Source organism: Malus domestica, chromosome 15 (genome assembly GCF_042453785.1).
Source record: "Malus domestica chromosome 15, GDT2T_hap1".
Taxonomy (NCBI): Eukaryota; Viridiplantae; Streptophyta; class Magnoliopsida; order Rosales; family Rosaceae; genus Malus; species Malus domestica.
The window spans coordinates 13,895,560-13,967,648 of NC_091675.1; the positions used below are offsets into that span (position 1 = coordinate 13,895,560).

At 37.7% G+C, this 72,089-nt stretch overlaps 4 protein-coding genes across 4 annotated transcripts; 1 reads left to right on the forward strand and 3 right to left on the reverse strand.

Moving 5' to 3' along the window:
- Positions 1-2,821: 2,821 nt before the first annotated feature.
- On the reverse strand, positions 2,822-4,651 carry LOC108169582 (uncharacterized). Its single transcript, XM_017323085.3, has 3 exons — positions 4,437-4,651; positions 4,236-4,317; positions 2,822-3,498 (listed from the first exon to the last, which is right to left on the reverse strand). Exons 1-3 carry the CDS (start codon positions 4,437-4,439, stop codon positions 3,185-3,187), a joined length of 399 nt encoding a protein of 132 aa, XP_017178574.1. The 5' UTR covers positions 4,440-4,651; the 3' UTR covers positions 2,822-3,184.
- Positions 4,652-13,860: 9,209 nt separating this feature from the next.
- LOC139192598 (uncharacterized) lies at positions 13,861-20,020 on the reverse strand. Its single transcript, XM_070814879.1, has 3 exons — positions 19,853-20,020; positions 19,640-19,721; positions 13,861-14,351 (listed from the first exon to the last, which is right to left on the reverse strand). Exons 1-3 carry the CDS (start codon positions 19,853-19,855, stop codon positions 13,972-13,974), a joined length of 465 nt encoding a protein of 154 aa, XP_070670980.1. The 5' UTR covers positions 19,856-20,020; the 3' UTR covers positions 13,861-13,971.
- Positions 20,021-31,134: 11,114 nt separating this feature from the next.
- Positions 31,135-32,379, forward strand: LOC139191707 (uncharacterized). The gene is made up of 3 exons (XM_070812705.1): positions 31,135-31,452; positions 31,618-31,827; positions 31,888-32,379. Exons 1-3 carry the CDS (start codon positions 31,135-31,137, stop codon positions 32,377-32,379), a joined length of 1,020 nt encoding a protein of 339 aa, XP_070668806.1.
- A 3,107-nt stretch (positions 32,380-35,486) lies between these two features.
- On the reverse strand, positions 35,487-35,907 carry LOC139192281 (large ribosomal subunit protein uL24z-like). Its single transcript, XM_070814147.1, has one exon. It carries the CDS (start codon positions 35,900-35,902, stop codon positions 35,600-35,602), a length of 303 nt encoding a protein of 100 aa, XP_070670248.1. The 5' UTR covers positions 35,903-35,907; the 3' UTR covers positions 35,487-35,599.
- Positions 35,908-72,089: the final 36,182 nt, after the last annotated feature.

Genomic DNA, 72,089 nt, shown 5'->3' on the forward strand with positions numbered 1-72,089 from the left:
TTTATAACGTGGCAAATAAAAAATTTAACTATCAAAGAAAATTAATTAAAAAAAGGAAAGATAGGGGCCCACCCTTCTTCTTCCCAACAGTTACAAGGAACGGCGTTTAGTTTGCAAGACTGCAACCCTCTACGAAATCATGAATGGTAGAGCCAAATCGTCTGGGAGGGTAGATTGTTTCTTATGCAGTGTATGACAATTAAAATGGTCATTATATTAAACATGTTGTTGGTGGTTTTTCATCTTTCAAAACCATGTTTTAATTAGATGTCTATAAACTATAATCTTAGTATTAAGTATCGATTCTACCAATGTATTGTAATCTCTCTATTTAAAGACTCCACATGAATGTTTAAGAGAGATTTGATTAATGAAAAATAGTTTATTTGCCTTGTGCATTTGAAGAGGGTGAGTTTTCTCCTCCTTAAAATCAAGTGTGAGACTTGGTTGTGTCAAGTGAATCCACGACTATGCTCTAGCGACATGAGTGAATCTGTTGCCCCTGGTTGAGTGATTCCCAGGTTCTATCCCTGTAGCGACGTAAGTGAATTCGTTACCTCTGGTTGAGTGATTCCTAGGTTCTATCCCTGTAGCGACGTGAGTGATTCCGTTGTCCCTGGTCGAGTGATTCCCAGGATATCATCCCTCGTCTCTCGAGACTCCCCTTGGTCTGTCTACATCAAGCGGCATCAGAGTAGGTTTTCCGCTTCGAAGTTCAAAGGAAAAAAAAATTGTGTTGTTGATTCTACACTTCTTCAAATTGGAGTAAGATTCTCTCCCCCCTCCCCACCTATTTGAACGGTCACGGTTAAGTTATGTTAATATCTTATATTAATTTTTTATAGCAAGAGAAAGACAAAATAAAAGAATGTAAGAGGAGGGGATGGAAAAAGGAGGGGAGAGAATCCTAGTCCCTTCAAATTTCAATTCTCTTTGTCCGAGTCACCAAAAGGTTACATATCAGTGGAAAGGTCTGCGAGTCCACTTTCCAACAAAAAAGACAATGCCTCAATCAAATTTTCTTTTTGCAGCAATTTGCTAGCAAATAGTGAAAGGTGTACGTTTTGTGCAAAATCTGCAAGGCGCGATCCCTTTTTCAACGAAGAGATATACCAGCATCTTGTTCCAATGAATAATAATCAGGTATATGAAAGTCACTCTAGTATGATAGTTATGGAAGAATATTTGTTTTATTCACAAAGAATTGATTGGAATTTGCCTCCACTGTATGATGAGTATTCAGAATATGGTGTTTTATTGATTGCTACCAAAACAATTGGTGACTTTGAGGTGTACGTCGAAGAAGTCAATGCTTTGGTAGATATTGGTTCTTGCAGGGAGAAAATTTCAAATTGTGGAGATTGGCCCCAAATTATGAAGGTTGGACCCCAAATTATGAAGGATTTATAATATTTTAAGATGAGAAGATTGATTTGTTGACTTCAACACTCGAACACTATGGACTTGCAAAGGTATGGGGTGCGGCCAAGTGCTCAAGGAGCCATTCCAATTTGCTTTTTAATTCCCCAGCACATTGTTAAAAATCAAGATTTGGGAACTTTACAACCAACGAAATATTGTTGGGAAGGTGGGTCGAAAACCTAAGTTCAAATAAAGATTAAGCAGATGCAAACTCGAGGACGAGTTTTTTTTCCAAGAATGGGAGAATGACCAGTGCATGACAATTAAAATGGTCCCTGTATTAAACATGTTGTTGGTGGCTTTTCATCTTTCAAAGCCATGTTTTAATTAGATGTCTAGAAACTATAATATTAGTATTAAGTATCTATTCTACCAATGTATTGTAATCTCTCTATTTAAAGACTCCATATGATTGTTTAAGAAAGATTTGATTATTAATGAAAAATAGTTTATTTGCCTAGTGCATTTGAAGAGAGTGAGTTTTCTCCTCCTTAAAATCAAGTGTGAGACTTGGTCGTGTCGAGTGAATCCACGATTAGTGACGTGAGTGAATATGTTGCCCCTAGTTGAGTGATTCCCATATTCTATCCTGTATCGACGTGAGTGATTCCGTTGTCCTCTCCTCTGGTTGAGTGATTCCCAGATTCTATCCTGTATCGACGTGAGTGATTCCGTTGTCCTCTGGTTGAGTGATTCTCAGATTATCATCCCTCGTCTCCCAAGACTCCCTTTGATCTTTCTACAACAGTTTTTGTTATTTATTTACTTTTATTTTTGTTTCCAGGTTATACTGTTCTTGTCAAAACATCCTATACCATTTTATTATTGTATAGGTAAAATACCAAAACCCTAAAAACTGTTCATGTAAAAAATGTTTTGCAGTTCAGGGTTTTTTCGCAGATTAGTGTCTGGATTAGGTATACGACAGATGATTTAGGAGAGTGTATTCAATTGGGAATTTAAGAGATCTTAATGGATTTATAAATTCATGGATTTTTATGGAGTTTAATTGATTTGTAGATATTCCATATAAAATTTTGATTCAATTCCCTTAAAATCTCTTGGGGGAGAGGTGAGATTTGTGGATGCTCAAAACACACTACGAAATCTCTCCAATTCCCTCTAATTCCTCAACTTTTTCAAATTCTTTAAAATCAAATTCTAATTGAATACACCTGAAATGTTATAAACTTTTTGAAAATCCTAATTGAATACACCTAGATTTCTAAGGATTTTCATAAACTATCTTAAAATCCTGATTGAATACACATTGAATTTCAGAGAATCACTTAAATTCGTGATTGAATACCCCTAGATTCATTAATAGAATTAAAATCCCTCAAAATCCCAATTGAATACACCCTAATCTGATGATTCATATTAAAGAAAATTTCAAGAGGACCTTAGGTAAGCAGCTATAAGATGTCCCCTCAACGAAAGGGGAGGGTGTAAAGTATACATCAATACATATGGATCATGATTGGGGACGCATTTTTCAGCTAATGATAAAATCCCAAGAGAACAAACTTGTTTTCCATGCCATTGCCAACACAACAAATATCAACTAACCTTAAAATCCCAACAATATTATTAATTCTTCCAGTTCAAATTAGTAAAAATGTATATAAGTTTGATATTTCATATTATTAATTTAATCCAGCAGCCTCCCTCCTCAAGAACTGCTTCCGATCAACGTCTCTAAACTCCACAAGTTTCTTGATGTGCACTTTTCTTGACAATCTTTTTCTTTTTTTTTAAAAACTCAATTGTTGACAATCTTCTTGGCACACTCCAACCAAGCTGTATACTTGGCTTCATATTTCTCAGCAAAAGGTTCCTTGCAAATTTTAAACCCAGGATTTTCGAGCAATCCTGTAGCCCTGAGATTTGCGAAATGCTCCTTTCGCTCCTTTCGTCTTGACCAAATACCGTCGCCACCAGGAGGTCCATAGTCAAGACAGATCACCTTTGACTTAGCCACATAAGTCACTTCATCATCTGGCTCCATAGTCCTCTTGGTAGTTTTGAAATGCTGCAAAGTACTAATTCCCCTATGACCAGCCTCCCTCCTCACGTCTGATTTATATGTAAATCATTAATTCACAGATTAATCAAATTGCCATATGTATATGAATATAAAATGGCAGAGAGAAATCTCAAAACTCCAACAAGTTAAACATGAGTAATATGCAGAAGGTGTCCTTCACAGAACCTTCAATTTATTTATTTCTCGTAAGTTAGAACAAATCCTAAATATTGTCAGTCATATATGTCAGAACCCTATTCAACATTGACAAGGGTGTTTGTTGAAAAGCCCTAATTGAAACCCCAAATTAATACGAAGTTTGTCGACAAACCCTAATTCAACATGGAGAAGGATGTTTGTCGAAAAGCCCTAATTGAAACCCTAAATTTACACGGTCTTCGTCGACAATACTTAATTCAACATCGAGTTCATCATATTTTTTTTTTATATCAAGGTTCATCATAGAGGTCGCACTTGGTGCGATGGCAAGTGCCTTCGCCCATGAGCGGTAGGTCTCGGGTTCGAGACTTGGGAGCAGCCTCTCCATAAATGGGGGTAAGGCTAGCTGACATTCACCTCTCCCAGACCCTGCGTAAAGCGGGAACCTTGTGCACTGGGTACGACCTTTTATCAAGGTTCATCATATATTATAGAGGATACGATTTTTAATTAAGACAAATACTTTTGGCCCTTTTTCTTTTGCTAAAAGTAGTACACCACAATTTAATTATTCCAGTCAATCAAATTCTTTAGAGAAACCTATTCCCAAAAATAAATAGAAAAATACCAGTTTCTTCATGGGATGATGGATAATTGACATACAAAGGGAGTAATGGATCGTAATCAACAATCTTGTCATTGGCAGAGGCCTACAAAAAAAATTGAAAGCCACACACAAGAAAAATATTGATCATAATCAATTTTATACTAATTAAAACTAAAAGATATTGATGGATAGATATCTAGTATCGGTCGGATAGAAACTTACCATCAGGTTCGAGGGTAGGGAGTCGTGAGATGTGAGACAGAATCAAGAAGCAGGCGCCAACAAAGAAGGTTAGTAGACGAAGAGAGGAGGGGTGGGATGCACTCCCAATTTATAGCTAGCGATCTGACTTTGAATTTGGAATTTATTTATTTTTTGGTTGAGTCGGTTCAATTCTCTCTTTCCCTTTTTCTGACAGAATTCTCTCTTTCCTGAAAAATCAAAGATTTTGGTTTCATGCAATTTTTTGTATTGGCAAAAATCTTCACTCTTTAACTTGTCGTTTTCAAAAACAGAATAAAAAATCTTCTCTATTAAAATAATATATATTTTTGTTGGAAAATCATTAAAAAATAATTAGAAAAGAAAACCAGTAACAACTAGGGATAGTTTTATAATATCATATCTTACGATTAATAAAGCATGTTATTTCAAAGTAAAAAATAGTAATTATAAGTAACATGTTGTAAATAGTATTGTGTAGACTACAAGTTGATATCCAATAGGATTTGGGAGATCTAATCACATTATGACTTGTATATTACTTGGAAAGCAAGTAAAGTCCATTGGGAAGGTAGGAGAATTCACAAGTATATAAGTGCATTGGCAAGTTATTTTCACAACATAATAAAATATAAGTGCATTGGCAAGTTTTTTTGTTTTTATATAATTATTATAATACTTTTTTTTAGGCGAAACAATGACGGTTTTATTAGAACGTCCATAAAAACTTAAAAAGTACAAAGTTCAAAGAGGAGCATTAGAACCCAACTCTACTACTTTCGATCAATTGCACAGTAAGTTGTATTAAAGAGAAGACTATTACAACATCAACAACTCCTTATTCTACCCAACAACTTAACCCAAATCTGTTACTAGCAATAGACATGTGTACAATCAAGATGATGCCACCTGGCATCATATCAAGGACACCCCGGATTAAACCACAGGGTTCTCAAACCAAACAGACTCAAAAGCATAAAACATAGCAACTAACTATTATCAACTATGATAAGTTATAAATATCCTCATTTAGCACAAGAGTTGAGTAACCAGCAGGATCCCCATGCCTGCAAGTATCCTCATAAGATTCGCTGGCGTTCTAATTTCTAAACGTTAAAGACATGCCTTACATTGGCTCAAAATACACCATGATAACGTACTTTACTTGCACATCTTCCACAACGACATGTTCTTCTCGGTTACCTCCATCATTACCTTGCCAACTGCAATTTCAAAATCTTCCTTTGTTACATGAACCTGTCTCGCCCTCCAAGCAAACATGCCAGCTTCTGTGCAAACGGCCTGCAGTATGGGGAATAAAAAACGAGCATAAAGATTTCATACTGCACACAAAACTTCACTTAGTGATAAACCCCTCAGGTAAAAAGAAAAGTACCTTCAGTTCTGCACCAGATGCACCATTCAGCTTCTCTTCAATCTTCTTCAGGTCAACTCCATCCATTAAATCCATTATTCTTGAATGAACTTTCAAGATTATCCCAACGAGACTGCAGTTTGTTTAATGCATTACTAAGTATTGTATTAGTCAAGTCAGAAAAACTGCAACGCAACCATCAAAAGTACAATAAGATAGAAAGTTATAATAAGCAAGTGTTGAAGATAATTCTATAAAGGCTCCGACTGTTGTGTTTGGCTCATACATTTGTGAGTAATTATGAGTCATGTGTTGACAACAATTGAAGACCACGTGAATGCTTTCAGTTGTGGTGAGGAAATCCTTGTTCAAGGGAAGACATGATGAGATCTGCCACAAGCAAAGTTGCATGCAATTGTGCATGCTTTTTCTTCTATGCATTAAATGGAAAATGGAGAAATGGTTGCATGCTAGGTAGGCTAGGTGTTGAATATGACATGTGAACTTAAAGATTTTTTTGGTCCTCAATGTTAGCATAGTTGCTAGTGTATGCCTATAACTAGTTGCAATATTTGTGCATGGGGTATGCATTCAGTGGAGAACACAGAGGTGAGAACCGACACAGAGGGGAAGAGCATTTGGCTCTCCCATGAACACAAGTTGAGAGAAAATCAAGAGAGCTAGACTGCTAGAGTGAAAGAACTAGTGGGGTAAGTGAGTTCTGAGGAAACTTTTGTGAGTGGGTGAACAAGAGATTCGGGATTGGGTTATGTCGATTTAACCCATATGTATCTTGTACTTGTTATTCTCATAGTGAAGAGTAATATCTCTCCAGGAACGTAAGCAAGATTATACCGAACCTCGTAAAATTCTCGGTGTCTTTATTTTTTTGTATTTTTATTCTGTTCAAGTGTGGGTTGTGACTAGGTGAGGTTGTAATCTGCTCCTCAGTTCCGCAATGACTCGCCAAAGCACAACAAAGACTTCAGAGATAATCTCTATTTTCATGTGCCTTATTCCATAGAATACTGAGTCAGTGACCAAAAATAGGAAGAGCAAACCTTCATGTTGGCCTATGACAACATAAACCGACAGTATAGCGACTGGCACGTACCTCTTCATTAGGAATTGGAAATTTAATCTTCTTGTCAATTATTCCAGTGTTAAAAAGGGCTTCATACAAATGCATAGCTTGATATTTGGCTTCATCTTCATTTCAATTTTTCATCCGCACTGGTAGTCGAGGCATGCTTCAAATGGCATTCCCGCTACCAAAGTGAACAGAATAACCAACAGCCTCCCCTGATCAACATATATTACATATATTATAGAGATATGTAAATCAATAATCCACTGATTAATCAAATTGAACCCCTGATTAAAACCCCAAAAATTGCTTCATTATCATATTAGAAGCCTAAATCAACGACAACAAAATGGAACAAAAGGAGAAGGGTGTTAATTCACAGACCCTAATTCAAACCCCAAATAGCTTCATCATGTCCGACCCTAGATTAAGATATTATTATTTTTAAATTAAAAAAAGGGAATAAATCTTATAAAGGATCAAATTCCTTTGCTATAGTTAGTCGAATTTGATAGAACCCAATTAATCCTCCAATATTTTAATATTTTTGAGATTCAATTCTTCACCGAAACCTAAACCCTGATTTTAGAGATACAATTCTCCACAGAAACCCAACTCCCAAAATAACATCCTGACATCGGAATACTTACCAGTGCCTTCATCGTCGTCCAAGAATTCATACGGACTTTAAGTATATATGGATAATCAACAGTCATGTTGTTTAGCGAAGCCTACATAAAAAATGTTGAAAGCCAGGGGAAATACTGTGAAAAATAATTTTGAAGTTCCAACATTTGGTATCAGAGCATGTACTAGCTCACCCTAAATTCAATTCTTTTAATTACTATTGTTGTTGATTATATTTTGATCCTGGGCACTATAATTCTTCGATTAATGTTTGTTGGTTTTCTTTTGGGTATTGTGATCACGTTTGATACTATGGTGAAAACACCGGAAACAACTTGGGCCTCTCCTTCAAAAACATGAACCCTCTGAGAACGAGAAAGAGACCGGGATAGTAAAAGAATCTGATACAGAAACCGTGACCGCCTGTATCAAAAGGTCGCATACACCCGAGGGCATCAGTCCATGCAAGCATCAGTGGCGCAAGTCAACTATTGAAGATGTGAGGGGAGGCAAATTGTGATTAATTGGCTCATATAATTGAGTTGGCAACAATTAAAGACCGAAGACCAAATTGATTAGAGTGGTAGGCGTGCAAAGTAAAAGGGTTCCAGAAGCAAGTCGAAAGCAGGAAAGAAGCATCAAAGTTAATCACATAAATACATGGAATTAAGCATGTGTGACTTTGTGGATTAATAAAAGGAAAAGTCAGATGGTTGTTTTGACTAAATGGAGAGAATGAGGGGAGGCATGCCAATTGCTTATCCTTTAATTTTAAAGGAAACTAAAGCCTTCAATTTGGAAGCCAAGGCACAACAACGGCATCGTTAAGGGCATCATGAAGGAGGAAGAAAACTCAGCAAAAGCCGAGCAGCAATGGGGTTGGTCTGGAAGATTGCTTGGTTGCCTATGATATCACGAATGGCACAAGCTTGGTGGACTAATGTACATGGCTTTAATGGTTTTCTGGTTAGAGCTTTCTTTGGATTTGATTATAATTGTTTTTTAATTATAATTGTTCACATTAATGCTTTTCTTGGTAAGTCTTATTCAGGAATTGTTGGAGTTTCTGTGGAGCTTTCCTTTCGGTGGAATTTCAGGAAAAACAGAGATGGCATAAAAAAGGCAGAGAGAAAAGGAATCAAACTCCAACAAGAATGATGCCAAGGTTGCAACATGTCTAACTAGACAAATAATCATGCTATTAAACCATTAAACAAATGTTTGTAGAACTTTCACCAAAGTGGGGTTTTAAGGAAATTTTGTTTATTAAGGAGGTTGCATGGAATTGTGGTTCATAATCCACTACGGGTAAATATGTTGGCCGGTTGGTTTTATAAATCATCATAAGGGTTTTTTAATGAATTTTGAGCCAACTATATTCTTTTCCAAAGATTAGAGTATTAGTTGAAACTTGAGCTTTGATTAAAAAGGCTACATAATAAGGGTGCATATCGATATGATATACAGAAATTGCAGTTGTGTATCGTACCCAAAGGTGTTACATTGCTGTGTCAATTGATTATTTATCAACTCTCTGGCTTCATCAGGTTTGTTCTTTGCTCTTTGTTCCAAAAACTTGCAGTTATGTTGAGTTGTAATCTATGCATGTGGCTAACCCTAAATTCCATTAAATTGACTTGTGAATGTACTGAATCATATATATCTTCTTACAATGCAAGGGTTGGGCATAATCATTATGGAGCTGGCATTTGTTGTTTTAGTGGAAGCTTGGTAAAAAGGTTTAATTAGAAAACCACAAAGTTTTTTGTTACATACGGAACTTGCAAAATGATAGAAACTAGGCATTAATATTTATCTTTATGTTTAAAGAATGAAATTGAGATTGTAAACGAATTTTTGATGTGCCCTATAGTATTGTAGAAAGAACCAATGTTAGTTCTCCGGCTGAAAATAAAACTTGCATGGAGGGTTGATGTTTTTATTCTTAACGGATTAATACATCAATGTTAATTGTATAAATATAAAGTCTTCTACGATAATATTTTCTACACTAACCTCTACTTCTTCAGGAAAAATATATATGAGCGAGGTTTCGCAATGCAGACTTGTGTACATATGTTTTTCACCAAAGTGAAAAGACTTCAGGAATTGGATTATGTAAATTATGGTTTTAAAAACTCATAACATGTCAATATTCTTTTCCAAAGAGAGGAGAGGAATGTATGAATGGGCTGAGATGGGTATAACATTTTTTAAGAGAATTAAGTTGACTTTTTTCTTGTCCAAAGACTTGAAATCTTGGTTGTTTTCTTAATCTTTTACATGACTGTTATACAATAAGGTTACATAATCTATTACTGAATTATGGCAATCTATGTTTCTTGCCCAAAGGTGTAACATAATCATGCATGAATAATGAAAATTAATATAGCGGAGCAGATGAAGAAGGCGAAGTTCATAGTTTTTGGGTATGTTTTTTTGTACCAATGATTCCGCAGCTTTGGTGATCAATTTTATTGGAAGAATGACATAGAAACTGTATTTGGTATGATACTAGATACCGGCCCCTGAAATATGTTTGCATTCAGTTTTCATTTAAATGAGTCATGGTAATAATATGTTTTGACCATGTGCCAAGAGTTTTCAGTAGAACTCCACACTCATTTTCCATTTGGGCACAAGCTCTTCCAAAACTCAGTGCAGCTCTTGACTATGTGTTACCACTGGTGCAAGTTTTTCCAGCACCGTACTTCCTGCTATTTTCTGATAATTTATAACCTGTTGAATACGTATTTTATGAGTAATTTTGGTGAATGAGTGTTTTCCCAAGTGGGAGAATAAAAGTAAAAAGTTTTGGGCTACATACTCATTAAATTGTTCCATAGGCATTGTGTTCTAAATGTATGTGGGAGTTGTTTTTGTATTGTCCTAGTCACGTTGAAATTGTAGTAAAGTTTTTGAATGCATATGTTTTTTTTTGTTTTCCCTTCTATGTCGACAACATGATTAAGAATGCACTTGGATGATTACATGTTGATCCTTCTAATGATTTTGCAGGCAATAAGACCTAAAATTATTGATACATCTCCTGAAATGTGCATAATAACTTTTTGTAACCAAGTTCTATACTTGACATTACTTTAGAGATGGTTGCATGGATTGGTTTTGTTCTGTGCAATTGTAACTAGCAAGTTATTTATACATGCATATTAAACAATGCATGATGGCAGCAGCTAGCCTTTCGAGTGATTATAAAAGTTGTAGTCAAGGTTGCATTTCGAAAAAGCAAAACCATAAATTATATCTCTATTGGTCTTATTAGCTCTTACTGTTGGATTATTTTTGGTATGATTTTGAGTATCCATCATACATGTTTAAATGATGAATGCTAAGGAATGGAATGGATATCTTGTGGAGGAAAGATTGTGACATTCTTTCATTGAAATTGTGATTAATTTGCATGCAAGGAAATTTTATGGTAATATGCTTATGTATAAACTGATTGACGTAGTAAATTTGCTACCAAAGCATGCATGTTTCAAGATATGATGTTGTAGACTAATGGGTTCTTTAATTCTATATTGTTTTGTCTTATATCTTGCATATTAATTTGTAATGTACGCGCTTATGCCGTAAGGTTCCTTCTGGTTTGTTTAAAGGATGCGCACAATAAAGAATACTTGTGGCTAACCAATTAGAATAATTGGCTAATTCTATTGTTATACGAAAGTCCTTTAGACATTAAGTTGTTGATATGCTAAATTAGTGGGAGTGTTGTTCACACTACGTTATTTCTGTTTAAGACTATTAACTAGTTTAATTGTGTATGGAAGAATTGATGCTTCACTGGAAGTATATTGGCAAACTCATTGGAGTTTGATAAAGGACCAAAGTAGCAATGTTTAAAGAGCACGTTGCAAAGATGGGAATATCGGAATCATTTGATTTAGTATATATGTGGGAGCGAACTTCCAATCTTGTTTGTTTACTTTATGGCTGTTTGCTGCCAATGAATGGAACTTGGTGTTTAATTCCATGTATTGTATTGACATGAATTATTGATAAGTTTTGGCTATGGGAATGTTTAGGCATTGTATCATTCCCTTGTGGCATTGGTTGCTTGTTTAAAAATTTCAAGTGGTTTTAACTCTTTTTCAGTGTGCAAGATAGCTGAGGGTGGCTTGTTAAAACTGCAGCAACCTTAAGGTAGTGGTTGATGAAGCGGATGAATGATAGCTTCATCAAGACAGACAAGGCTGTTTTTGTGGGGGTATAATGGCAAAACTCTCGGTTTCACTGACATGTTTTATAGCATCATGTATGGTTAGTGAAGAAGATTGTGATTCCAGAGTGCCTGCACTAACTGTTGTGCAAAGTTTTCTGGAGTTCGACCTTCTAAATTAGCCATGACAGATGTGTGAGAAATGGTTAATTAACTCAAGTGATCACTAAGGAACTGATTCTCGTTGTAATGTTGATGAATAAACATGATTAGTAAAGTCCAAAGTGGGAGAATGTTGGAATCTTATTTGGACTCTACAAATCATGATAAGGAATTGTCACATTATAATTATAATCAGTTAGAGTTAATTATTAGGTTAACTTCCTTCCTTTAAAGTAGGACCTTAAGGCAAACATGTTGAAGTGATGGAAAGCCCCACGTCTATAAGGATTGAGTAGTGCTTTCAGTTACCAACTGCTGTCCATAATAGGTGGAATGCAGTTTGGAACAGCATCTATATATGGAACGGTCCCTGCTCAAGAGGAAATGGTTCTATACAGAAACTAGCCCTATTCTAGTGAGAACATAAGGTCCCCATTGAGTAGAAGATTCTTCCTTAATCACCGTTTCACGGCTTTATCAGGCATACATCAGCCAAACAGAGAAGTTATTAATTTCTTTCTATCAAATGCATTTGGATTGAATTGATAACCAAACTCTTGTTCAGATACATGTATGTGGATTGTGATTTAGGGTTCTTGCTAATTTAAAGTTCCAACACGGAATACTTACCAGTGCCTTCATCGTCGTCCAAGAATTCATACGGACTTTTAAGTATATATGGATAATCAACAGTCATGTTGTTTAGCGAAGCCTACATAAAAAATGTTGAAAGCCAGGGGAAATACTGTGAAAATTAATTTTGAACTAAATTGATAGATCGGCATCGCCGCCGGCATACTTTGAAAAATCGGCGCGGTTCTAATGCTCTTACCATTAAAAGTTGAAAAACGAAGAAGAAAGCGACTCTCGTGTAGCTTCCCTTGGTCGGTTCAACATATTCTCTTTTATTTTCAGGAAAGAAAGGATAATGCTAGATGATCACATTTTTATACAAAAAAAACTAAGGAAAACTAATGAAAATGACTTGAAAACTTTGAGTTTTAACGATAAGGACAAAATAAAGGGTAAAATGAATAGTACCAGGTTTGACTTTTTAGTGTAAAAATGTGATTTTTTGTTAAAGTGAATAGTACCGCGGGCTTTTCGTTAAAACTCCCAAAAAACTATGTAGGCTTAACTGTAGGGATGATTTCTGAACTTTATTTTTAGTTTAATTTGATTCCTAAACTCTCATATAATTTTTTTACTTTTCGCTTAATAAGGTTTCATTTTCATTAATGTTACTTTTTCTTTTGTTAAATTTAGCCGTATATTAATTTTCATATTGTTTTTCTAAGTTTTAAGTTGAAACCCTAATGTACTCCTAAATTTAACAGAAAAAGTGAAAATAACCAATGGTGCACACATTATTAAATTTGAAAACTTAAAAAACTAATATGAGAGTTAATAAAGTAAAATCAAGCTAGAGATAAATTTCAAGAACGATTGATCCGATTAAATTAATTATTTAATTATTTTTAGTGGTGCTTTCTATCTACTCGAAGGTTTATTTTTAGCCGACATAAAACATGGTTTACTTTTAGAGAAAAGTTAATATAACTTTAGTTATGTGAGATATTTATTTTAAAAAATTTGCAAACGACACTCTAAATTTTGAGGGGAGAGAATCGAATAGTAGGGTCATTTTCTGAGATGTTTTAAATTCGAGGTGGCGCAAAAAAGTGTGCCTAACTTCATATAAAATAATTATTTGTTTTCACACGTAAAATTTTGATAAAATTATACTTAAAAAAAAATCCAATAATTTAGAAATATAAAAAATTAATTTATTTGTATTGAGTAAAGAGAACAAAAAATCCCAGTTTACAAGTAGATAAATAATGAGTATTGTGTCCCTGAAAACAACCCCTGCTTAAAAAACTAATTTATTTTCAGCAAAAGATAAATTCCCGAGAATGTCAGAAGAAACTTGTTTTCCATTCCGTTGCCAACACAACAAATATCAACTAACCATACAGTCCCAACAACATTAATTCTTCCAAATCTACCAAACTTAAAACATCAAGTCTTCCAGTTCAAATTAATAAAAATGTATAGTTAGATACTTCATATTATTAATTTAATCGAGCAGCCTCCCTCCTCAAGAACTGCTTCCGATCGACGTCTCTAAACTCCCACAAGTTTCTTGACGTGCACTTTTGTAGACAATCTTCTTGGCACACTCCAACCAAGCTGTATACTTGGCTTCATATTTCTCAGCAAAAGGTTCCTTGCAAATTTTAAACCCAAGATTTTCAAGCAATCCTTTAGCCCTAAGATTTGCGAAATGCTCCTTTCGCTCCTTTCGCCTCGACCAAATACCGTCGCCACCAGGAGGTCCATAGTCACGACAGACCACCTTTGTCTTTGCCCCATAAGTCACTTCATCATCTGGCTCCATAGTCCTCTTGCCAGTTGTGAAATGCTGCGAAGCACTCTTTCCCTTATAAGTATTATCACTAGCAACTTCCCTCCTCAAGTCTGATCAATATATACATATATATATTTATATGTAAATCATTAATTCACAGATTAATCAAATTAACATGTATGAATATAAAGAGGCAGATAAAAATCTCAAACTCCAACTAATTAAATATGAGTAATATGCATAAGGTGTCCTTTCAGAACCTTCATTTACTTGCTCTTTCTCGTCAGGTTGGAACAAATCCTATCGATCATAACAATTTTTTTCTTATACTTTTTTTTTTCTTTTGCTAAATATTGTTAGTCATATATGTGTCAGACCCTAATTCAACATCTAGAAGGGTGTTTGTCGAAAAGCCATAATTGAATTCCGAAATTGACACGGTGTTCGTCGACAAACCCTAATTCAACATCAAGAAGGGTGCTCGCTGACAAACTTTAATTCAAACCCCAAATTGCTTCATGATACTATAGAGAATATGATTTTTTTATAAATTTAAAAACAAATGTTTTTGGCCCTTTTTCTTTTGCTAAAAAGTATACTATGTTGAAGTTGTTAGGGTTTCCTAGCCGTTAGGGTTAGGTCTCTTAGTTCCTAGTTTGTAGGGTTTGTTTCAGTTATGGTTAATAAGCCCTAGTCTTTAGGGATAAGTTATTTGTTTCTGTTGTTTGCTTGACTTAGTCTAATACCACGTTCTAGGGTTGTAAAACGTGGGCTGCTTATTTTCAGGATTCATCTTTCTTTGTAAGGCTATTTAAAGCCATGCTTGCTCTTTAATGAAAGAAGGCATATTCTCCCAGCATTTGAGTACCAAAACAAACACATACTTACGTGATCATTTGTGAGGGTTCAACCTAGGTTTCCAACATCTGGTATCAGAGCCCCACCACGAGGCCTGATTGAAGCTAGATTCATCGCTCAACAACGACGCCATGACGACTGAAAGCAGCTTTGTACAGCCTGCAATTCCGAGGTTTGACGGACATTATGATCATTGGAGCATGCTTATGGAGAATTTCCTACGCTCCAAGGAGTATTGGAGCTTGGTGGAGACCGGAATCCCTGCAGCAGCAGATGATCTCACAGATGGACAGAAGAAGACCATTGAAGATTTGAGACTCAAAGATTTGAAGACCAAGAATTACTTGTTCCAGGCCATTGACCGATCAATCCTGGAGACGATATTGAAGAAGGAGACCTCGAAGGACATCTGGGACTCCTTGAAGCAGAAATACCAAGGCACAGCAAGAGTTAAGCGGGCACAGTTACAAGCTCTTCGCAAAGAGTTTGAAATTTTGCACATGAAGGAAGGAGAATCAGTGAACGAGTATTTTGCACGTACTCTCACTATAGCCAACAAGATGAGGATTCATGGGGAAAAGATGGAAGACGTGGTGGTCATCGAAAAGATCCTGAGATCAATGACTGCCAAATATGATTATGTTGTATGCTCTATTGAAGAATCGAATGATCTAGATATCTTGTCCATAGATGAGCTACAAAGCAGTTTACTTGTGCATGAGCAAAGAATGGGGCGACACTCAATGGATGAGCAAGTCTTACAGGTGACTCATGATCTCAAACAAGGTGGGAGAGGTGGTCGTAGCAGTTCTAGAGGAAGAGGACGAGGAATGGGTAGAACCAGTCTAGATAGAACTACCCTTGAGTGCTACAACTGTCATGAACTTGGGCACTTTCAGTGGGAGTGTCCTAAGAAGGGGAAGGACTCAAAAGGCTTATATGCAGAAACTAGTGAAGAAATGCTATTGATGGCCTACGTGGATATCAAGGAGGCCAATAGAGAAGAATTGTGGTTCCTGTACTCGGGATGCAGCAATCATATGTGTGGTAAGAATGAGTTGTTTACAGCCTTGGATAATACATTCAGAAAGTCATTAAAGTTGGGGAACAATTCAAGCTTGGATGTGCTAGGAAAAGGAAATGTCCGTATGGAAGTCAACGGAATTATGCAAGTTATCACTGAAGTATTTTATGTGCCAGGGTTAAAACACAATTTGCTAAGTGTTGGACAACTGCAAGAGAAGGGTCTCGCCATTTTTATCAAAAGTGGAAGATGCAGGATTTATCATCCAGAGAGAGGATTAATTTGGGAAACCATGATGGTGGAAAACCGCATGTTCATCTTACTAGCCCGCATACAGCCCCAAGGACATCAATGTTTGAACATTATGACGGACGATCAACCTCAACTATGGCATCGCAGATATGGACATTTGGGTTGGAGCGGTCTAAGGGTTCTCCAGCAAAAGAATATGGTGAAGGGTTTACCAAAGTTCAAAGCACACAAGGAAGTCTGTGAAGAGTGTTTGGTGGGAAAGCAACAACGAGATTCCTTCCCAACACCCAACACAAAGTACGTGGAGAGCAACTCAGAGCCTTCAACTCGTGCATGCAGACATATGTGGGCCTATTAATCCAATCTCCAACAGTCAAAAGAGGTATCTCATTACTTTCACTGATGATTACAATAGGAAAACTTGGGTGTATCATTTGGTTGAAAAGTCAGAAGCCCTCAGTGTGTTTAAAACTTTTAAGGCTAGGGTTGAAAAGGAAAGCAGTTTAAGCATAAGAACTCTGCGTACAGATCATGGAGGCGAGTTCATTTCACATGAGTTTACTGAGTTTTGCAACATGCATGGGATTCAAAGGCAATTAATAGCTGCCTACACTCCCCAACAGAATGGTGTCGCAGAAAGGAAGAATCGAACTATTATGAACATGGTTCGAAGTATGATTACAGAGAAGAAAATGCCACGAACTTTCTGGCCAGAAGTAGTGAATTGGGCCATTCACGTGCTCAACAAAAGTCCAACCCTAGCAGTGAGAAATATGACGCTAGAAGAAGCCTGGAGTGGCTCCAAACCATCAGTGGAGCACTTTAGGGTATTCAGATGTGTAGCACACGTGCATGTTCCTGACCGTAAGAGAATCAAGCTTGATGATAAGAGTAAGAAATGCATTCTACTTGGAGTCAGCGAGGAATCCAAAGCCTATCGGCTATATGATCCAATCACTAAGAAGATCGTGATAAGTCGAGATGTGGTCTTTGAAAAAGACAAAGCTTGGGACTGGGATGACACTTATCAGGAGACAACCATAGCTGATCTTGAATGGGAATCAAATGAAGGAGGCAACCCAGGAAATGAAAACAATGCAGCAGAATCGGCAACAGAAGAAATAGCACCAGACAGCGAGGATCCTGATCACAATGATCAGGCAGACATAGCCGGGCGAGCGGGACGAGATAGAAGACAACCAGTGTGGATGAGAGATTATGTGAGTGGAGAAGGTCTCTCCGAGGAGGAAGACATGGCTCATCTAGCTTTATTTGCCGAATCAGACCCGATCACTTATGAGGAAGCTGTGAAAAGTGACAAATGGAGAAAAGCGATGGAGTCAGAAATTGAAGCAATAGAAAGAAATAATACATGGGAGCTAGTCGAAATGCCAGTAGAAGGGAGAATAGTTGGGGTCAAATGGATCTACAAAACGAAGCTCAATGAGAAATGAGAAGTAGACAAGTACAAGGCTCATCTGGTTGCAAATGGGTATAGCCAGCAATATGGGATTGATTATGCAGAAATGTTTGCGCCCGTAGCTCGTTTGGATACAATTCGTGTTATTCTCTCACTCGCAGCTTGAAATGACTGGAATGTGTATCAGTTAGATATGAAGTCAGTGTTCCTCCATGGTGAAATTAATGAAGAGGTATTCATTGCACAACCTCCAGGTTACGAACAAAAGGGGCAGGAGCACAAGGTTTATAAGCTCAAAAAGGCTCTATACGGTCTGAAACAGGCTTCTAGAGCCTGGTACAGCCGCATTGAGTCCTATTTCATGAAGGAAGGCTTCGAGAAGTGTCCACATGAACACACCTTGTTCGTCAAAAGGCAGATTAAAGGTAAAATGTTAATTGTTTGCCTTTATGTTGATGATCTTATATTCACTGGGAATGATGAGTCCATGTTTAGAGATTTCAAACATTCAATGATGACTGAGTTTGACATGACCGACCTTGGGAAAATGAGCTATTTCCTTGGCTTAGAAGTGATCCAAAGGTCAGAAGGTATTTATGTTAGTCAGCGGAAATATGCTCAAGAAGTGTTAGAAAGGTTTAACATGGACCAATGCAATGCAGTTCATAACCCAATTGTCCCTGGGTTCAAAATAATGAAGGATGAAGAAGGAATAGAAGTTGATAGCACTTTGTATAAACGAGTTGTAGGCAGTCTTATGTATTTAACTGCAACGCGACCCAATATGATGTATGTCATCAGCTTAATTAGTAGGTTCATGGAACGACCTACTGAACTACATCTGAAAGCAGCAAAAAGAGTATTGAGGTACTTAAAGGGCACTGTGAATTTTGGACTGTTCTACAAGAAGGGAGGAAGAGAAGAACTTCTCGGGTACACAGACAGTGATTATGCCGGAGATTTGGATGATAGAAAAAGCACTTCTGGATACGTTTTTATGTTGAGCTCAGGGGCAATCTCATGGTCCTCAAAGAAACAACCTGTGGTTACGTTATCTACCACTGAAGCTGAATTCGTAGCTGCAGCTTCAAGTGCATGTCAAGCAGTTTGGTTAAGGAGGATCTTACAGTATCTCGATCATGAACCGTGCAAGTCCACAACAATTTTGTGTGATAATAGTTCTACTATTAAGCTATCGAAAAATCCAGTAATGCATGGGCGTAGTAAACACATAGATATTCGATTCCATTTCCTTCGAGAGCTCACCAAGGATGAAGTTGTAGGATTGGTTCATTGTTCTTCACAAGAGCAGGTTGCAGATATCATGACCAAGCCTCTGAAGCTGGACGTGTTTCAGAAACTGCGAGGGCTATTGGGTGTTCAATCTTTCATGGATATAAACTGATTGCTGACCGCTTTCAGTTTAAGGGAGGATGTTGAAGTTGTTAGGGTTTCCTAGCCGTTAGGGTTAGGTCTCTTAGTTCCTAGTTTGTAGGGTTTGTTTCAGTTATGGTTAATAAGCCCTAGTCTTTAGGGATAAGTTATTTGTTTCTGTTGTTTGCTTGACTTAGTCTAATACCACGTTCTAGGGTTGTAAAACGTGGGCTGCTTATTTTCAGGATTCATCTTTCTTTGTAAAGCTATTTAAAGCCATGCTTGCTCTTTAATGAAAGAAGGCATATTCTCCCAGCATTTGAGTACCAAAACAAACACATACTTACGTGATCATTTGTGAGGGTTCAACCTAGGTTTCCAACATACTACACCACAATTTAATTATTCTAGTTAATGAAATTCTTTGGAGAAACCTATTTCCAAAAATAACAGCATAAAAGAGAAATTACCAGTTTCTTCATGGGATGGTGGGTAACTGACATACACAGGGCGCAATGGATCGTAAACAACAATTTTGTCATTGGCAGAAGCCTACAAAAAAAATTGAAAGCCATAGAAGAAAAATATTGATCATAATCAATTTTAAACTAATTATAACCAAAAGATATTGATAGATAGATATCAGTATCGGCATCGGCGTAACGAGATAGATAGAAACTTACCATCAGGTTCGGGAGTCGTGAGAGTGAGAGAGAATCAAGAAGCAGGGTGCCAACAGAGAAGGTTAGGTGACGAAGATTTTGAGTTTTACACGAGGAGGGGTGGGATGCACTCCCAATTTATAGCGATCAGACTTTGAAATTGGAATTTTATTTTATTTTATTTTTTTGGTTGAGTGGGTTCAATTCTCTCTTTCCTTTTTTTTGACAAAATTCTCTCTTCCCAACAAAAACAAAGATTTTGGTTCTATGCAATTTCTTATTTCGGATCTTCACTCTTTAACTTGTGGTTTTGAAAACAGAATAAAAAATATTCGCTCTTTAATTAATATATCTTTTTGTTGGACAATCATGAAAAATAATTAGAAAAAACAGTAACAACTTGGGAATACTCTTCTTGATTTCTTCCATTTTGTTACAATTTATTAGAGTTATTCTGTTATGAAGTAATATGGTGTTTTATTACGGTTTGGTAGGTAAAACCCAAACAGAGAAAAACCAAATATGGTGCATTTATGGGGTTCTTCTAATTAGGGTTCGAGATTTTTGTCATCTTTTTACATTCATACATACGTATATGTTTAATTTGATTAATCAGTGAATTACATATATAACTGATCAGATCAGGCTTAAGGACGGCATATAGTCCAATATCTTATTGGATAGGGTGTTGGGTAATTCATCCATGCGAGTTTGAAACTCAGACTAGGATTCTCTCTCCTCATTTTTTCCATCAATTTCCATCTTCTCCTCTCATATTCTCTATTTTGTCTTTTTCTTTCTATAAAAAACTAGACTCTCCGCACGCACGTTAGTGAGTGCAAGAGGCATTTTTGCATCACAGGTGCTACGCGCCCCTAAAGGTGTATTATATGACGCCGTTGTCTTGCACAACTTTGAGCATGCTCCATGGAAAAATTTATCTAAAAAATTAAAAAATAAACATAATGAACCTAAATTGAATACAAATTCTATGACATTTCACAAATATGAAAAAGTCTACACAGATGCCTACGAATAGAAGAAGAAAAAACATTTATCTACACAACACTATAATACAAAAGAACAAAATAAAATGATCACAAAATACTTTTGAAGTGCAATAATTATCAGTGCAAGGAAATGACGGGCCTATATACCCTCGCCGGTTGCTGTTAGGACTTTGATATGATTTAGCTTTCATGTTTTTTTCTTTTATAAATTAGCATCGTTTATAGAGTTTTAATTTTTTATGTAAACTGGGTGAGTAGAATTTTAAACTTTTTAAATACCCCTAAACCCTATCATAAATGACGGATGTGGGCTGGACATAATATAAAAAGTTTTTAGAAATGTGTAATACCTGTAATAAGTGGCTAAAAAGACTACCACATGACAAAGAAGAATTTGTATTCAATGTAGGTTCATTATATTTATTAGTTTGCTCTAATAACTCAACAATGCACATATAAGCTCTAAAATGTTATGATATCCTTAAAATTTTAGTAATTTTGGTTTCTCAGTTATTATGTTTATTAGTAATATTGGTTCATTAGTTTAAGGATATGATGTCCAAGAATTTGTGATCAACACATCTTAAGAAATTTTGGGGTGCTTTGTTGGTCGTTGGGGTGCGGATGGGGATGGGATGATTCGGTTCAAATGGATAAAAAAAAAACAATGCATGTACGCAAGGTTCCTTAACAAAATCATGATTATGAATAACTGTTATGATATTCAAAATCCTTCTCGAACCCCGCCGGTGTTTAGAGATGATTTTGGACTACATGGATATTTGAGATTATGAAGAAGATTATGAATAACTAAACATGGGTCAAAATTTATTTGTTAGAGGACAACAATTGTTCATAATTGGTTTGATCTTGGACATAATAACAGTTATGAATATTTGTTTTCTTCATAATTGAAATTTTGATCACATTATCTTCTCGAATTGGGGTTCAACATTAGAAGTTCTTTTCTCAAATCTCAACATTCAGCAAAATGAAGAAAACAAAAGGCCAAAAGCAAAAAGCCACCTCTTCCGCTGTTATCACCTTCCCTTTTCTTCAAGGCTCATTGCCAACAAAAAATCTATGGCAAGAATACACTCCCCCCCCCCCGCCTTCCTTTTTCTTTGAGCCTCAACACATGGGTTTGCAACCAATAAGTGTGTATGACAAATGGGTCTGCAACCAATGCCAACTTAAATAATTGAGGTTAAGCAGGAGGAGTTGATGAAGAATCAGCCAAGAGAAGACCAGGCTAAGCCAACTGAAATAATTGAGGTTATTCCTGACAACGCTATAAATATTACGTCATAAAACAGTTAAGCTTAATTCAGTACATCTTTTTCTGTTAAATAAGAAATGACTATGTTTTCTTAAATAAGAAATGGCTATGTCACAATTGTCCATATAATTTAACTGAAATGATAAACATGTCCTGTAAAACCAAGATTTTTGAAAGTCTGACTAATTGGTCAAATAGTGTCAAACATAATAGTATTTCTCCAAGTCATAGCACGTCATAATATTAAGTTGAAGAGTAAGAATACATATATGACATTAAATTGAAAGTCTAACTAATTAAGATGATCATAATAAACATGAGGCACTATTTTGCAAATATAACAAGGCTGCAAACCAATTGGTAAAAGCACACTTTTATATGAAAATAAAAACAAAAATTCAGTTAAATAAGCATCAGCATGCACTCCATAATTGTCTTTCTTTATGTTTTTTATGTCAGTTTGTATGCAAATGATTTGGGAAATTATAGGAGTGCAAAATGGATAGAACCAAGAACTGAAAGGGAAAACACACATCCAATTTGGTGATGGTAAAAATGGAAAAGGGATATGATCAATACCCGATCGAATCACTGGCGAGGGAGCTCCGATTCCAAAACGAAATTTTTCAGGGCTTCCACTTTGTAGTCCCAATCCTGTTCATGAATCTGCAATGAACAAAGAAAATGAAAAAGTGAACAATCAGAACTGGAATTGGGGATTTTCCCTACCTCAATATCCTAAACCATTTCAAACTTCACTCATCCAAAATCATCCAATTTTTTTCAACATAGTGCTATGTCAGCTTTTTTTCTCTCTCAGCTGATGATTTGTGAACCAATATGTATTAGGTTGTGTTGCCTTACTTTAAGCAAAAATTGCATTCAATCTACAATAAAAAAAGGGAAGCCAGACTTATGGGGACACGGTGATGAAAGATTTGATGATGCTGACATTATTGATAGAGGAGAAGATGGTGTTGTTTCACGGGGAACTTCAGTTATGGTCATACCAGTTATGCACATTTGTATGGTTTAAAGACAAATTAAAAGTCATTAAGTTCATAAATCTAGGACTGAAAAAGATAACCATAAAAAATAATAGATGACAAGAAACACTTGCCGTAAAAAAGTAATATTATTCCATGCAATTTCTAACTTTTCTTAACACGGTTGTAGCATTAACCCTCATTTAAAACTGTGTCATATGTTGATGCTAATGCATCTTTTTTGTATTTTATGTTCCATGATGATAATTCACTACTACAATGTTAGCTATACGTGGCGGATATTAGAAAAATCATATCGGATAAATTGTATCCGACACATCATTTAATTAGTGGCGGATATTAGAAAAATCATGTAAGTTATATCCGACATAAAGTCCTGGCAGATATAAAAAAATATTGTCGGTTATAACCCACAATATTTTTGAATCTTTTTTTAAAAATATTTTTGACAGATTCTGGCAGATTATAAGTTAATGGTGGCGGTTATAACCGACAGAAATTAACTATTTTATTATTTTACTTTCTGGCGGTTATTATTTTAGTATTCTGGCGGTTATAACCGATAGAAATGAAAATTTTATTATTTTAAAATTTTATATTGATTAAAAATAAATAAATAAACCCATATTTAAATTTTTTTTTCACTCATGACCCTAAAGTCTAATGAACCCAATTCTCACGAGCCATAAATTTTCTGAGAGAATAATAACAATAGACTACAATCTGAAGCTTTATCATTTTTGTAATAAGGATTATGCTCCCTCACAGGCAAGCAACAAGATACAAAGAAATTCAAACAATTTTTTTCAATGCGTCACAAAGCACATTGTCTGGCACATAAACACAAATGAACATATGGTGTACTCTATCATGTATGATTTTATTATTTTAAAATGTTATATTGATTAAAAATAAATAAATAAACACATGTTTTAAATATTTTTTTTTACTCATGGCCTGGTCGGATATAACCGACATGAACAAAACAAAATTTTGGACAACCACCAGAATAATCTCTGAATGTTTTTTTTTTTTTGCGATTTTTTACACATGCTATCTCGGAATTTATACAAACATATTTGACAATTGGATCATTGAAACTAGTTTCATAGAATGCATATCCTATTAAATTGATAGATTTAACAAACACTTAAGAGTTAATGTTATACTTCCATTAAGTATAAAATAAGATTTATCCACTAGTGTAAATATTTTAAATTGAAGATCGAATTCATTCATTGCATTCTTATAGGATCGAGGAGTGTAGCTGCAAAAAATCATCAAAATCGGAGCTAAAATAACCGTTAAATTGTGATTTTTCGTTTATAACCATCGAAAAACGTATGCGATCTCGAAGTGTGTACAAACAAGTTTGACAGTTGGATCGTTGAAAAACGTTTCGTAGAATGCGTATCGCATTAAAACAGTAGATTAAACCAACACTTAAAGTTAATGTTATACTTCCCCATCAAGTATACAATAAGATTTTGTGGTATCCATTAGTGTAAATATTTTAAATTGAAGATCGAATTCGTTCAATGCATTCTTATAGGGTCAAGGAGTGTAGCTATAAAAAATCATCAAAATCGGAGCTAAAATAACCGTTAAATTATGATTTGTTATTTATAACCGTCGAAAACTTTTGTTTTGTTACCTAATCTTTGAATGTTTGTTTTTTATGATTTTTTACGTATGCGATCTCGGAGTGTGTACAAACAAGTTTGACGGTTAGATCATTGATAAAAGTTTCGTAGAATGTGTATCACGTCAAAACGGTAGATTAAATAAACATTTAGGAGTTAATGTTATACTTCCATTAAGTATAATGTAAATATTTTAAATTGAAGATCAAATTTATTCATTACATTCTTATAGGGTCAAAGAGTGTATCTGTAAAAAATCATTAAAATTGGAGCTAAAATAACCGTTAAATTGTGATTTTTCGTTTATAACCGTCGAAAACTTTTGTTCCGTTACGTAATCTTTGAATGTTTGTTTTTTACGATTTTTTAAATATTTAATCTCGGAGTGTGTACAAATAAGTTTGACGGTTGGATCGTTGAAAAAAGTTTCTTAGAATGCATATCGCGTCAAAACGGTAGATTAAACAAATACTTAGAGTCAATATTATACTTCCATCAAGTATAAAATAAGATTTTGTGGTATCTACTAGTGTAAATATTTTAAATTGAAGAATGAATTCGTTCAATGCATTCTTATAGGGTCGAGGAGTGTAGTTGTGAAAAATCATCAAAATTAGAGCTAAAATAATCGTTAAATTGTGATTTTTTGTTTATAACCGTCGAAAACTTTTTTTCCGTTACCTAATCTCTGAATTATTTTTTTTGCGATTTTTTACGTATGCGATCTTGTAGTATCTACAAACAAGTTTGACGGTTAGATCATTGAAACTAGTTTCATAGAATGCATATTTCCGTTAAATTTGCCTAAATTTTTAAGTGGGAAAAGTAATTTGTGCTAAATTTTTATTTATGTTTTTAAAGTATTGATTAGACAATATTTAGTTTGTGTGATGACATTTTCATTGTACAATTATCTTTTTGTTTCATTATTGCATATTTTACATGGATTATTATCTATTAATCAAACAATTATTTATTTAATTTTTAAAAATGTAGTCTATTTAAATACATATTATTTGACACACCCCGACCAAAATCAAGGCATGCTAGCCGTCACGTGAGGGTGACGTAGCCATGTGCACAGTGCGGAAGAAATAAGGATAAGAAATATATGAATAATTAAAAACCGAAACTACTAGAGTGCACTACTAAACAGGAAGTGTTAGGAGTAAGATACAAAAGTAAGTACTCCTAATCAGAGCATAGAAAGTCTAGGCGCAGTCCAGTAGGACAAGTACTAATTATACAGTACCATAAGATGTCCTACAATTATTTTATTATGTCAGAATCGCCGAAGTCCTCAAGGCCACCAACAGCAAGCTTACCTAAAACCTGGAAGGGCGCAAAACAGAAAACGTGAGTGGGCGAAAACAAATGTTTTATAAAATCATTTCATTTCTCAAAAGTTCTAACTCCTCGCCGTAAAACATGTATAATTTTCCCAGAAATAGAATATAAGCATATGCATAAATGTATATATAAATATCTCAATTCAAATCATGCTTCACATAATCATATTCATAAGTATGCCATGCCAAGATATAACAGAGTAAGTAAGTCATGTGAGAATAACTTCATAGAAATATAACATATTAGCCGGAACCCCTGTGGTAGTCTGTACGGCTGAATTCATAGCTCAAAAGTCAATCTAGTCGAAGTCACTACAATGACCTATACGGTACTATACTACACAAGAGTCGGAACTAAATGAAAAGGTCTGTATGACAATACTGGGTGTAATATAATTATGCTCAATACTACCCTCACATAATAGCTGGGCGATAAATCGCCAGTCACCTACGAGTCGGAACCATAGTAAAGATTTGTACGACAAGACTCTGCACCTAAATTGGATCCAATATGAGCATATGGTGCGGGAGGTGACATTATAAACAGACATGTGCCATATCTTTGGTTAAATCACAATCACCCTAGGTGCAGTTTTATGAGCTCAACGTTATTCAATCACATATCACATCATCGATAATTCACATAACTAAACATAACTCACCTGAGCTTACCTAAGCGTCTACAACACCACAATTATATATAGAATGCATCATATACCAATTCATATACGAATTATAAATTTATATGCATGGCATTCAAGGCATAATCTCATTTAACGTATTTCCTGGGAAAATATCAAGTATATAAATATATACTGAAAACCAAAAGCCCATTCACTGGTGTGTCAAAGGGTCGTAGCCCCCGAGTCGCCCTTGAACGCGCTCGTCCTCGGGATAAGTCTCACCTATATGTGAATTAACTATAAAAACGTTATTTAAAGCACATAGACAAAACTAGCTAATAATTTCTCATACAATGCTCAAATGGGGTGTTGGAATATATCAACGTGATCTACACAACCTCACGAACATCTCCATATTTTTAGAAAAAATTTCCGACCACCCACGCGCCGCCACGCACCGGCCAAGGCACGGCCAGACGCGCCGCCCACGCGCAGGCACGTGCCTGGCACACCCACGGCTACAGTGACGCCGTTAGGAATATTTCGTTAAATAGTAACGAAATCCGTTAAAGTTAACTAACACCATTGGAATATTCCGTCATCTCTAATCTCAGAACTCCGGCGACCGTCGCCGGTGCCGAAAATTGGGCAAAACTTGAAACCTTGATATCTCACTCGATATTCAACCAAATTTCATGAATTTTATGTCAAAATGAAGCTTAGAACAATTAGAACAAACCCATACCAGTTTTAGGACCTAAATCCCACGAGATTCACCGAGAAAACTCCTCGATATTCCGGCCAAACTTGCAACTCGTCATTCTCGCTATTCTGACGTCTAAACTCTTCCAACAAACCACTCCAAGCCTCGTAAGAACCTCCTTAAGCTACCTATGAGCTCCAAATTCCTTAAAACCTTCAAATTTACGTGTGCATGAACAATGCACAAAGTTGGGGTTAGGGTTTCTCAGGTTTTCGAAGCTTTCCATTCTCAAAAATGGTATCAATGAACTCAGAAGCTTGCAAGGAATAAGAATCTTACCTTTTTGACATCGATCCGTGAAGTTTGAAAGGGTTTTGGGTGTCGTCCGTACAGTTGTACGGAAATAGCTGAAAATAGAGAGGGAGAGGGAGGAGAGAGAGCATGGGAGTGATGTGTGGGTGTGTGTGTGGTCCCAGTTTGGTTTCCAACCAAACAAAACAAACACTTTAAGTCCTAAGTGTTCCAAAAACTTAGGAAAAATAATGGATAGGTCAAAAAACTTAAACCACACAACACAATTTAACGTCCAAGGGTAAAACCGTCATTTCACGTCCTCGAGAATAAAAGAATATATATCTTCGAGACGGGCTGTGACATTATTTATTTATTTATTAAACTAAACAATTATTATTTTATTTTTTAAAATTGTAACAAAATTTAGGGGGGAATTAAAATTTCGGGGGGGAATTTTGGGGGCATTTATGGCGCCATTTTTTTCCTGTCGGTTATAACCGACAGTAATGAAATTTTTCAGAATAAAACCCCTAAATCTCTTCCTTGCGTCGGTGCCTTCTCCATTCTCCATTTTCTCCTCTCCTTATTTCCTTCTCCTTCTCTTCTCCCCTTCTCCTTCCCGCTTCAATCCTCTTCTCCTACTTTCAACACCTCACCATCGCCACGGGTGCTGTTGCCACGACCACCCCCTCTCCGACCAATGGGCTCTTTCCCAACACACACTCCGATGATGGGTCCCACATGGTGTACTATCATTCGGTTCCCTCATCGGCGGTGACCTCGCCACTTGAGCCCCCCCAAAAGGAAGCGGGGGCGGCCCAGAAAGTAAGGCACGCCAGAGCAGGCTCTTGCGGCCAAGAAGGCTGCGGCGACATCGTCTCACTTCTCGTTCTCCAAGGAGAAGAATGACCAACACGGTGCCGTCTCGCCTTCGTATTTTGGGTCGACCAAGAAATCCCAGCAATTTTCTTTTGGTGGGTTGCAAATAAATACCCTTTTAGATTTTTTCTGCAGTTATGATAAGAGAATATTTATGCGCCTTAGTTAGCTAGTTCTTGTGCATTTAAGTTGTTTTTCCTTAGTTATGTAGTCTTTTAAGCCATTTTCGTATGTTTTCAGGTTTTAAGGGCAAAGTATGCAAAACAATGCATTTTGGAGCTTTTTGGAGTAAAAATTGAGCTTGGAATGGATATCACATGCTTGGAGCAAAAGGAATGGATGAAATTGAAGATTTGAAGATGTGAGGAGTCCTAATTGAAGAAGGATTCCTAGTCAAAGAAGGAGTCCTAATTGAAGAAGGATTCCTAGTCAAAGATGGATTCCTAGAAGAATGAGGATTCCTACTCCAACAAGGTTTCCTACTTAAAGTAGTAGTTAAACCTAAAGTTTCCTATTTTTGGTTGATCTTTCCTAAACCTAAATGGCCTTAAGTTTCAGCAACATTAAAGGTTTCCTAAGCATTTATGGACACAAAGAAAGGTTCTAGAACAATTCCCTATACCTGCCGCACCTAAGGCATTCTAGAAACCCTTTTTCCTTGCCTTGCAAGGCATTCTAGAAGCCTTATCCTTTCTTTCCTTAGTTGCCGCACCTTTTGGCCTTTTCCCTTGAGGATTCTGATTGTTTAAGCTTTTTTCCTTATGGATTTGGATTCTACAAGTCCATATCTGATTTCCCTAGGGTTTTAGGTGCCTATATATATATATATATATATATATATTAATATTTCACCCTTTGCCGTACCCACCACCCCTCATAATTCATCATTCACGCCTGAAACACATCCTTGTTCTTTGCCGCAGCCTTCATCACCATTCTTCCATAATTCCTGACCCTAAACACCCTTTGCCGCACCACTCATCCACCCTAAACACTACCACACCATCTCCCATCCATTCCTCCATACACATAACCCCCAAAACCTGTCCCCAAGCCTTGTGCCGCTGCAAATAGGAAGGAGGAGAGGCCTTGGACGTGCTTGTTGTTCAGTTTGGATCGCTGGAGCGTTTAGGTGTTTTCTTTCTTGTGTTTTCAATGTCTAAATTTGTTTATCTTTGCTTTGCGATTATGAGGAAGTAAGCCCCACTTGGCTAGGGGGAATTCGAAACCATGTTCATGCTTGCTATATGATTTGATTACTTTCAATTGTGTTTCATAAGTTGTGAATTCAATTTACTTATCTATATGAATTAAAACTGATTTGTGTGTGTTGGTTGAGAGTGCACGCTTAATTTTCATGCATAAATCTAATGCTAGGATATAAGGAAGTCTCACCTAATTGTTATGAACTTATATTCACACGTAGTAAAGGTTGTTAATCACAATCGCGTTAAGTAAATTCTTGGCATAAGTTTCATGCGCTTTCATAGTTACGAGTGCCTCATCAATACTTATGATTTTCATTGAACGTAATGATCTTTGATTGTATCTCTATTATGCGCTTTCATGTAGGGAACTTTTGAGGAATAATTTGATTGCGATGCACTTTTTCCATCCAATTCATTGACATAAGGAAAATCTAAAGGTTAATTTAAGCGTATCTAATTAACTTGGGGCGTTGAGAATTCATGGGTTATTGAAAAGCAATTGGAAATCGTTTTGTATGCAAGTGTGACATGTGTGGAGAAGAACCCCTAGCTAGCCAATCATCCATCTGATGATGATTAATTTCGTCTAAAATTTGTTTGAGTCATTCTTGTTTTATTTTATTTGATTTTTGTCCAAAACCAAACCCCCATTTACTTTAGAGTGTCTAACTAGTTAGAATATGTTTTAGATTGTGTTTTTAAGTGTTTTGAGTCTAGGAAAACCCAAAATTCGTCCAAAAGAGTGTTAGAGTTCAAATCTGCCTAGTTTGTGTTATTTAGGCAGATTTGAGTGTTTTGAGTTGTTTTAGTGTTTTCTAGTTTAGTTTTGCATTCTTTGAGTCTAGTTTAGTGTTTTAAACTTTGTTTTATGTTTTTGAGTCAGTTTTAAGTGTTTTAGCAATCCCTCCTAATCCCCGGCCTAGAACGTTCCTGACTTACATACTTTGCTACAATTGATAAAAAGAGGGTTTAATTTGTGTGCTTATATATTTCACATCAAATTTTTGGCGCCGTTGCCGGGGATTAGCAAAGTTGCTAATCCCTTGGATCTTTTATTTTGTTTTGTTTTAATTAAGTCCAGATTCTGACCTTGTTTTAATTCCTTGTTCTTAGGTACTAGTTTATGACTCGGAGTTCTCATCCGGTTCGTGAACATATCTTGGACTTTGACGACGATTTCAAGCCAGAGTTGAGACGAAAGAGGAAGAATCCAGAACCTAGTGAATCAAGTTAAGTTCAAATTCAGAGGCCGAATTTGAGTTTGAGGAAGAAGAACCCACGGCAAGGGTGGGTGAAGTAGTGCAAGACATGGCAGCGGATAACCGAACAATCAAGGAGCTTTCCGCTTTGGGATTGGACAATGCCGCACCCCTATGCATCCAATACCCCGCGGCTGCCCAAGGCAAAACCGAGGAGTTTGAGTTGAAGTCAAGCTTGCTGCACCATATTCCGAAGTACCATGGGTTGTCCATGGAGGATCCCAACAAGCACTTGAAAGAGTTCGAGGTGGTGTGTTCAAGCATGACCCCCATCAACGTCGATGTGAGTATATTGAAGATGAAGGCCTTTCCCTTTTCTCTCTTGGAAAAGGCGAAAGATTGGTTATATGAATTAGCTCCCGGAACTGTAACATCTTGGGAGAGCATGAAACAGGCCTTCTTAGAGAAGTTTTTCCCAACTTCTTGAGTTATTCTTCTACGAAAAAGGATAAGTGGAATTCAACAAGATGAATGTGAATCTTTTCCTACTTATTATGAACATTTTAAATCTCTTGTTGCTTCATGTCCACAGCATCAAATGAATGAGGAACTTCTTCTACAATACTTCTACGAGTGGCTTCTCCCAATTGAATGTCAAATGCTAAATGCCTCAGCGGGAGGAGCCTTGGTGGACAAGACCCCCACGGCTGCAAAGACTTTGATTGCTAATCGAGCGTTGAATGCCCAACAATATGAAGGTGTTGGACAAAGAAGCATTCCACGACAACACCAAGTGAATGAGGTAAGTGCTATTTCCGAACTTCAAAATCAAATGGCTAACCTTACTACTCTTCTTTCTCAGGTTGTGGAAGGACCAAAAGTACAAAATGTGGCTGCTTATGGCGTGTGCTCCATGCAAGGACATCTCACGGATAAGTGCCCACAATTGATTGAGAACGGAGGGTGGGAGACACTCAATGCCGTGGGCTTTGGGAATCAATACCAACCAAGGAATGATCCCTTCTCTAATACATACAATCCGGGATGGAGAGATTATCCAAATTTCAAATGGAGAGAACCCCAACAAGGTCAACAACAAAGTGCATTTAGGCAACAACCCCCGGGTTTCTATCAAAAACCATTTGCACCCACACAACCTCAAGCACAACCTGCCCAAAACAAATCAGGTTCGTCTATTGATAATGATCAGATTTTTCAATTACTAACTTCTATAGCGCTGGGAATGCAAACTAGGGACAAAAAGGTGGACAAGTTGGAGAAGCAAGTAGGGCAGATTGTGGAGTTCATGGGCAATTCCGAGAACAAGGAAAACTTCATAGTTCAACCGTTATGAATCCGAAATGAGGCTTTGAATCTGCCAAGGCAATCATGCTAAGGAGTGGAAAAGAAGTTGGAACTGATCCACAACCATCTAAATCAGCCCAAAGAGAATACGAGAAGTTGCAATTCAAAGAAGATGATCAAGCCAAGGCCACGGCAAGGAAGGAAGCACCCATGCCGCAGCCTCCTACATCCCCTAATCCATCCAATCCGTCCAAATCAGGTAAGATGGGTCCAATTTCAGTTAATACTAACCATATTCCACCCGATGTACCTTTTCCTCGTAGGTTTATGCAGTCAAAGAAAGAGGAGGCTGAAAAGGACATTTTGGAAACATTTAGAAAAGTTCAAGTCAATATCCCCCTTTTGGATGCAATTAAGCAAGTCCCGAGGTATGCCAAATTTTTGAAAGAACTTTGTACCACTAGGAAGAGGATTTCGACCAAGGAAGTTGTAAAAGTAAGTGAAAACGTCTCAGCCATCTTGCAACGCAAACTGCCCCCTAAATGCAAAGATCCGGGTAGTTTTACAATTCCTTGTGTCATTGGTAAGACTCGTTTTGAATCTGCCATGTTAGACTTAGGTGCATCTATAAATGTCATGCCATATTCAATTTATGCATCTATGAACTTAGGAAAGTTGAAAAATGATGGTGTAATTATACAATTAGCCAATAGATCTAATGCCTATCCAAAGGGAGTTTTGGAAGATGTTTTAGTGCAGGTTAATCATTTAATCTTCCCGGTAGATTTTTACGTGCTTGAGATGGACGAGTCGGACCATGCCCCTTCATTGCCCATCCTCCTTGGAAGGCCATTCATGAAAACGGACCGGACAAAGATTGATGTGTTTAATGGAACATTGACGATGGAATTTGATGGGGAACTTATTAATTTCTATCTTTCTGATTCTATGAAGTACCCTAGTGAGAATCATTTATGTTTTGCTATTGATATAATTGACTCTTTGGCGCAGGACCATTTTGACAAATTGAAGGACGATGCACTTGAATTGGTCATTGCACGAGGAATGGACATGCAAAACATGGAAGCAGCAACCATGCAAACCCACGGCATGCATGAATTCTCCTTTGCGTGCCCCCTAGTGATGATGTTATTGAGATGGTGGCTGCCCTTGAATCATTGCCACCACAATCTAGTAAGTTGTTGGACCCAATTTTAAGTTCAGTTTCGACTAATAAGATGCTTCCCTCAGTTGTGCAGCCACCTACACTTGAACTTAAGCCTTTGCCTAGTCATTTGAAGTACGTTTTCTTGGGAGAAGATGAGACGTTACCCTCATCATCTCAAGCTCACTCATGGCACAAGAAGAGGATAAGTTGGTGAGAGTGCTAAAGGAGTACAAAACAGCAATTGGATGGACATTGGTCGACATAAAAGGAATCAGCCTTACTACGTGCATGCATCGCATACTTTTGGAGGAGGGGTCTAAAACATCTCGAGAGGTTCAACGCCGACTCAACTCTCCTATGATGGAAGTTGTGAATAAGGAAATCATCAAGCTTTTAGATTGTGGAGTAATCTATCCAATCTCAGATAGTAGATGGGTTTCGCCCGTTCAATGCATTCCAAAGAAATCTGGAGTGACAGTGGTAGCAAATGTCGAAAAAGAGCTTGTGCCTACTCGCATTCAAACCGGTTGGAGGGTGTGTATCGACTATAGGAAGCTAAACGCCACCACAAGAAAGGATCACTTCCCCTTGCCATTCATTGATCAAATGCTTGAGAGGTTAGTTGGTTATGCTTTCTATTGTTTTCTTGATGGTTATTCTGGTTATAATCAAATTGTCATAGCACCCGAGGACCAAGAAAAAACCACGTTCACATGCCCTTTTGGTACATTTGCTTATCGTCGCATGCCTTTTGGTTTATGTAATGCACCTGCCACATTTCAAAGATGTATGATGAGCATATTTTATTATTATGTTGAGAAAATAATTGAAGTTTTTATGGATGATTTCAGCGTTTTTGGTGATTCTTTTTATGGTTGCTTGCATAATCTTAGTTTGATCTTAAAACGATGCGTTGAAACTAACCTTGTTCTTAATTGGGAAAAATGTCATTTCATGGTTAAACAAGGCATAGTTTTAGGCCATATCATCTCTGAAAACGGTATTGAGGTTGATAGTCAAAGATAGATCTTGTGCGTCATTTACCCTCTCCTATTTCGATTAGAGAGGTCCGTTCTTTTCTTGGCCATGCAGGTTTCTATCGTAGGTTCATCAAAGACTTCTCAAAGGTTGCCCAACCTCTTTGCCAACTCCTACAAAAAATGTGGCGTTTGACTTCAATGGGGAATGCACGGCATCAGTCAACCAACTCAATGAGTTGTTGACCACGGTACCAATCATTGTCCCACCGGATTGGAGCCTACCTTTCAAGTAGGGCTGGGTTCGGTTCTTTTCGGTTCGGTTTTTTGCCAAAACCGAAACCAAACCGAAATTTCAGTTCGGTTCGGTTCGGCCCATATTTTTTTCGGTTTTTTTCGGTTCTGTTTTTTTTTCGGTTCGGTTTTTTCGGTTCGGTTTCGGTTTTTTTCGGTTTTTTTTTTTTTTTTTTTTCCTCCAAAAAATGAAAATTTAGATGTTATCCATAAGAGATTTACAACCCACCAACTGAACAAAACCCACATAAATGTTTCAAAGAATTAGACTTTCTAAGACCCTTTTGGAGCAACAAAGTAAAAACCCAGAAAACTTTACCTTGCAAATCCAACAACCAGAGAAATGAAACCAGGTGGGCCTGCAAATTTTCCCGAGAAACAAACAGAAAAAAACAGGTCCAGTAACCTAAACAAACATCTGAGACAAGTGATATGATTCAGTACTTCTAAACTCCACCTTCTGTTATGAACTTATGTTTGCATACTGTTGTACTTTTTGGCATTGGGTTGTAAAGAACAATTAACAGCTACTTCATTGCTTCATCCAGCATCCCGAAAAATGTAAATGCTTCATCCAGAATTTAATCACCAGTGCAGACATGGCGAGACATGGCGAGAGTGCAGAACAAGCAAGCATCACAGTGCAGACATGGCGAGAGTGCAGAACAAGCAAGCATCACAGTGTAGAACCAAATTTTTTTTTTCTCAAATCGAAGATCAGATTAAACGCCAAATCCATTAAAGCATAATCAAAACTAAAGTGCTTAACTTGACAGTCGCTAATTTCATTTCAATAACAAAAACACGAACCCAAATGAAATCGATCGAAATCAATCGACGTTTTGCATGATATCCTCTGCGGTGAACTTGGTGCCTTTGTCCTTGTCAGCGGCGGCGCGGCCCTTGGCCTTGCGGTCCAGCAGAGACTTGCGGTCCTTGTCGAGGCGGAGCTTGGTGATGACGACCTTGGAGGGGTTGATGCCGACATTGACGGTTGACCCGTTCACCTTCTCTCGGGTGATCCGCTCGATGTGGATGACCAACTTCCGGCGGTACACCTGGACAACCTTGCCTTCGCGGCCCTTATAGGTCCCACGCACGACCTGGACCTCGTCGTCCTTGCGCACCGGCATCGATCGGACATCTGGAGGAGAGGAGGCTCGGCGAGAGAGATGAGGCTCGGCTGCGCTGGGTTGGGGTTACACTGGAGGAGAGGAGGCTGGGAACGAGAGAGAGGAAGGGAATGAAAAAAAATAAAAGGTATGGGTATGGTTGCTAGGGTTAAAAGGTTAAAGGGTTTTGTTAAGTTCTCCAAAAAATAAAAAAAACATCTCAAACATCCTGGAGGATCGAACCCGTGCCTTGGGGCTTGAAAAGGTTCACCGAAACCAACTTAGCAACAAGGTATGTTTTGTTATGATTGTATGACTAAACTATTTATAATATTTTAAAAAAAAATTAAATATATATATCGGTTCGGTTCGGTTTGGTTCGGTTTCCGAACCTCAAAAACCGAAACCGAACCGGTCAGATTCGGTTCGGTTCGGTTTGACAGTTTCGGTTCGGTGTTTTTTCGGTTCGGTTTTTTTCGGCCTCGGTTCGGTTTGGTTTTTGGTTTTTTTCGGTTTTCGGTTTTTTGAACCCACCCCTACTTTCAAGCTTATGTGTGATGCATCCGATTATGCTTTAGGGGCTGTTTTGGGACAAAGGAAAGACAAGAGGCCGCATGTCATCTATTATGCCTCACGGATGTTGAATGATGCTCAATTGAATTATTCCACTACGGAAAAAGAACTTCTTGCCGTTGTCTTTGCTTTAGATAAATTTAGCTCATATCTAATTGGTACTAAAGTAATTGTTTTCACTAATCATGCAGCTTTGAAGTACTTGCTCACCAAAAAAGACGCCAAGCCACGGTTAATTCGTTGGATGTTGCTACTTCAAGAGTTCGACATTGAGATTCGAGACAAGAAGGGAAGTGAAAACGTGGTGGCTGACCACTTAAGCCGAATGGTGCATAATGAAGAGTCCCTACCTATTGTTGAAACATTCCCCGATAAACAATTGTTGTCCATCAAGGTAAGTGATGGAGGCTACCATTTTTGTAACCGCACCATTGAGGCGTTGTTGAGGAAGTACAATGTCACCCATAAGGTTTCTACACCTTACCATCCTTAAATAAATGGCTAAGCCGAGGTTTCTAACCGAGAGATCAAGCAAATCCTAGAGAAGACCGTGGGTCCAACAAGAAAGGATTGGAGCATGCGCTTGGATGATGCATTGTGGGCTTATCAAACGGCCTACAAAACTCCTATTGGCATGTCACCTTTTCGGCTTATCTATGGTAAGTCATGCCATCTGCCCGTGGAGCTTGAGCACAAGGCATATTGGGCGGTCAAGACCTTTAACATGGATATTGATGCCGTTGGAGTACATAGGAAGCTCCAATTGAATGAACTTGACGAGATTAGGTATGAAGCATATGAGAATGCTCGGATTTACAAGGAGAAGACCAAGGCTTTCCATGACAAGATGATTCGTGGCAAATCATTCTCAATTGGGCAGAAAGTGTTACTCTTTAATTCCCGCCTTCGGTTGTTTCCTGGTAAGTTACGTTCCAAGTGGGTTGGTCCGTTTGTTATTACTAATGTTTTTGTGCATGGTGCAGTCCAAATCTAAAGCATGAAAACTGGAGAAGAATTCAAGGTGAATAGGCACCGATTGATGCCATACTATGACAACTTTGTGGAGCATGCCGTAGGCTCCAATGGGGAGTGAATGTGTTTTTCGTCCGGCTGCAAGACGTTAAAGCAAGTACTTCTTGGGAGGCATCCCATGCACTCAACAAAAGAAGACCTAGGAATCACTCCAATTCCAAATTTGAGTTCCTAACCCTTCTCTTTGTTGTTGTGGTTTCGTTTCTGCAATGTTTAGTGTGTTTAGTTGCTGTTTGTTTGTTTATGTGTTTTTTTTTTTTTTTTGGTGAGTTTATGCTTGAAACATTGAGGACAATGTTTGATTTAAGTGTGGGGGGGGTAAATAAGTGCTTTTGATGCAAATTCGTGGGGTTTTATCACCCATAACTTCCAAAGTTGTTCCTTGCTGTTTTTAAGTGTTTTTAAGTTATTTTGATGCATTTTAGTGTGTTTTGACATAAAAATCCGAAAATCTCATAAAAATTTGAAAAATTGTTTTGAAAAACCCCAAAAAGAGTTGTTTTTTTATTTGTTTTTGTGTGTTTGTTTGTGTCTTAGGGTACCTTCCAACACAATGATGAGGATTCGGTTTGTAATTGCATGACTGTTAAAGAGAATTATAAACATGGATGAAAGTTTGATTTACTCTTTGGTTTATGCTTGGTTGTGGTTATAACTTATGAATTCACATGCAATCGTAAAGGAAAAATCAGTTTTTGTAACATGCTTGAAGGAAGGAACTCAAATTAACGCTACAACCTTGTGAGACTTGAGCCTAAACGTTTATTTGGAGAGTTAATAATCTGTGCATTCTTGTTTTCTAAAGTCATTGCATGATCTCATTATTCCTTGCTTGGTTACTACTTTGAAGGCGTTTCATCATTTAGTTCCAAATGCTAGAACTCATGCCAATTTCATTCAAAACATGCTATTGATTTGCATAACACATGTTCAAGATGAAATTGTGTAGTGACCACCACCAAAGCCAAATTGCCGTGTGCCCTAATTCATTATATGTTTAAGTTTAACCCCGTTGAGCCTTGTGTAGCCTATGTTCTTTGTTAACCCATACTATCCTCACCTAGCCTAGATTAGGACCATCCATACCCTTGTTCTTGAAGCATAGTAAAGCATGACTCAATTGAATTCCTTTTAATCAATGTATTGCAGAAAACAAGTGTGGGGGAAAGGATTTGTTATGTGTGTGTGCCAAAGTCTTTAAAGAGGCACGGGTAGAAAAGAAAAGAAAAAAAAAAGAGAGAGAAAAATTCGTGAAGAAAAGAAAGAAGAAAAGAAAAGTTGTGAAAAGAATGGAAAAGAGTTGAAAAAGATGTGAAAACAAGTTCTAAAGTGTTGATTGTTGAAGAAAGGGTCCAAAAAGTTGAATTTGACCCTAAGTGTTGCATGAATCCTCCCCTTGTGTTTAAAAGTGATTTTTGCATTCTAAAGTGAATTCTAAGTTGCGATTTCATTACTTTGCTTGCTATTGCTTTAAGAACTTTTGTTATCCCTATCTTTCTTTGTTAACCAATACCCCAAACCTCGTTACAACCCTTGACTTCAATCTTGAGTGTTGTGTATTTCAATTTGTGGAGTTTGAAATTGGTATGAGCATATGGTGTCACTGGTTCTCGCATCTAAGTAGTAGCATTCCATTCATGAGATCATATCTAAACATGCTTATTAACTCTAGAAATTGCTTTCTTTGTTATACATATATGTGAGCGTTCGTTTTCATGTCTACATCAATCTTCTCACATATAACTAGTATAGGGTGTGTAGTTAGAAAATCTGAGTGAAAATTGAGTGCATATCTTGTAAGGAATTGAGCGAATTCTCTAAGGATTGTTATTACATTCAAAACATCATTTTAATTGATTAAATGTGAACTAGTAAGTGGTGACTATGATTAAGTATGTGCTTAAGTGTAAAGATGACTAAAATCTGTGGGAATGATGATTTTTAACATGTCATGTGCATTGGAAATCCCTGAGGCAAATGTTGGAGGGTTTAGGTTGTGTTTCGTTTATTTCGTTTTGTTTTGTTTCTTTGTTTTGCTCGAGGACTAGCAAAAGCTAAGTGTGGGGGAATTTGATAGGAGCATATTTATGCACCTTAGTTAGCTAGTTCTTGTGCATTTAAGTTGTTTTTCCTTAGTTATGTAGTCTTTTAAGCCATTTTCGTTTGTTTTCAGGTTTTAAGGGCAAAGTATGCAAAACAATGCATTTTGGAGCTTTTTGGAGCAAAAATTGAGCTTGGAATGGATATCACATGCTTGGAGCAAAAGCAATGGACGAAATTGAAGATTTGAAGATGTGAGGAGTCCTAATTGAAGAAGGATTCCTAGTCAACGAAGGAGTCCTAATTGAAGAAGGATTTCTAATCAAAGATGGATTCCTAGAAGAATGAGGATTCCTACTCCAACAAGGTTTCCTACTTGAAGTAGGAAAGTTAAGCCTAAAGTTCCTATTTTGGGTTAATCTTTCCTAAACCTAAATGGCCTTAAGTTTCAACAACATTGAAGGTTTCCTAAGCATTTTTGGACACAAAGAAAGGTTCTAGAACAATTCCCTATACCTGCCGCACCTAAGGCATTCTAGAAACCCTTTTTCCTTGCCTTGCAAGGCATTCTAGAAGCCTTATCCTTTCTTTCCATAGCTGCCGCACCTTTTGGCCTTTTCCCTTGAGGATTCTGATTGTTTAAGCCTTTTTCCTTGTGGATTTGGATTCTACAAGTCCATATATGATTTCCCTAGGGTTTTAGATGCCTATATATATTGATATTTCACCCTTTGCCGCACCCACCACCCCTCATAATTCATCATTCACGCCAGAAACACATCCTTGTTTTTTGTCGTAGCCTTCATCACCATTCTTCCATAATTCCTGACCCTAAACACCATTTGCCGCACCACCCATCCATCCTAAACACTACCACACCATCTCCCATCCATTCCTCCATACACATAACCCCCAAAACCTGTCCCTAAGCCTTGTGCCGCGGCAAATAGGAAGGAGGAAAAGCCTTGGACGTGCTTGCTGTTCAGTTTGGATCGCTGGAGCGTTTAGGTGTTTTCTTTCTTGTGTTTTCAATGTCTAAATTTGTTTATCTTTCCTTTGCGATTATGAGGAACTAAACCCCACTTGGCTAGGGGGAATTCGAAACCATGTTCATGCTTGCTATATGATTTGATTACTTTCAATTGTGTTTCATAAGTTGTGAATTCAATTTACTTATCTATATGAATTAAAACTGATTTGTGTGTGTTGGTTGAGAGTGCACGCTTAATTTTCATGCATAAATCTGATGCTAGGATATAAGGGAGTCTCACCTAATCGTTATGAACTTATATTCACAAGTAGTAAAGGTTGTTAATCACAATCACGTTAAGTAAATTTTTGGCATAAGTTTCATGTGCTTTCATAGTTACGAGTGCCTCGTCAATACTTATGATTTTCATTGAACGTAATGATCTTTGATTGTATCTTTATTATGCGCTTTCATGTAGGGAACTTTTGAGGAATAATTTGATTGGGATGCGCTTTTTCCATCCAATTCATTGACATAAGGAAAATCTGAAAGTTAATTTAAGCGTATCTAATTAACTTGGGGCGTTGAGAATTCATGGGTTATTGAAAAGCAATTGGAAATCGTTTTGTATGTAAGTGTGACATGTGTGGAGAAGAATCTCCTAGCTAGCCAATCATCCATCTAATTCACCCAATTTCGTCTAAAATCAGTTTGAGTCATTCTTGTTTTATTTTATTTGATTTTCGTCCAAAACCAAACCCCCCCCCCTTTACTTTAGAGTGTCTAACTAGTTAGAATATGTTTTAGATTGTGTTTTTAAGTGTTTTGAGTCTAGGAAAACCCAAAATTCGTCCAAAAGAGTGTTAGAGTTCAAATCTGCCCAGTTTGTGTTGTTTAGGCAGATTTGAGTGTTTTGAGTTGTTTTAGTGTTTTATAGTTTAGTTTTGCATTCTTTGAGTCTAGTTTAGTGTTTTAAACTTTGTTTTATGTTTTTGAGTCAGTTTTAAGTGTTTTAGCAATCCCTCATAATCCCCGGCCTAGAACGATCCCTACTTACATACTTTGCTACAATTGATAAAAAGAGGGTTTAATTTGTGTGCTTATATATTTCGCATCAAGTTACTGAAATTCTTCGTTTTTTGCTACTAATTTCTTCAATTTCGATATGGGTTTTGAATTTTTGGTTGCATTGTTGCGGAAAGATTGAAACTTGTTGGTTCTGGGCGGGTGTTCTGGAAATGCCCTACTTGTGTTTGGTTGTGAAATTTTTGATTCTTGGCGGCTTACGTTGCCAATTGCTTCGATTTTATGCGGGTTTTTTTATTTGCATTGTGTCTAAGTGCTTTGCCCTATTTTCTGATTTTTAACTATTTTCTTAATCTACCATTTTCGCTATGCATTTGTTGATTCTTGTCAGGAAAAGATACGTGTCAAACTTCTGATTCCTTTTTAAGTCATGTATAATTTTTTGTACAATTCAGCTGGCAATCGTGGGGGATATAATCTTTCCAAAGAAGTAAAAGATGCTGGTTTTGGCATTGATCCTGAATAAATTGCATCCTTTGCTCGATCTCATGATACGAAGGGTTTGGAAGGACACGGAGGAGTATCAGGATTAGCAGGAGAGGTTTCTGTATCGTTGAAAGATGGTGTTGTTTCAAGCAAGATACCTATTAGGCAGAATAGATTTGGCTTAAACCGATATGCAGAGAAACCTTCCAAGTGGTTTACATATTTTTTTTATTATTAAAATATTTACTGTCGGTTTTATCCGACAGAGAATGTTCTTGTTTATTCTTTATTAATAAATTTTATGTCGGTTATATCCGACACAAGTTCTGTCGGTTTTAGAGTATTTTCTGTCGGTTTTATCCGACAGAGAATGCTCTTATTTATTCATTATTAATATATTCTCTGTCAGTTATATCCGACACAATTTCTGTTGGTTTTAGAGAATTTTTTGTCGAAAAATTCATTTCATGACGCTAGCAATTCTGTCGCTTATTATATCCGTCACTGCATCCATTTTCTATCGGATTTTAAGCAAAATCCGACAGTAATATAAGTTTCTTGTCGGTTTTTGGACCGCCAGTTATAGGTATTTTTATAGTAGTGATTCTTTTCTAAAGTGCAACTTTGATTTATAATATTCACTTTTGTGTATGGATAGTTTCTGCTATCATATGTACTATCTCTTGCTGATTAATAAAGCATCTTATCCAAAAATAATAATCATTAAGTACATATTGTAAATAGTATTGTAATAAGAATGTGATTGTGCCACTTCATACTATGGTCTAATGGTATTCTTCTTCACTTGTAAGTGAGAGGTCTTAGGTTCGATTCTCGCTAAGGGCAAATTTGAACCACATTATTGCTGGCCCATTGTGAGGCTAAGCCAAACCTTATATAAGGGTTCATTTGGATGTGCTTTTAAAATGACTGAAAGCGCTTTTAAAGAAAATGTTTTTTGGTTCCAAAAGCACTTAAAGTGCTTCCTGGAAGAAGCACATAACTTGCAATTTTAAGTGCTTTAAGTGCTTTTCCATAATATACTTACAATTTTACTAAGAATTAGTTTCAAAAATATTTTCAACAAAAGCGCTTTCAGTCATTTTAAAAGCACATCCAAACGAGCTCAATATCTTTTGTTCTAAAAAAAAAATAATAATAAGAATGTGATTGTGTGAAATCTATAAATAGAAATCTAATGTGATTTGGGAGATCTAATTACATTATGACTTGTATTACTTGGTGGGCAAGTAAAGTCTAAGTAGGAGAATTCACAAGTATAGCAGGCCCCTCTCTCTCATTCTCAAATTATTTTCACAACACAATATAAACGAAAGCCATTGATTGGCAATGCACTTTTTGTTATATAATTATAATATATTTTTTAGGTAAAACAATAACAGTTTTATTAGAACGTCCATAAAAAGTACAGACTTCAAACCAAACAGAACAGACACAAAAACCATAAAACATAGCCAACTACTCTTAAGGGCTATTATCAACTATGATAAGTTATAAATATCCTCATTTAGTACAAGAGTTTAGTAACCAGCAGGATCCCATGCCTGCAAGTATCCTCATAATATTCACTGGCATTCTAATTTCTAAACGTTAAAGACACGCCTTGCATTGGCTCAATAAACACCATGATAACATACTTTACTTGTACATCTTGCACGACGACATGTTCTTCTTGGTTACCTCCATCATTACCTTGCCATCTGCAATCTCAAAATCTTCCTTCGTTACATGAACCCGTCTCTCCCTCAAAGCAAACATGCCAGCTTCTGTGCAAACGGCCCGCACTATGGGGAAAAAACGAGCATACAAAATTTGATACTGCAGACAAAACTTCTCTTAGTGACACCCCTCAGATAAAAAGAAAAGTACCTTCAGTTCTGCACCAGATGCACCATTCATCTTCTCTTCAATCTTCTTCAGGTCAGCTCCATCCATTAAATCTATTCTTCTTGAATGAATTTTCAAGATTATCCCAACGAGACTGCAGTTTGTTTAATGCATTACTTAAGTATTGTATTAATCAAGTCAGAAATACTGCAACGCAACCATCAAAAGTACAATAAGATAGAAAGTTATAATTAACAAGCAAGTGTTGAAGATAATTCTATCAAAACAATAACGAGTTGGCTGATGCTTTGGTTTGGTCATTGATCGTGATTTTTGAGATGATTAACAATAATGTAATCAGTTCTTCTATTTCCTAATGCATCCACAAAAATCGAGTCAGAAAATATGTTCAATAAAAATAATTGGATCGTTTCCCATATGAAGCAATGGTAGGCCAGTTACACGATGGCTCTTTTTTTTTTGTCTCTTGGTACATCTTGCATGTCAAATGTCAATGAAGCTACCACACTTGCCAATTATAGTGGTCCACTCTCATACTTTGAGACCACAAATCCACATGCAGAATTAATGCCTTCAAATTTCAAACCCTAATGTAACAAAGATGGAGATTTTTTTTAGTATGTTTTGTAGGATCTTATATTTTGAGATTTTTGTCGTTAAATCTTGATCATTGAATTTTCGAGGTTGGGGATTCTTAATTGTAGATAATCTTTTCGGGTTGTCAATTTGTTTGTTGGGTCCATTCACCTTCAACCCCAAATAATACTAGGCATTGCAATAATGAAGCTAAAAAATCTTTATGATTTTTCATTCAATGAACTGAGGATGAAGGTGCGGAAGGGATCTGGAACTGGGACAATCAATCATTTGAGGGTTCTCAATTGGATACTTTGAGGGGTCCTAATGGTCCCTATGCTATGCGTAGTTGCTTTTACTGGCAATTCACTCTTTTTTGTGAGCCATTTCTATCATCTGGGCTGATTAGTCTTCTCTTATCATCTACTTGGAAAATTTCTGGGCCTATAAGAATATACCTTCCTTGCACCTTACCCGCTGATCAAATTCTACACCAACTTTTCTCGTAGTTATTGTATAGTATAGGAACACTGATTCACACAACACACACAATACTTAATTTATGAGGTATGACGGGAGAACGAGTTTATGCTATGCGATTGATAGTATGAATAACAAATTCAGATGTTATGGTACAAGTAAATTGTTTATATGCTGCTTCATAATTTATTCACAATTTTGGTCTGACAAGTGTAAAAGTTTGTATGCCCGTTCGCGCGAATGAGGAGTCTTTGTTTTGAAGGGTTATGATGGTTATGCATAAAGACTAAAGAGAGGTTTACATGCACTTTAACCCCATTGGTTTGTGTAACCTAACCTCCAGACTGGGAAAAACAAAAGCTCACGAGGTTGGAAAATGAAAGAGAGAGAGGGGGTGGGGGGCAAGAGGAGGGCACAAGAATTGATCTAAACATGGCTTTATGTGCCATCGTATCTTACTTTTCTGTTTTCTGAAGCCTAAATTATGGGGCTGGTATCTAAACCTTAATCTCTCTATGTGCCAGAATATACGCAATGCATTTCACATGGTCGGCTGCGTATCATTAATTCAAAGTTAAATCTACATTCTCTGTTGGCTCTACGTCCTATTCTCCTACCCAATCCTCTTAGGTGCAGATAGGGTATGCAATATTAGTACGTAGCTGATCACATGATTTTAGTTCTAACATAAAAAATATCACTTAAAAGGACAATATTAGGGTTAGTTGCACACAAGTTTTTGTGCTTCGAGTTTAGGGTGCACATCTTCTCGTATCCTCGATTGCTTGTGCTTCAAGTTTTTGTTTTCCTAGAATAAAATAATCATTTGGAGGAACTGAAAATTTCTTTTAAGGCCTGGGAAGGAAGATACTTCAGGAAATTATGGAAAATACTGGATCTTCCTCCTATCTTTTTTATGATAAGAGGTAACACATGCCACAGTAAGGTTGGAATATTTAATCCACTTTTAATTTCGTCAAGATAATGAGTGGAACTGTGAAACTGACAATCAGTGTAGGTAAATGAGCTTTTCTTGGATCAATTTCTATAATTAATACGTCCATATTAGATAGAAAATGCATGCACTCTTTGGTAATTATAGGTTCAACCAGACTTTTCCAGCAGCAGTAGTCCAGACCCCTGGTCCAGAATGAACCCGTGTGCCCTAAATGCCAAAACTGAGACAATTTCAGAACTTTCAAGGAATGACAAAAGCTTCAAGATATGGGCCCACGCATTTAAATTTGGGACAATCTACACCCTTTTTATTTTCACAAATAATTATTTCTCCTTTTTACTTCAATTTTTAAATAATTGAAGAAGGTAATTGAATTGTTTATGGGAGGAAAATGTTTGGTGATGGCTAATAAGGATACAACACAAATAAAAATACTCGATTGTAGTTGACTTCCATGAGTCAAACATATGGAATTTGACACTGAAGCGAAATTTCGGCTAGTCAAATACAATCTTGAATAAACTCGAATCCTACCAATCGAGATATGCAATGTTCAGGTTATTCGGGTTGCTCGGAAAGTTGCCCACCTTATTTGATAGCATTTTAACTGAAAGGTTTACAAAATGGGAGATCGATGAATTATATTATTTCAGTAACTAGTTAAGATAAAAAATAAAAATAAAAACTGTGACCACGTTAAAAAAGGTAAATATTTACCATTAGTGGATTATATGATCTTATAATATTGGCATTATATTTTTGTTCTCTTGATTATTACACAATATCAAGAATTCATGTTCTCTCAATTCTTAGATTTAAAAATTTCTTCATCACTAGATGATCAATAAAACAATCCTATGGTGGAACCCAAAAGAACAGTTAAGTTTAAAATTATTTATTGAATTATGGATATGTCGCATCACTTATTTGTTGCACCTAGTAGGCTAGTACCATGTCACTACGGTATTAGGCGCAGACTCGATTGGTCAAAGATACCTGCTTCTTTTGAAAAAATAGGACAAGGATAGAAGATCAATTCTCAAGGGATCCCGCAATTATGTCCGTTCATCGTATATCGTGCGATCAGAAATCATTTAAAATTTAAATTTTAAAATTCAAATTTGAATAGTACCTAACGAAAACTGACCGTACGATATAAAATGAACTGACAAGATTGCAGGATCCCTAGGATCCCTAGGGAATTGCTCATGAGAGGATCCTGGTCCGAAAAAATATATCAATGGGCCACTTTATAGAGGTCGATTGTTTGTCATCTCATTTCCATACTTTTCTCATTATTTTCTGTTTGTGTGGTCATGATTAAACCACATTAATATTTTATATTTATATTATTTTTTATTTTATTATTTTTATAAAAAATTAATATAAAACATTAACGTGACTTAACTGTGATCACACATCATAATAAGGTATCGAAAGAGTAAGGAAATGGGAGGGCACACCACAATCCACCTCCCACTTTATATGTGTTTTTCTAGTCAAATCTCAAAATAAGGAAGCCATTACCATTTGTAATCATGAAGAACTTTATGGAGGCACCAGTTTCCTCTTTACCAGACCACCACCTTTCTTACCTACCCATTTCCTTTGGAACTCACGGACTTGGATTCTCTGCCCTCTCATTTCGGTGCCCTTCTCGTACCCTTCTGTTTTATGTGGTCACGGTTAATCCATGCTAACATTTTATATTGTTTTTTATAAAAATAATAAGATAAAAAAAATAGTAATATAAAATATTGACGTGGCTTAACCGTGACCACACAAACAGAAGGGCACGGGGAGGGCACCGAATTGGGAGGGCAGAGAATCCAAGTCCGGAACTCACACAATGATTCACTATACGCTTCTTTCTTTCTTTTTTCCGTGCCAAAATATATATATATATATATATATGAAACTATTAGACAGAACAAATAGTACACTAAAATATTTTTGTTCACTATCATTTAGTGTAGTGTATGCTCATCATCTTAGTTATTACCGTTAGATGAGTTTGAATTTTGAGATTTGTGTAGTGGATAAGCACAAATCTCAATATTTAAACTCATTTAACGATGATAAATATGATGATGAACATACACTACACTAAATATTGATGAGCAAAAATGCACTCAATTTCCATAATACAACGTAACAATGTGCAATGGTTGGTATGCAGCAGCAGCGATGTTCTTGAAGTTTGAACTCACTTTTAATATTATTTGTTTATTAATTTGTGTATCTCAGTCGTAATTTTCTTATTAACTCAATTTCACATTTACATAAAAAGAAAAGGATTTTTCATCACATATGTATGTGCAGCACATGCATAGATATTGAAAGAACAATAGTTCTATGCCAGTTTATATTTCTTAATCGGTATTGTGCTACTAATTATCTAATTAAGTGCTTTGCAAATCTTTTGTCTGCCGTCTGCAATGGTGAAAAAGACTCCATAAGGAAACATGTATGTGGCTTCAAAAGCAACGGAGTGCGAAAATTTTGAAGGAAAATTAAAGTGTAAATGTACTGGCCTCGCTCATATATCTTTTTCATGTTGGTTGGTTACTTGGCTTGATGTTGTTGGAGTCGGCATTAGCAAAGCTAGTTTCATAATTCATGATTTAGAGGATCTCCAACAATATTCGTGTTCTTGTAGCTAGCTAAATAATCCAAATGCTAATTTGGCTATCTACTACTTTCAATAATGCTAAACAGTTTAAGTTAAAAGATTTTTTTATTTATTTATCCTAAGCTTAACAAGTCAACCCCTTTTTGTTCTCTTGAAGCTCGCATTGTGCCTAACACTCGAGAAACATTTCAGTATACCAGAAACACAACCTAATACACTTATTAAGCCAACTCCTTTTACTCATTACAATGTGAAGTGTATGCCTATACATAACTGTCAAGTTAACTTGGGACCGAGAAGTGCTAACAACATTCTTACTTACCTTCTCATTTTGACATTCTCACTTATACTCACGCTATGTATATTCCACTAGCACGCAAAACTAAAACTTTACTAATTTTTTGGTTCACAATAGCTAAATTTTAATTATACTAATAAAGGAAGAAAAATAGTGGATATAATTAAAATCTTGAGAAAATTATAGTAATGTTCTTCCAACTTTAACATAATTGCAGCGTTGGTCTCTCAATCAAAAGTTCATGACCATTGATTCATTAACTCATCAAAACGTGCAGCTATGATCCTTATCGTCAACTTCATCAGAATTTCCATCAAAATGAGTCTTGGTGGAAGGACAATTTCTACAATTCGGTTAAAGTTGAGGGATCGTTGCTCTAATTGGGCTAAAGTTAAGGGACTATTGCTACAATTTTCTCATTTGGTTTTCATATTTGCCCCTTGATTCAGCCTTACGTGGCACATGACTCATTTTGATGTAAGTTCTTATGAAGTTAATGAAAATAATCATAGTTGCACGTTTTGATGAGGTAAGAGATCAATGTTCACGAATTTTTAGTTAAGGGACCATTGCTCTAATTGAGTTAAAGTTGTGGGACAACAACAACAATTTCATCTAAAATCTTAGTTTAGCTTGTTAGTGAAGTACACGTGGCATGATAAGAAGTGAGAAAATTGAAATGAAAAGTTTACTAGCATTTTCTATTGGAATTGGTACTAATGCTAATAAGAAGATTTTATTAAGCATCTAAGATAACAATTGAAAACTAAAGCTAAATCAATTATTAGATGAGAAACGCTTGAGTGAAACACTCATGTCACGTCATTATGTAACATGGTCGGTTTAGCCATATGATTCTTGGCTGGTATTTGAACACCGGTATAACGAGTCCATATATTACAATTAATATATGTGAACATCTTAATTTTTATCTGAATAGTACTTATATGATTACGTAGATTGGTTATAGCACGTAACTTTGTTCTAGTATTAATTACATAATAATTTTTCTCTAATGTGGGACATAGAATGTACATTGAAGATAACTTTTTCCCCTACCTCTTTGATATTTTGTAAGAAATACTTTAATTTATTGACGAGAATTCAAAGCAAAACATGTACACCCAGTAATTAAGTCCCCTCAGTACTCTCCATGGACTATAGATGGGAGGCTACTGGTCGTATTGAATATGCATATGCATGGGCTGGTTCATTGCATTAACAGCCAACTCTGTTACGTGCGTTTATTAACAGAACTAAAGAATACTATGAACAAGCAGAAAGAAAGAAAATGAAAGAACAAAGTATTTCTGATTTCTTAGTAATGAAGTGTTTTTACAAAGCTTTCTTACCAAATGTGAAAAGATCAAATGGCTATATGTGCTAACCAATCACAATCTACAATTACAATATTACCCTCTAACTTCCTTACTCAATTACAATCTTATCCTCTTTAACAAACTCAATTCCCAACTACCTTTGTAACTAACTTGACTTACACCTCCTTGCCATGTGTCATTGGTTAATACTCCCCCCTCAAACATAGCTGGGAAAGCCCCAAGCTATGGTTGTGAGTTGCTGTGATCAGTGGATGTATGTTCACTTGAAAACTCCAACATTGCTTGATGGCTATCCAGCATGTTAGAATCGGAAGCTCCCAGAGTAAGATTAATACAGTGTTTGACAAAGATCGGACTATGAAGACCCTTAGTAAATACATCTGCAACCTGCTCTTCAGTTGGGATATAATGCACAGTGATATCACATTTCTGCACTTTCTCTCGAACAAAATGAAAATCGGTATCTAAATGTTTGATCCGAGAATGAAACACTGGATTGGAGCACGGTGCTAAAGTAGAGAGATTATCACAATGAAGTTTAGGTGGTATTGGTAGAAACTGATGCACATCTTTGAGTAATAACCTGATCCATTAGATATCAGCTACACAGTGAGCTAAAGCTTTGTATTCAGCTTCTGTTGAACTTCGAGATACTGTGGCTTGTTTCTTTGACTGCCATGATACGGGATTAGATCCAATAAACACCACAAATCCAGTAATAGATCTCCTGGTATTTATATCTGTTGCCCAATTAGAATCAGAATATGCAGTAATGTGAAAATCAGATGTTTTGGTATACTTCAAACCACAGTCTAAGGTTCCCTGCAAATATTTCATGATTCGTTTCACCAGATGCATGTGCATATCTGTTGGATAAGTCATATACTGACAAACAACATTAACGGAGTGAGCAATATCTGGGCGAGTGAAGGTGAGGTACTGAAGGGCTCCCACAAGACTTTAATAATGAGTAGGTCAGCTAAAGCATTGCCTTCATTCACAAGTAACTAAGAGTGAGGCTTAGATGGTGTTGATGTAGATTTACAATTCTTCATCCCTGCTTTCTTGAGTAGCTCTTTGGCATATTTGGATTGTGTTACCATCAATGAACCATCAGAATGATAGTGAATTTGCCATCCCAAGAAATATGTTAATCTGCCCATAACCTTTAAATCAAACACTTCAGCAAGATTAGTGATAACAGATTGAATCTTTTGGGAGGATGAACCAGTGAGGATAATGTTATCTACATATAGAAGAAGTAGAATAACATCCCCATCATCAACCTTTACAAACAAACTAGAATCTGATAATGCAGTTTTAAACCCAAGTGCAGGAAGAAAGCTTGTAAATTTTGAATTCCAGGCCCTTGGTGCCTATTTAAGACCATACAAGGACTTAACTAATCGGAAAACATGATTTGGATATGTATGATCAACAAATCCATGTGGCTGCTTCATATATACTTCTTCCTCAATATCACCATGAAGGAAAGCATTCTTGATATCCAATTGTCTCAAGTTCCAATTAAATTGTGTTGCCAGAGCAAGAATGATTCGAACTGTAGTGTGCCTGACCACTGGACTGAATGTCTCAGAATAGTCCAAGCCCTCATTTTGACTGAACCCTTGTGCCATTAATCGTGCCTTATACTTGGATATAGTGCCATCGGAATTCCGTTTGATTTTATAGACCCATTTACTCCCAATAACTTCTCTATTGGATGGAAGAGGAACTAGTATCCAAGTCCCTTGAGCCTTTAAGGCATTAAATTCCTCCTGCATAGCCTGCTGCCATTGAGTTACTTTTGATGCAGCTCGAAAGTGTTTTGGTTCTTCACTTTCTCTAATATCAGCAAGGAAAGAGAAACCACAATGATCCATTGGAGTAGTAGAAAATAAAGAAGGTTCAATTTGGAGAGATGACAATTCAGGGAATCTTGCAATAAAGGAAGAATAATCCTGTCTTGTTATAACCTCTGTTTTAAGCCTTGTCTGAATACCAGTAGTTACATTTGAGACATCACAATTCCTTGCCATGGGATTATAAGAGGGGAAAGGAAAAATTACCTGTAGTTGTGCAGGATCTAAGACAGGAAGCAAGGGAACTGTACCAATTGGAGTGGAAAAAGTAGTTGCTGATGATGTTTGTGTTTCAAATTCCTGCATATCTGAACCTTGATGAAGAGGACTATATGCATGATGTTGAACTGCAGAGGATGTTGATGAAGTATTCTCAGACTGATGCATTGAAGATACAGTGTTCTCAACTAGACTGTCATTAACTAAATTCCTTACTGGCATAGGAACAGGAATAAGCACTGAAATTGGTCGAGAACTGGTAGTAGCAGATTGTTCTTCTTGTGATAATTTTGGAACTTTCGTAGAAATAAACAAAGCCTCATAAAAAATAACATGTCTTGAAATGATTGACTTACTATTTATTGGGTTATAACAAATCACCCCTTTGTAGCCCATTGAATAGCCTAAAAATATACACATTTCAGACCTTGACTGCAATTTATTGGCATTATATGGTCTTAGCCAAGGGTACACAACACAACCAAACACCTTTAAGGACTTGATATCAGGTTGTTTATTATAAAGTCTATAGTAAGGAGACTTCATAGAAGTAGACTTGCATGACATTCTATTTATAAGAAATACAAAATGTGCACATGCATAATACCAGAACTCAATTGGTAAGTTAGCTGCAACCAGTAAAGTTATTGCAGTCTCTACTATATGCATATGCTTCCTTTCAATCAAACCATTTTGTTGTGGGGTGTATGGACATGAGATCAACTGTGCTATTCCTTTTGCACCAAGAAAGGTTTTAAAAGAGTGACTAACATACTTTCCTCCTCCATCTGATTGTATACATTTTATAGGTATTCCAAACTGTGTATGAATGAAATTGTAAAATCTGACAAACACAGAAAAGAGATCTGACTTATTACACAATGGAAAAATCCAAGTGTACCGTGTGTATTCATCAAGGAAGGTTACATAGTATCTATGTCCTGCTAAGGACTTTACAGGAGATGGTCCCCAAATGCCTGTATGAACCTTTTCAAAGGGTGATGTACATTTATCAATCCTAGAAGAAAATGGAAGTCTTGACATTTTACCCTTGATACAATGATTACACATACTATGTTTATCATCTACATCAACTGATATACCAGACTTTTTCAACATCACAGCTAGTATTTCATTTGTAGGATGACCCATCCTTTGATGCCAAAGATTGGATTTTACCATTTGTCCAAGAAAACTAGATGAATTCTAAACCACCGACTGCACTCCTTTTGAACATTTGACTACATGAATTTGAAACAGTTGCTTGGGTTTACTTTTTCCTTGGTATAGAATCACTCTTGTCTTATTGTCCTGCACAAAAAACTCACTCTCATCACATATGAACCAACTATGGTTATCAGCACATAGTTGTTGGACAGATAATAAGCTTCAGGAAATATGTGGAACATGCAACACATTATTAAGAACAAGATCACTAAATTTAGTTTTTAAAATTGTGGAACCAATATTAGCAATGGATAACCCTATGCCATTGCCAACAGTTATTGTTTTAGAACCTTGGAAAGGTGTAACTCGATCGAGAGAATTGACATCTGCAGTGATGTGATGTGAAGCTCCAGAGTCTACTATCCAAGCATCATTAGGATTGAAATCTGTTGAATGTTGTGCAACCATAGCATTGAAAGATGGTGGTGGTGGTTGAGCTTGATAAGCATAGTTGCATCTGTGATAACATTCCAGTGCAGAATGACCCTTCTTCCCACATATCTGACACTTAACAATGAAACCTGGAGATGGCATAGTTGTGTTTCTTCGAAAACTGTTTACTACAGTATGACCGCTTTTATTACATATCTGACACTCAACAACCACATTAGTCCTAATATCAGTGTTCCCGGACCATGCAGTAGACCCATTCTGCCTTGTATTAGCTTGAAACCCAGAGGAACTACCAGAGGTAAAAGATTTGCCTTTAAACCCACCATTCGACATGAAATTGTTGTTACCTTTGTAGCCTGGACCATTAAACGTCTTATATCCAAACTGATTCCTTGAACCAGTATTATGACCCATAAAACCAAATTCATAAGATGGTGGATAAAATGTGGAAGGATCAGGAGGAAATGGTTGAGAACTTTGTTGTGGAAATGGCTGTAAGTATGGTTGTGATGCAAGAATACACAATTGTGCAGTTCCAGTATAAGGAGACTGAGTTATAGTACCTTCAGTAATTGATGGAATATGACTATGTCCTGCAAGATTGGATGTAGAACCAGAACCAGAAGAAGATCCAATACCAGAAGAATTCACACCATTAACATATAATGCTGACATGTTTTGAGATAACAGATTTATTTCACCCTCAATTTCCTTTTCAGCACCCAATAACTGCGCCCTAAATTCTTTCAAGTTAATAGCTGACTCCCTAGCCAATATCACAGTTCGTATAACAGAATACTCCTTAGGCATACCAGCCAAACCAGCAATTATAATGTCATTATCAGAAATCAACTCTCCAGCTGCAGTTAATTGATCCCTAATAGTCTTCAATCGCAACAGATATTTATCAACAGTGTCTGTGCCTTTTTGAATAGTGTGTAATTCAGTTTTAAGATGATTCACTCTAGACTTAGAAACTGATGTATACCTATCCACAGATTATTCCATGCTTCAAATGCAGTGTGACACCCTAAAACATACTCCATAGCCTCATCAGTAAGGGTTGCCAGTAACAAACTTAAAAGTGCCATATTCATAGACTCCCATTCAATATAACCTGATGTAATCTCATACGATATCCCTGATTCTGTACTAACCACATATTTTGGTGGACACCCTATTGTACCATCAAAATAGCCAAAAAGCTTATATCCTTTAAGAACTGACTGAAATTGGAACGCCCATTTGACAAAATTATCATCCCGCAACTTTATAGTAAACATTCCCAGTAAATTCTCTACTTTAAACGATGAAGATGCCATTCTTGTACACCACTTTAATAAGAAAACACTAAAATCTTGACTTCTCAGGAGAATGATACTCCAAATTTCACAGAAAGACTAACACTCTCTTTAATTACAAATTCTTGACTTCTCCGGAGAATGATACTCCAAGATGCACAGAAAGACTAACACTTTCTTCAATCACAAAATTTCAACTCTTAGAGAATAATACTCCAAGATTCATAGAAAAACTAACAATTTCTTCAATCACAAAATTTCAATTCTTAGAGAATGATACTCCAAGATATACAGAAAGAATGATACTTTCTGAAATCAACACATCAGGAATGAAAAACAAATTCCAGATCTCACACAAGGCATAACAACCACAACTCCAGAAAACCCAAACAATACTACAATATGAACAAAAAAATGATTTCACCTGATACACACCGCAAATGTCCCAAACTCTTCGACCTGCACAACTGCAATCTGCAACCCACTCTACGATCTTTCAACTCTACCCAAAAAACTGAACATTGTCCGATTCCAAACGAAAGAGAAGCCACAACCCACTCTTGGGACCGTCGAACTTCCAAAACCTTGATTGAATGACAGCGGAAGATTTCTTCAGGATCGGAAATGGCGACAAGCCAGGACCAGCGATGATACCATATTAACATAACTAAAGAATACTATGAACAAGCAGAAAGAAAGAAAATTGAAGAACAAAGTATTTCTGATTTCTTATTAATGAAGTGTTTTTACAAAGCTTTCTTACCAAATGTGAAAAGATCAAATGGCTATATGTACTAACCAATCACAATCTACAATTACAATATTACCCTCTAACTTCCTTACTCAATTACAATCTTATCCTCTTTAACAAACTCAATTCCCAACTACCATTGTAACTAACTTGACTTACACCTCCTTGCCATGTGTCATTGGTTAATAGCGTTGACTTTGTTTGGCGAAGGGTGAATAAGGTAAGGACTTCAATATAGCTACATGCATGTTCCATAAATTGTGATGTTAGTGAGATCTGATCATTTAGATCATGGCTGCAGGGCCTAGAAAGGAAAATAACATTTTCTTGGAGAACCAGATGGGAATTATTGCCCAAAGCAAGAACTGAAAATTGAAATCGTAGTAGAATTAGGTTCATCTGGGAGAAGGTGATGATGTGACATTCTTTCGAATGACATGGGAATCCGACCATTTATATTTGCACGGATGATTTACTATATAGTCTATCACAAATTTAATCCCGTGTAATTCTGTCCAAGTATGCAATTCAATATATATTCAAGTTGCTTGAGGAGAAAAAAAATGCTGATAACAAGAATGTTATATATCACCACTTACACATAGCTATGCATGGTTAGTTTGATATATCACTATAATGATACTCGATTGTAGATAAATTTCTTCATTATTTAAGACCTTTTTTTTAAAAGGCATGAAAAGCGAGTAATTAAACTTATGATGATTAGTATATGAATTAATTAATGGAATTTCACGGGGTTTTTGTGTTAAGAATGTAAGTGGAAAGTGATAGTATTTCTATATTTAAATGAGGTGCAAAACATCAAATGTAACATACAAAACACTAGGAAAGTGGAAAAAATAAAAGTTAAATCAAGGGAGAAAATCATGGCAAGATGGAGGTTGATAGAGCAGATTAACTATTCCATTCAAAATATAATACATGTATTTTTCTGTTAACATACTTTATAGTTTATAAGTATAATATATCAAATTTATCATCTACTCGTCTTATAAGATGTGTATTTGTTAAATCACATACCTGTTTTTCTAATACACAAAAAATTTCTCAAAAATTGATGAATATGACCACACTATGGAGTGAAAATAGGTATGATTTGAGAGGCTATGCTTTTTTTAAGATTTAACCATAATTAAGGTTCATTTTCTATGTATATGTGAATACTTTTAAGATCCCAATTGTATTTTCAATATAAGAATATAGTTTCATGTTCCAAATAAGTATATTCATATATGTCCATTTAAATATAAGAATATAAGAATATAGTCTATACATGCACCAATAGGCAAACAGTTTAAATGGGTACCTATTCATTTAAATGGATGTCCATTTAAGTGTAGACTATGATAGTCAGGGTCGGTCTTGAGATTTTTGAGGCCCGGGGCAATACCAAAATAAGTGCCCTAGTATGACTCCACGTCAGAAAAAAAAAATCAATTGTTTTAGCGTTCATATTTGTGTATGCCGATGTAACTTTTCTTTGATAAAACGATAGCAGGATGTGAGGGATTATGCTAAGCAACAAGATTGGTTGGCCATAATTTGGTATCTAACTTGTCATTTAAAAGACTCAAACCTAAAATCTTTCACTTATAAGTGAAGAAAAAATAGATTTCACATCTAAGCCATAATATTAGTTTGTATTTAGATAAGGGTACACAAATATTTCACAAGCAAAAATCAACTAAGCTGTGAAAGGTATTTTTGTATAAAACTTATAGTTATCGGATAATTTTTTTAATTTATTGTCCCTTGGGGCTTCATAAGAATTGTCATATTTTTCTCTCTATAATTTTTATTTATAATGTTATAAACAATGAATGAACCAAAAAATAATTATTGAAAAACCAAATACCACATATATGTTATTAAAAATATAACTCATTTTTCTTGGATAAGAAAGAAAAGTAACCCTAAACCAAGTAACCCTAAACCCTAACATTATATTGAAACCTCACATCATTGCTAAAGAAAAAGGAAAATTAACGAAAAAAGGTTGAAAACTTTAAGTTTTAAAGAAATGGTAAAGTAAATAGTACTAAGATTGACTTTTTAGTGTAAAAATGTGATTTTTTGTTAAAGTTAACAGTACTGGGAGTTTTTAGTTAAAGTTCTCAAAAGAAAAAGATCCTCATTTTGAACTTGGGTGACTACTATTATTATTATTATTTGCCAAAGGGTGGTAATTAATTGGAAATGAATTTGTAAAAACCACTTTCGTCAAAGGCACATATAGAAATATAGCTACTTATTTAAACCAAAGATGAAATAAATGCATAAAAAAAAAAGCATATTTGAGTTTCGAACCCGTGTTCCTTTCCATTGCAGGAAAGCAGCGAAACACCACTGCAAATGACATTTTATGACAAATATCCAGTTTTATTTTTTTATACGCTTACTAAACATAACATTATAATAATAGAAAATAAATTTTTTTGTGCCCTCGATTTTTTGAGGCCCTGTGCGGTTGCCCTTGCTGCCCTAGGCTAGGGCCGGGCCTGATGATAGTGAATGGTGATATTTGTGCTTGTAATGGTGATAATCGATATATAGAGTTCCATGGGCACCTATTCACCATCTCTATACAGTACTGGCATTGCGTCGGATCTTACAATATTTGTTTGTTTGTGAGTTGTTCCAGCTAAAAATAAATTGATACAGAATTAGAATTTTGACAGATCTTACATCAAAGTTTCAACGAGGTCGATCATTCCAAAATCCAAATAGTACCAGTCCCCTCATAAATATAAAATGAAGTTAAAAAGTAGTATCATTATTGGGAGTAAGGGGGACAATTGACAAAGGACGTACACCTTTGTTAGGTTGCATGCCAAATCAACCTAAACAAAAAGAGAGATGATAAATCGTAAACCGAAACTTCCTTCCCGTAGATTATTCCCAAGCACTCCAAATGGAAATTCACACCTGTCTCTCCTCTCGCAGTGATGGCCTGTCTGATATATATTTCACTCATTTTTTTCTATTTTTTTTTTCTCTTCTGCCCTTTCCATTCGTGATCGCTTTACACCTGCCAAACATGTGAGAGAAACAGTGGTATATACAGCAACAGGGCGTGCAAAAGGGCGAGTTTATTTTGACAAGAAAAACTTAACTGCAGCAAGGTGCATTTGCTTAACTACCGTCATACTCATCACGTGATATGTTACTTACAAAGTGAGAAGCAAGGAGAGGGGATATATCCCCGTTACTGGAAGGTTTTCCTCCACTAGGCAGGACGTGTCTAAAGTTTGTATATCTCACTAAAACGGATAGGCTTACAGGCTCCAGGCCATCAGCTCTGTTACCGTCTTTACAACAACTTAGCCACAGGTAAGCCTCACTGCCTCAGCATTCTTGTATCAGCTTCCATTGGGCCCAGTGGCGAAGCCAGGATTTCTCGGGGGGAGGGGCGAATTTAAAACAGTGCAAGGTTAAAAGAAAATAGCAACAACTAAATCTTTTGAAGGTAGTATCTACGAATTGCTTCACGACAATTGAGTGGATAATCAAGCATTCGACGTCTCAGTCCAGGGTCTGCCGGAAGATTAGCTAATATTTCATCCAACTCAGTAATCTCACTTTGTTGTGCACTACTCGGAATACTAGAAGGAGGAGGAGGACCATCCGGAATATTTGAAGGAAGAGGAGGACTATCCGGAATATTTGGAGAAGGATTTAAGCACTGTTTCTTATAATATCGTTCTATTACGTAACTGTATAACGAAAGAAAAACAAATATATCTTAGACTCTTAGTCCTAGAGTAGACTACGAATTTAATTAATCAGTACCAACAATCATATCATATGAATAATCAATTTTTATTCTACAGTAGAGTATGTAGACTACGAATGTAATTAATAAGTACCAACAATGCATTTGAATGAGGGTTTTAGTTTGTTGATGCACAAAATCAGCTAGGACTTTGGTACAACAGAAAGTGTCAGGTTTTGTGACCTTCGCTCGGTTGCTTCGGTCACTAGTGAGGATAAGTACGTAAATGAATAGAGACAGAGAAGCAAACACAGGATGTACGTGGTTCACCCAGATTGGCTACGTCCACGGAGTAGAGGAGTTCTCATTAATTGTGAAGGGTTTACACAAATACATAGGTTCAAACTCTGGTTTAGTGAGTTCTAGTGAATAGTTTAGTACAAAATGACATTAGAGATTATTGTGGGAGAATGATCCCTATTTATAGAGGAGAGTTTCTAGTTTTGTTCTAACATCGACACGTGTCGTGTTGTGATTGGCTTCTGATGTTGACACGTGTCGAGCTGTGATTGGCTTCTGATGTCGACACGTGTCGCATTGTGATTGGCCTCCTGGTTGAAGGGAAGCTCTTCTAGGTCCTTGACGGTATAACGTTGACCAGTGCTCAGTAGTTTCAGGATTGGTCAAGTATGGTACAAACAGTGCTCCCCTAAGTTCCCGAGTGAGGGAAGCTCCTCGGTTAGGGATTTGCAAGATCCAAGCCATTGAGTAATCACGAAACTTCTAAGTACTGAAGTGTGGTATCATTTTCACGTGCCTTATCTGTCTCATATGTAGATGTGGCATCTTCTCTGGAAGTACTTTTCCTCCATCCATGGGTGGTATCTTTAACCGATAAAGATGCACAAGGTAATGTATCAATTTCACTTGACGCTTACTTGTAGTTTCGGGCTTGGTCAAGTGCGATACAAACCCTATAGTAGGAGTCCCCCAAGTCACTGAGCTAGGAGATCTGCCGAAAAAGGTGACAGACAAGGTAAGCAGTCAAACTTCCAAGCAAGCAACCCAGGATCGGAGGTTCGACTTCGGCTTCCGGTTGATTGTTCTCCTTCTCCTTATCTTTCATTCAGCTGCCAGGATAAGGAGAAGCAAATGGAGAAGAGATGATATAAGATACTTTTGCTTTTGAAGAAGTAACTTTCCACAGGCTTATTCTTGAACTGTGCTGGAGGGTTTTCTGGTTCCCTTCAGAGTATAAGGCCGACTCAAGAATTTGAGGGTCAAAACAAGTCCATCAAATCTAGAGTACGTTCGACCTTGATGATATGGGATACTTTTGATGTTGACAGAATAATGAATGTGGTATGGAAAGGTGTCGTGCTGTAGTGATATGTTTCAGCTCACCGTTGAACCTTCTGCTTCAATCTTTTGCATGGCAGAAGTGGTGTGCAACCTTTGCATTTAAATGGTCATTCAGAACATTCCTTCATAATGACTCATCCACGCTTGGCAGCTTCAGTGTAAAGAGCCAATATCTGATCAACTGTCATGAGGTATTTGCCGGTGGAATTCGTGACCTTGACAGCAGTTGAGGATGAGTACTCGAGAGCAATGCTAAGTAAGCAACCAGGCAAAGGTTCCAGGCAGTCAGTTCCAGATTGGAGGTTTGATTTCAGGTTCCGACTGACTGCTCTCTTTCTCCTTGTCCTGCAGGTGTAGACAAGGACAAAGACAAAGACAGGGAGAAAGCATGATATGGGATACTCTTGCTTTCGACCCTGATGATATGAGATACTCTTGTTCTTGGTGTGGCTTATTTGCTGAGGTATTATCGGGGGGAAATAAAGCTGAGTATTTCGAGAGGTTATGTTGAGGGTGCCTTCTCGAATGCGAGAAAGGGTTGAGCATTTTTGCAGGTTTGCCTGTCCGTTGAGGAGGGAGGTCGATGTATATAGGGATTTGCCAATAACAAGTAGTAATGCTATTCCTTTACCCTTCTTGGTCACAACAATGTAGTGGGAGCTGCCAGCTTCACGTGTTTTAACTTTGTCAGAGCACTTTGAAAAAATGGTATGTGGTATCTGGAAAGCTGATGTTACGTGTGAAGATTACAGACAAGCTTTATCTAAGAAAATCTGGCTCTCGAAGTTCTAAGAGTTGTGCCTCTTCGGTTTTCGAACAAGCAATCCCGTCGAAGATCTGACTCTCGAGATTCGGAAAGCGGTGCTACTTCGGTTTTTGAGAAAGTAATTATGTTGGGAGTCTTTTCTCGAATGTGAGTAAAGGTTGGACGTTCTTGCCAACCTGTCTTGCCGCAAAACACGGAGGTCGACACACATAGGGACTTTCCAGTTGTCAAGCAGTGGTGCTGTTCCTTTACCCTTGTGGGTAATAGTAGGGTAGCTGGAACTTCGAAATTCTCATGCCTAAACTTTGTCAGAGATCTTTGACAAAGTTATATATGGTACCCGAGGAGTTGATGGTGCATGTGGAGAGCGGTGATTGAACAGTAAGATTCACGTGCTTTCTACTTCACCAGAAATCTTCGACAGATTGCCCGTAATTTCCGCAAAGCTGAGTGTGCATGTGACAGGTGCTGACGAGGCTGAAAAAGCAGGTGCTTCTTCGATTTCTGAGATCGGCCTTCGTGGTCTCTAAGCAGCCCAGCTTTTGAGAAAGCAAACGCCTCTTCGATTTCTGAAGCTCCGTCGAGTGCAGATTTTTATAGAGGCTGGCATTAAGTTCCACAGCACACTTGAATCTCTACCAGTAGAAGCTCCCTTCTTGCACTTCTAAGATCTTGATTTGTCTGACCTCTTCCCTCTTCAACACATTTGAAAATGTCTGGACCCTCCGACCGTTGTTTTGACTTGAACCTTGGAGAAGAGACAGCCACGCCTTCTCCAGACAACATATGGCGCCCATCCTTCATATCCCCTACTGGTCCTCTTACCGTTGGGGATTCTGTGATGAAGAATGATATGACCGCTGCAGTGGTGGCCAGGAACCTTCTCACTCCCAAAGATAACAGACTACTTTCCAAACGGTCTGATGAGTTGGCTGTTAAGGACTCTCTGGCTCTTAGTGTTCAGTGTGCAGGTTCTGTGTCTAATATGGCCCAACGCCTATTTGCTAGAACCCGCCAAGTTGAATCATTGGCTGCTGAAGTGATGAGTCTCAAACAGGAGATTAGAGGGCTCAAGCATGAGAATAAACAGTTGCACCGGCTCGCCCATGACTATGCTACAAACATGAAGAGGAAGCTTGACCAGATGAAAGAATCTGATGGTAAGGTTTTACTTGATCATCAGCGGTTTGTGGGTTTGTTCCAAAGGCATTTATTGCCTTCGTCCTCTGGGGCTGTACCTGGTAATGAAGCTTCAAATGATGAACCTCCAATGCCTCATTCTTCTGGGGTTTTGTCAAGTACTGAGGCTCCGGATAACCACCCTCCGGTGCTTTCTCTTTCTGGGGCTCTACTGACTGCTGAGACTTCCCCTAAGCAACCTTTGTGAAGGCTCCCTTTTGTTTGTTTATTTTGACTCATGTATATGTACATATTTGTGGCTTATCGAAAATATTAATTAATAAGCTTTGCTTCATTTCAACATATTGTGTTAAATACACCAAAGCCTTCTTCAGAAAGTTCTTTGAATTTTTTCTTTTGTTGAAACCTGTATTGTTGAAGCTTTGTGAGTGAAGCGTGTAGTTTGAGGTAGTGTTCCCTTAATTTCCCGAGTGAGGAAAACTTCTCGGTTGGAGACTTGAAAAATCCAAGTCACTGAGTGGTTGTGAGACTGCCGAGTATCAAGGTACAGTAGCATATGGTGGGAGTCCCCCAAGTCTTCAGGCGAAGAGAGTTGCCGAATGAGGTGTCTCGCTTGTTACTAATTTGTCAAAGTAACGCATCCTTGTTTCGATGTCACACATTCGTATATGCCTTATCTAAAAATATTTCCAACTTTTGTGTGTTTGATGCTGCATGCTATTGACTAGACAAGATCAAGTGCAATTAGTAGCTTTTCTCTCTTTTTCATCTTTTCTTTGGTGGAATTGCTTTTCGTTTCCACTAATCAGCCTGAGTGGATGCAAGATAACACCATTCTCTATAGCTCAGATTGCAAAGTCGTCTTCATGAAAGTTGTTCCTTATCTTGTGAACTACAACATATCCAAATTTGACATCCATCGGAGCAGTACAACTTCAGAAATTCAAGTATGATGAGTAACTGTTCATCAATTTTCTGTTAACCCGTCAGACTTGTTGTGAGCTTCGAAACTCCATTTTCTCTTGTTCAGATCAACATACTTTCTTCATCGAAGTTGTTCCTCATCATCTCTTCCATAACATATCAAAAATTCAGAACAAACTAACGGTTGAATATTTCCAGATCTTCGAAACACCGCAGAAGCTTTGAAGCTTGCAGAAATCTGACCGTCATGTTTGGAGCTTCAACACTCTAACTTCCGTCGCTCAAATAGAAAAATTTCCTTCGTGAAAGTTGTTCATCTGCTCAAGAACAATAAGATGTCCAAAATTCAGCTCCACTGGAATTAGCTTCGCACTATCTTGATGAAGAGTGTGTGAAGCTTTTATGTGTTTTGATGTTGAAATTTGGTATTGTAGGTGAAGTTTTGGTGTTGAAGCTTTATAGGTGAAGCTTTGGTGTTGAAGCTTTATAGGTGAAGCTTTGGTGTTGAAGGTTTATAAGTGAAGTTTTGTTGTTGAAGCTTTATAGGTGAAGCTTTGGTGTTGAAGGGTTGAAGCTTTATAGGTGAAGCTTTGGTGTTGAAGCTTTATAGGTGAAGCTTTGGGGTTGAAGCTTTATAGGTGAAGCTTTTGTTGGCACCATAAATTAATTTTGTTTCACACTATCTTGATGAAGATAGTGCAAAGCTTTTGAGATTGATATTTGTCCTCCATTGATGAAGCTTTTGTTGGCACCATAAATTGATTTTGCTTCACACTATCTTGATGAAGATAGTAAAAAGCTTTTGAGATTGATATTTGTCCTCCATTGATGAAGCTTTTGTTGGCACCATAAATTGATTTTGCTTCACACTATCTTGATGAAGATAGTGCAAAGTTTTTAAGATTGATATTTGACCTCCATTGATGAAGCTTTTGTTGGCACCATAAATTGATTTTGCTTCACACTATCTTGATGAAGATAGTGCAAAGCTTTTGAGGATTGTAGTTGTGTTCCATTGATGAAGCTTTGTTGAATTTCCCAATTTCCAATTTCCTCTTTTTTTTTTTTTTTTTTTTTTTTTTTGTTTTTGTTTTTTTTTTCTTTTTTTTTTCTTTTTTTTTTGGGAAAACTAGAAATTTGAAAATGTGGGAGAGACAACGTATACAAATTTTGCTTCCATACTGTTAAGCGAGAGATTGTGATGCAAGCCACATCTTGTAGTAGTCGAAGGTTTGGATGAACCATATAAATTGAATTTTCTTCGAACAGTCTTGATCAAGAGCGTTTGAAGCTTTCTATGAGTTGTAGTGTTTGCATTGTTACAGAGGAGAAATGTCTGAAGCAGATGCAAGAGGGCTGAAGAGCTTGATCTTCGTATACCATGCATTGAAGCCATTGTTGGCTTGCAATAAGACTTTGTTGGTGACTATAGCTCTTATTAGGCATAAGTGCTCCCCTAGTTGAGTTGTAAAGCTTGATGGTTTTTGATTATTTGTGAATGCTAGGAGTTCACATGTACAAGTTGTACCACTCATCTTCTGGTTAATGGAATGAATGATAGGTTGCTTTCATCACTTGGTTGGTGGTACGAATGTGAATTCCTTAATCACCTTTCATCACATTTCATCACCTGGTTGGTGACATGAAGGAGAGTACGCGTTGTACATTTCATCACCTGGTTGGTGGCATGAAGGAAAGTACGCGTTGTACATTTCATCACCTGGTTGGTGGCATGAAGGAAAGTACGCGTTGTACATTTCATCACCTGGTTGGTGGCATGAAGATGAGTTCTTTCTTCACCTGATTGGTGATAAGGGTGGCAAGTTTCCAAATAATATTAGAGTACGGGTTGTACATTTCATCACCTAGTTGGTGGTACGAAGGTGAGTTCCTTCATCACCTAGTTGGTGAGAATAAGGGCAAGGTGTCGAGGCACATTGTGGCAAATGTCGAATGACACAAAGTGTGTTGAACCCTTTCGAAGCACAGTTGGCTTATGTATGGATGTGTTGGAATGTATGATGTTTATGCATGAATGTGTTGGAATGTATGATGTTTATGTATGAATGTATTGGAATGTATGATGTTTATGTATGAATGTGTTGGAATGTATGATGTTTATGTATGAATGTGTTGGAATGTATGATGTAGATCCTTTGTATAGTCTTGTTGACACATACTTAGATTTTGTTTTGTATTGGAAACATTTGCGTTGAAGCTTCAACACTTGAGTGTTTCATTGCTTAGAATGGAAAAGAGTTTATGGCCGAGTTGGCTAAATCACCTCTTTATTGAATTCATACCAAATGGTCTTTGTTACATAGGATGCCGAACGGCTGTAGCTTAACACTTGTACAATGTGAGTCTATTTGTAATAGTACTTCAAGTGGTCAGCATTCCATGGATGGCCAAGGGTCTTACCGTCGGAGTTTCTGAGCTTGTAGGAGCCAGGGCGGCTGATGCCGACGACCTCGAACGGTCCGTCCCAGTTAGGACTGAGTGTTCCTTCACTCGGGACTCTATCACAGAGTAATCTTTTCTTCAGTACCCAGTCTCCCACTTTGAAAGAGCGAGGTTTGACCCTTGAGTCGTAGTAGTTGGAGATGCGCTGCTTGTAGGCGACATTCCTCAGGTGAGCCTGATTTCTGTGTTCCTCGACTAGATCCAGGTTGAGGGTGAGTTGCTTGTCGTTCTCACTCTGTATGTAGTTCTGGATTCGGTATGTTGCTTGCTCAAGCTCAACTGGGACAACTGCTTCTGTACCAAAAGCAAGTGAGAATGGAGTTTCTCCTGTGGAAGTCCGATATAAAGTGCGGTATGACCAAAGGACTTGGGGTACGAATTCTGGCCAACAACCTTTAGCTTTGTCCAAGCTAGTTTTCAGAGTGCGCTTGATTATTTTGTTAACGGCCTCGACTTGTCCGTTAGACTGGGGATGGGCTGGAGAGGCAAAACATAAGTTGATGTTGAACTTAGAGCAGAACATCTTGAACTTCTTGTTGTCGAACTGCCGCCCATTGTCCGTGACTATCGCATTGGGAATGCTGAATCTGCAAAGGATGTTCTTCCATACGAAGTCTTCTAGTTTTCCCTCAGTAATGGTTGCCAAGGGTTCTACTTCAGCCCACTTTGTGAAGTAGTCAACTGCAACGATTGCATAGCGGACCTTACCTTTCCCTGCAGGCATTGGGCCGATCAAATCAAGTCCCCATTGGGCGAAGGGCCAAGGGCTGATCATAGGAGTGAGCGGCTCGGGAGGGGAGTGAGGGATAGTTGCGTAGCGTTGACACTTATCACATGAGCGAGATATTCTGATGGCATCTTGGTGGAGTGTTGGCCAATAGTATCCTTGGCGAAAAGTCTTGTGTGCTAGGGATCGAGACCCAGCATGATCTCCGCAGACTCCTTCATGTATTTCCCGAAGGACAATTTCCGCCTCCGCAGGTGAAAGGCATCTTAGGTATGGCAGGGTGAAACCGCGCTTGTAGAGTTGGTCATTAATGATCAGGTAGCGGGCAGACTTGTATCGAATCTGCTTAGCTTGGACTTTGTCAATTGGGAGGGTGCCATGAGCAAGGAATTTATAAATTGGGGTGATCCAACTATCTTCTTGTTGTAAATTGCACACCTCCACGACCATGGTGCTTGGTTCTGCCAACAATTCGACATGAATTTTTCTCCCAATCTTGTCTTCCACTGCCGAGGCGAGGCGAGCCAAAGCGTCTGCATGACTGTTTACCGCTCGAGGAACTTGGATGATCTGGTAGTGGAAGAGCTTGAGCAAAAGTCGCGTTTGCGCAAGATATGCTGCCATGGAGCTATCCTTAGCATCAAAGTTGTTTGTGACTTGGTTGACCACTAATTGGGAGTCACTGAAGATATCAATTCGTTTAACCCCAAGGTGTTTGGCCAAACGTAAGCCTGCTAGAAGGGCTTCGTATTCGGCCTCGTTGTTCGATGCCTTGAATTTGAAACGAATAGCGTATTCCATCGCCACTTTGTCGGGGGTAGTGAGGACTAATCCTGCTCCGCAGCCCTGTTGGTTGGATGAGCCATCAACATACAGACTCCATGCTGGGGTCGTTGATTCTACTTTCTGAGCTTCCGATGGTAATGAAGCTACTGCTTCAGGTGTAGAAGCAATGTCAACAGGATATGTGAAGTCGGCGATGAAATCTGCTACTGCTTGACCTTTTTCGGTTGGTTTTGGTTGGTAGGAGATGTCAAACTCACCCAATGCTATCGCCCATTTGATCATTCGTCCAGACGTGTCAGGACTCTGGAGTATCTGTCGAAGAGGGTGATTGGTAAGCACGATGATGGCGTGTGCTTGGAAATAAGGGCGAAGTTTCCGAGCAGACATGACCAATGCTAGAGCTAATTTCTCAATGTTGGAGTATCGTGTCTCCGCATCTTGTAGGGCCTTGCTAGCGTAGTAGACGGGCCGTTCGACACCACTGTCCATTCGAATAAGAACAGAACTGACTGCTGAAGTCGAAACCGATAGATAGATGATGAGAGTGTCACCAACTTCTGGTTTGGAGAGCAGATGGGCTTTACTCATGTACTCTTTGAGGTTCCTGAATGCCTTGGCACATTCCTCCGTCCATGTAATGTACTTCTTATTTCCCTTGAGTGCTTTGAAGAAAGGAGCACATCTGTCTGTGGCTTTAGAGATGAATCTGGTTAAGGCTGCCACCTTGCCAGTAAGGCTTTGGATGTCTTTTGAAGTTATTGGCTCTTTCATGTCGAGGATTGCTTTGATCTTTTCAGGGTTAGCTTCAATGCCTCGTTGGCTAATCATGAAGCCTAAGAATTTGCCAGAGCCCACGCCGAAGGCACATTTGTTGGGGTTCAACCTCATTTGATACCTCTTTAGAATGGTGAAAGTTTCAGATAGGTTGGTGATGTGTTGGTCAGCATGTTTGCTTTTGACTAGCATATCGTCAACGTAAACTTCCATGCTCTTCCCAATTTGTTCGGCGAACATTGAATTGACCAGTCTCTGATAAGTTGCTCCTGCATTCTTTAGGCCGAAAGGCATGACTTTATAGCAATATAATCCCCTGTCAGTAGTGAAGGCCGTGTGTTCTTGGTCTGAGGGGTTCATGAGGATTTGGTTGTATCCTGAATAAGCGTCCATGAAGCTCAAGAGCTCACACCCTGCCGTAGAGTCTATAAGTCTATCAATGAGAGGAAGTGGGAAACTATCCTTCGGGCATCCTTTGTTTAGGTCGGTGTAGTCGACACACATTCTCCACAAGACCTTTTGAAGCATGAGACTTTCCTTGGTCGGATTTTTCTTAACAAGGACAACATTTGCTACCCATGTTGGGTAATTGACTTCACGGACGAAGCCTATGTCCTTGAGTTTTTCAACTTCTGCTTTCATCGCCTTGTATCGTTCAACATCATAAGATCTTCGCTTCTGTTTTACTGGGTTGGTCTTGGGATCAATACTCAAGTGGTGACAGATGATATCGGGAGAGATGCCCGGCATATCTTTATATGACCAAGCGAAGACCTCGGCGTTCTCTTGCAAAAAGGAGATCAGCGACAACCGAATGGGTGGTGACAAAGTGGTGCCAATCTTCACCATGCGGTCTGGATGGTCTTTGGAGATAGAGACATTCTCTAACTCTTCAGCGGCTTGTGCTTGCTGGGTGAAAGAGTCATCTCGAGGGTCGTCGGGTTGACTGTTGCCATCCTGAAGACCCGAGTTGGATTCATATGGACTGGTCTTTACGACTTGGTTATGTATAAAGAGAGTCTCCTTGGGGACAGGCAGGTGTTGTTGTTTGACTGAAGTGTTGTAACATGATCGAGCACTAAGTTGATCTCCCCTGATGTACCCATTGCCGAAAGGGGTTGGAAACTTCATCAACAACATATGTGTGGATACCATGGCCTTGAGATCATTGATGCCTGTGCGCCCAAAGATGACATTGTATGCCGTCGGGCAGTTGACCACTAGGAAGTTAGTGGTAATAGTAGCTGTGTAGGGGCCTGTACCAATGGTGAAGGGTAAGTGTATACTCCCTAAAGGTTGCACGATATCGCCAGAGAAGCTTATCAGAAGAGAAATCGAGCGATCGAGCAAGTGTTCAGCTACATTAAGTGCCTTGAAAGCTTCAGCAAACATGATATTGACTGAAGCACCTGTGTCTATCAGGATTCGTTTCACATCAAAATTTGCTATGTGAGCTTCCACGATCAGCGGGTCATTATGAGGGTAGATGATACCTCTTTCTTCCTCAGGGTAGAAACATATTGGATCCCAGTTAGGCTTTTGATACTTGCCTCCTCTGATGTCTTCCACGTGAAACACTTGATGGCCAGGTCTCAAAGTTCGTTCACTGCTTTTCATGGCCCTATTGGAAGATTCAGACATGGGTGTGCCGCCGCTTATAGAATATATCACATTCACCTGGCGTTGGTTACGGTTATCCCTTTGAGGGTGAAGGAGGAACTGATCAATTTTTCCTTCACGTGCCAAAGCTTCAATATGGTCACGGAGGATAATGCACTTCTCACTATCATGGCCATTATACTCGTGGTAGCAACAAAACATGCCCGTGTTCTTCGTTGACTTGTAATCTGGCTGTCTTGACTTTGGCTTTGGTATCAGGTGAGCTATACTAGGGTAGATGGCAGCACATGTAGCATTCAAATAGGTGTATGTCTCATACCTCGGGGTAGGGCCTGTCTTGACACGTGATTGGCCCACTGCGTTGACTGCCTGGGGGCGGGCATTATTGTGACGATATCCTGAGTTATCGCGATAGTGCCCCTTATTCTTTTTATTAAATTGAGATTGGTGAGGATGGAAGTCTTTCCTTTTGCCCTGAGATTGATATGTCTGCTGACTTGGCGAAGCATTAAATGAGGCAGGGGGGTGTGCTGCTACCATTTGGAAGGTTGAGGTCTTTTCATTTGGTTGGATCTGGCCTCCACTCCCTACTTGCTGATAAGGGGTGACTGTAGGGGGTTTCCCTTGATATGTCTTTGCCTCGGCGGAGGCATGGTTGTAAGCTTGTGTCATCACCTCAGAGTAAGTCTTCCAAGTGTTGGCATTGATCATGTACTTGAAGAAACAGTCATGTAAGCCTGCCGTGAAAGCCTTGAGGGCGGTCTTGTCATCTGCCTCAACGCAGCAAGAATACTCATGGCTGAAGCGGCCAGCGTACTTTCGTAATGACTCGTCCGGCTTCTGGCGAATAGTGTACAAGTCATCTGCGGAATGCAAGCGATCGGTCTGGAAGATGTGTTGAGAGGCAAACAGCTTTCTCAACTCTTCAAATGAGTCTACTGTCTCAGGTGGAAGACGGCAATACCAGTTTAAAGCTCCGCCAGAGAGGGTGGAGGGGAAGAGAAGGCACCGTTCTTCGTCGGTGTGTCCCCGGTATACCATGGTGGACTCAAAGAGGTTAAGGTGTTCAATCGGGTCTTCCCTTCCAGTATAGAGCTGTAAGTCAAGCTTCTACTTTGTCTTCGCTTGGAGGGGAGTGTTGAGGATCCTTCTTGTGAGAGGGCCAGGCCTGGGTTGGTTCCAGTCAGGTATCTCGGCTTGACGTTCAGCCTTCAGCTTGTTTACTTCCTCAAGGAGCTGCAGGACAAGGGGGTCCTGAGCGGAGTCGTGCACCACCGAAGTTTTCTTCTTTAAGTCCCCATCGCCTCTTGGAAGTAGGAAAGTTTGATCAAGATAGCGTGATCTTTCTCTGGACTCGCCACACTGACTTCTAGAGTGAGTATGTCGGAATGTTTCCGAGTCCCCAGTACCTTCATATTCTTCTGGGACTTGTTGCCCATTCTCTAGATTGGCGGCTGGCCTGGGTCGTGGAAGAGGACCGAGTCTTTCAGAAACCCTTGGGTCATTGATCTTCGAGCTTATGTGGATGGGATTCTCTCAACGTTGCTTTAGGAAGTCTCGACAATCGTGATAGACAGCTTTTGATCCTTCCACTCCCTTTGTGATGAGGTGTTTTCCTCTACTTCTCCTGCTTCGGGTTGAAGCAGCTGGGTTGAGAGAAGTCTCATGTTGATTATCACATTGATGTGTAGCTCGATCCCTATCAGGGATGTCCGTGTCGGATATCGGCGACCCTCCGTGTTGGGGGGCATTCAGTTGATTGTTGACCTCAACAGGGGCGACGAGCTTATGTGTTTGAGCCTGCCTAGCCCCGTGAAGCATCTCGAAAAGTTTTTCATATTGTTCCTGGAGGACTTCATTCTTCATCGCTATCTTATTGT

Excerpts from the sequence above, each read along its gene's own strand:
- LOC139192281 (XM_070814147.1), bottom strand. The coding sequence starts at position 35,902 with ATGCCGGTGCGCAAGGACGACGAGGTCCAGGTCGTGCGTGGGACCTAT.
- LOC108169582 (XM_017323085.3), bottom strand. Across the intron at positions 3,499-4,235 it reads ATCATCCCATGAAGAAACTG|ACGTGAGGAGGGAGGCTGGT; the intron begins GTATTTTTCTAT and ends CATATAAATCAG.
- LOC139192598 (XM_070814879.1), bottom strand. Across the intron at positions 14,352-19,639 it reads ACCATCCCATGAAGAAACTG|ACTTGAGGAGGGAAGTTGCT; the intron begins GTAATTTCTCTT and ends TATATTGATCAG.
- LOC139191707 (XM_070812705.1), top strand. The coding sequence starts at position 31,135 with ATGGCAGCGGATAACCGAACAATCAAGGAGCTTTCCGCTTTGGGATTG. Across the intron at positions 31,453-31,617 it reads ATGAATTAGCTCCCGGAACT|CATCAAATGAATGAGGAACT; the intron begins GTAACATCTTGG and ends TCATGTCCACAG. Across the intron at positions 31,828-31,887 it reads GACAACACCAAGTGAATGAG|GTTGTGGAAGGACCAAAAGT; the intron begins GTAAGTGCTATT and ends CTTCTTTCTCAG.